This window comes from Mus caroli, unplaced genomic scaffold, assembly GCF_978045245.1.
Source record: "Mus caroli unplaced genomic scaffold, Mus_caroli_1 scaffold_1, whole genome shotgun sequence".
In the NCBI taxonomy this organism is placed as follows: Eukaryota; Metazoa; Chordata; class Mammalia; order Rodentia; family Muridae; genus Mus; species Mus caroli.
Window position 1 is genome coordinate 162316508 of NW_028227256.1, and position 72089 is coordinate 162388596.

Below are 72089 nucleotides of genomic sequence, written 5' to 3' on the forward strand. Positions count from 1 at the left end.
CTCCACTCTCCTGCCTCTTCCACTCTTTCTTCATTCTCTTCCAGGGGATTCCCTGAGCTCTAGGAGGGGAGGGATTTGATGGAGACATTCCATTTAGAGCTGAGTGTTCCAAGGTCTCACTGTTCCAATATCTGGCTCTGGATCTCTGTATTTGTGCCCATCTGCTGCAGCAGGAACCTTTTCTGATGCAAGATAAATATGATCTATGACAATAGCAATAATGTCATTAGAAGTCCTTTTTATTGTTACTTTTTTTTTTTTTTTAGACCATTAGCATTGGTTTTTACCCTATGTCTCTGTGTTATCTAGTTTCTGGGTTTTCATTACTCAAGCAGTACTGGGTATGAGTTCTGTTTTGTGGAGTGGCCTTGGGTCAAGCCATACATTGGTTGATTACTCCTACAAGCTTTGTGCTACCATTGCCCTAGCATATCCGTTGTAACTTCAGATCTGAGTGTTAGAAAAGTGGTAAAGCCATTGAAGATCAATCAGAAGATGATAGACCAAAAATAAATGGGTATTGAGAGAGAAAATATTTGCTGTTTTCAACCAAAGCCCTGCATCACTTATAGAGAAGTATATCAGAGATTTTCCAAAGTTCTAGCTAACTTGGGTTTTCAGTCCACGTACGTATCATTTACATTACTACCTTCCTGCTTTCACTGCAGGACAATGGGATTTTTATCATAGGATTTTGTATGTTTCTCAAAGACCAGTTTTACAAATATCTGAAATGCTTTTTAAAATTTAAAAGAAAATTTTTTTTATATTTTAAAGTTAGACCATTTATCTGATTGGAAATAACCATTTCTATAAATATATCTATGTGACTTTTGAAAGACCCTGATACTCTTTCCCTAAAACCTTGTAAAGTATATTTGAATATAACAATGTCTTTAGTTTTAATACTTCATTTATTCCTTGCATTTATGACAGAAAGGATAAACACAGTTGAGAAAGTCCAATCTTTTGTCCTCAGGTGTTTATGATATTGAAAGTTCACTTAAGGATTTTGAGGCTTAGGTGAAGCAGTGTAATTGCAGCAGCCAGGCAGAGTAGACAGCAATGATACAGATGTTCTGCTAGTCATGTGTCCATGATTATTCATGAGATGTGCATGTACCTTCAGACATCTAAGTAATGCCCTAACCCATGAGTTTTTTCTTCTTTCCCCAATATGAAGTTTGATTTACATAATATATGCATAAGCAGCAATAAATTTTATCATTAATGTACCAATAAAACCCATTGCCCTGGCAATGACTATGTTCTTCATTCTTCCAGACTCATAGGACTCTGCCATTCTCTTCTCTGTTTCTCTCATGGCTTTGGGCATCTGTCTGACCATGGCTGACAAGGCTGTGCTCTGGGAGATGACTGCTACATTTCTGTCAACACCTCTGACCTCTTTTCTTGGCAGCTCTGTTTAATTACCTAAAACCCACCTCAATGGTTGGTTTGGTACTTTCCTTGATTATCTGAAACCACTCGAAAGTCACCATGTTCAAGACTGGCATGCATTTGGTCAAACTGCTCCTTCCTTAGGCTTCCCCCATATTTCTAAATGCTAATCATTTTCTAATCACCTTCTCTAGTTTGGGTCAGAAATTGGACATCCCCCTTCACTATTCTACTTCATTTTAATACCATTACTGGTCTTCTTGTCTCATTTTTCTAACACTTACCATTTCTTACATTTTCCTAAGCCACTATTTCTGATCCAAATAACTGCATTAATCTCTTAACTGCTCCTAATGCTTCCAGTGGTGCTGAGTCATAGGAGAGCATCATTCATAGCATGTCACTCATTCGCTCAAAACAGTTTACTAGCCCCAGCTGCTGTCTCCTAGTCTTCAAAAAAGAAGCCAAAAATCCTCTCTGAGATTGTTACTACAGTGGTTAGGGTTAGATCCTGGGTCCTGGCAGCTCTAACAAGCCAAGCTTAGCCATCTACACAATTAACAGCAAAGAAAGAAAGAAAGAAAAAGAACATTTGTTTTTCAGTGTGACCACATTAGGAAGAGCACGAAAGAATTCCATTGACAACTGTCTGTCACTCACAAGACATTTGGGGGGCTTTGACATGAGGTTTAGGTTTAAGTAGAGGCCAACAGATTTACCTAACTAAGCAGACTTGTTCAAGGTGTGGCCCCGTGCATTACCATGGTCTCAGAAACATCTTTCCTGCAAGGTGGTCTATTTTTAGGACAGTGAGAATCTCTTTCCAGGAGACAAGTTCTCATTCTGCCTGGCACCAGGGCCTTCTCCTTTTCCTTCTTCCAGTAAGAGGCCTCTGGGAAAATTCCAACAGCCTGGTAACCAAAATAGGAGTTGGGGGAGGGGTGGGATGACAAGTCTTTCTTTAGAATGCCTCCATTCCTGCCTTGCTAACCAGGTAGTTATGTTCCCTTGTAAGCTTTTTGATCAAATGTCAGACCAAACCTCCCCACTGCACCTTTCCTCCATGTGACCTAGCTGTGCTGACCATATTGCTTGGAAATGCCAGGCGTTTTCCTGCATCAAGGACCATATTCCATGTATGCCCACTGTGAAAGATACTCTGGTCCCAGACAGAATCACTTCCGGCTCACTTTCCTAACACAAGAACTGAAAAAAAAAGACACAGAAGAGATGACAGGATAAAATTACTATGTATTGCTCCATTTATTTACTTCTCTGTTCCACCCCTTGTTTTCCACTTGCAGATGTGTGCACCACTAAGAGTTTCAGCATGGTTGTGTCCTTCCAGTGTAAGTACTCTGGCTAGGTTTCACTGAGCGTGGTAATGTGGACCTTTGCCTTATGGTAAAGACACAGTGTTAATGAGGCAGGAGCAAAGGAGGCTTGCACCTCACACAGAACAGACTGAATCACCCAGGAGTAAAGAAATGCTTGCTCTAGTTCTGGAATTTTCCTTTCTGATCTAAGTAAGTGTGGTGGTTTGATTAAGAATGGTCCCCATAGGTCATATATGTCTATGCTTAGTCACTAGGGAGTTGCAATATTTGAGAAGCATTAGGAGGTGGGACCTTGTTGAAGTAGGTGTGGCTTTGTTGGAGGAAGTATGTCACTGGGGGCAGGCTTTGAGGTTTCAAACACCCATGCCAAACCCAGCCTTTCCCTCCTTCTACCCCATCCTCTCTCTCTCTGCAGATCAGAACGTAGCTCTCAATTGCTTCTCCAGCATCACGTCTGCCTACATGCCACCATGCTCCCTGCCATGGTGATAATTAACTAATCCTCTGAAGGTGTAAGCAAGCCACCAATTAAATGCTTTCTCTTTTGAGAGTTGCTGTGGTCTTGGTGTCTCTTTACAGCAATATAACAGTGACCAAGGGAGCGAGTTACTTGATGTATGGGCATAGTTGGCATTAGAGAAAACCGAGGAACACGTTATAATTGACACAATATATTTGTCAGCACTGTAGGAAACATGACCTTTGTGCACACAGTCTTGGTGAAAAAGCTGATATATCATAGAAATTGGAAAGACAGGGAGGCAGTTTTAGTGCCTGTCAATCTCCAACCCTTCCCTTCGCAATGTTACCTGCAACTCCCCGCACCTCTCTGGTATTCTTTTCCCTGTGGGCTATGATACCATGGGTAACAGCAAACTCTTGGGTTGAGTCCATCTAAACAACAGTTGCATATATGGCTTGGACAGTTTTTTTTTTTTTTGTTTTTTTTTTTTTATCTTATTGTCAAAGAAAAACCTTTTCAAGATGGAGGTTGAGTCTGAAGGTGAAGTTTCAGGTACTCTGAAATGGATTTCATTTTCGGTGCCACTCAAATCACATCACGCATATAAAAATCTTTGCATTGTACCTGAGTTAGGAGGGTTATACCCAAGAGCTAAGAGCAGAGCCTTCCTGGGCAATTTTGGACATGCATTTAGTGGTAAAGTGTCATTGCCTTGGATGTTTGAGGAAAAGACTCAATTACTGCTTTCTTGGGAACACAGAGATTATTTTTGGCTTTCGACTAAGTAGAGGAAGATTTCTGAAGGCCCCCAGCAGCTAATCTGATCACCTGTGGTTCTGAGCACATTGTTATGACACACTAGTTACATTTTGTTTGTAAGGTACTTACATAGGGAAGTCTGTTATGTGGCTGACCTCGTGCCTTGTGGTTAGTGATTCACCACCCTACCCCATCATCACTCCTATCCTTAGGAGAAAAGACAGGCTGAGAAGGAAGTGGACTTGACTTAACTTATTCCTAATAAATATCATTTAAACCGTTTAATGGGTCCATTAAAGTATCGATGTCAAACAAACAAACAATAAAACTTAGAACATATTAATTACAACTGTGCTGAGACAGAAGGTATTTAAGAATTCAAGCCAGTGTTTACTCATGTACTTTGGGAAACAAAACAAATGGATGGATTTTCATGTCTTTTAAAATTTTTTATTTATTTTTATTTCTTATATCAGGAATAGAAAGAGAAAATCAATTAAAAAACTGGTACTGCATGAGACAGAGTGCCTGGAATTGTCTTTAAAAGATCATGCAGTATGGGGCCATCATCCTGGGTCTATTCACTTCAATTTTCTTCATAACATATCACTGCTGACAGTTCACATTTTCCTGTTCACCATTACCATACAAGATGAGTAAGAGTATGGGTCTCTTCCAACATGACTCATGGGCCACAGAGCAGGACCAGCCCTAGAAGGTTTGCCTCGTCCACATGTACAGTATTTAAACCACAAGTATCTCAATGCTCTCCTAGTATCATGTATACTATACATATACGTATATATGTATATATACATGATACATACATATACATGCATATGCATTTATATACACAGTATATATGTATAGTATATACACAAATGTATGAGTATATATATACATATATATATACACACATACAGATGTATGTATATAATGTATAAATATACTACACATGTATATACTATATGTATACATGTATGTGCAGGTAGGAGGAGAAATTCCACACGTAGAGATGACTCTCCTTCATGCTCTCAATACCCTGGTTGGTGGCTCCTGGGTGGTAGAAATAGAAATCTGTCTAGATCAGAAAAGGCATAGAGTTTACCAACTCAGGCTCACAGCTTCTATTTTATCAAGCCCAATTCTAGAATAACTTTCTCTGAAGCCGATGCATTTTGTGTGCTGCACTGGCTAATATCTTCATTATTTTTTCCCTGTTGTAGTCTTCCCATGACTACAAACCTTGCATTTCATAATCATCCTGGAATTTCCTCCTGTGCTCCCTGGAGCCATGGAGGTTTGCCTGGGGATGCCAGGGAGGATGAAGGTTACGCAGATTATATAGAGAAGTAGATTAAAGCCATCCATCCCTACTTCTAACCAGAGAAATTATTCTTTTACATATTTTATGTACTTTCTGTTTCTTAAATAATGATAAAAACATGACTGTTATTATTCTTTGGCATCAGTATTTGGCTAAGAAAAATCCCAGATAGTACAATGGAATTTTGAACATTTGGGTGTTCTGATAGGCACTTCAATTTTTAATGTTCATCTCACAGTATTTGGCCCTTGTGCATTATAATACAATTAATTATGTAATATTACTTTACAAATAAAGAAAGATAACAGCATACCTTTGCTTAGTTCTCATATAATCCCAAAGAGTGATCTGTACCAAGAAAAACATCAGAATGCATCTATGTTCTTTCCTAGACTTTAAAAATAAATACAGCTTGTAGAATAGTATAGGTTCTAACATGGAAGCTTTAAACTAGCTGCATTAATTTGCTTTCTGTTTCTGTGATAATTACCATGACCAAAAGTAATTTGGGAAGGAAGTAAGGATGGCACTGTCCACCTTAGGCTGGGTCCAACTATATCAATCATCAATGAAGAAAACACCTACAGACACACTGATAGGCTAGGTTGTTCAGGCAATCCTCTAACTAAGACCCTCTCATATAGCTCTGAGCTGTGGCAAGTTGAAAGCTGAAGTGAACTAGAAACTAGAGAAACAGGCTTTGTGTAACACTTGTTCATGATGATGGCTTTTAGTAATGATTAAAGTCCTGAGCCTGAGTTATTGAAGCTGGATGCCCAGCTGAAGTCTGTCTTTTACCAATGTAGCAAAAAAAAAAAAAAAAAAAAAAAAAAAACTGCAGTCGAGGTAATATATTAAGAAAAGAATCTTTTTTGGAGCAACAGTTTTGGAGTCTGAAAATACAAAATTTTGTAACTCCATTTATTTAGGCTCTGATGAGGGACTCATGGCAGATAGTAATACGGAAGGGAAATGGTCACAAGAGAGAGCCCACGTGGCAAGGCAAGAAGCCAAAGAAAATGGGGACCAGCCAGTCTTGCTCTTTAGGAATACTGGGATTATGCTTCTGATGGGACCTTTAGGACCATAGCATTTCCTTCCAAGGGCAGCACTGACAGCAACTTCCCCTTAGGCAACTTCTCCATCTTAAAATTCTCATCACCTTTTATCACATCAGCAACCAGGATTCCAATGCACAAACCTATGAGGGTCACTTTTAAACCACATCTAAATTATAGCAAGGTCACTACCGTTTTGATTAAGCATTCTTCTTTGCAACTTGTGCTATGTACTCTATAAAAGCTATTTCCTGACTGGTCCTAAAGAGGTAAAGTGGATGTCTTTTCTTAATTTGTCAGTTCAATAATACACCTTTCTTTCATTCAATAGCCCTGATTTGTTTCTATCATAGAAATGCTGTTATCTAAACTGTTAACAGTGTGAATTGATTCTACTGTTTCTGGAATTTTCAATATTTGACTTTAGACATCATGGTTGGTCAATGGGGATGACTTTATCTGTGACTTACTACAATGGGGATATGGAACCTGAAGAGGCCACCTCCTGTCACCAGGCAGGAACCCTAGTGGAGCAATAGAGACAACAACCTACCCACAAAACCAAACCTTTATTCTGTCTCCAAGAAATGCAAGCACGGATGATAGAGCAGAGTCTGAGGGAATGACCAACCAATAAGGGCCCAACTTGAGACCCATCCCATGTGCAAACACCAATCTCTAACACTATTAATGATACTCTGTTATGCTCACAGGCAGGAGCATGCTGTCCTTTGAGAGGCTCTATCCAGTAGCTGATTCAGTCAGAAGCAGACACCTACAGCCAAACAGTAGATGGAACTTGGGGACTCTTAAGTTAGAATAGGAGGAAGGATTTCAGGGACCCAGAGGGAATAGGAACTCTACGGGAAGACCAACAGAGTCAACCAACCTGGACACTTGGGGCTCTCAGAGTCTAAATCACCAACCAAAGAACATACATGGGCTGGACCTAGGCCTCCCTGATCATATGTAACAGATGTGCAGCTTGTCCTTCATGTGGGTCCTGAACATCTGGAACAGAAACTATCCCAAAAGCTGTTGCCTGTACATGGGCTATGTTCTACTAGCTGGGGTGTCTTGTTTGGTCTCAGTGGGAGAGGAAACACCAAGTCTCAAAGAGACTTGAAGTGCCAGGGATGGGGGAAGATACCTGGCGGGGGGGGGGGCACCTGCTCAGAGGAGAAATGAATGGGGGATGAGGGAAGGAGTGGAGAGAGGGTGACCAGGAGGGAGGCAGTGAGCAAGATGTAAAGTGAATAAATAAAAAACATTAAATTAAATTAAATAAAAAAAGAAATCATGGTTGAAAACATGATTTTGCATTTTATGTGCCAGTGTGAATAACTGAAGTTCACTGCTATTCTCGAGATAGGCAATGAACCATGAATTACACTGAGATTGTTACAATACCCTGCAGTTGTGCTCTATCCTCTATGTTGTCCAGTCCTCATCATGGAGGCCATCACTGGCCAGTCATTACACAAGAGATTCTGGTTTTGTTTGTTTTTCATATACTTGACTTTAGTAAGGCATAATTTTCTCATATTAGCAGAACTCTGAAACAAAATCACAGAATTAATCCACCTGAGGTCACACACTTCCAGATAAAAATGTGTTTATTTTCAGATAAATGTCCTATAATCTACATTTTTTACATCATTAACATGTCTGTGTTCACTGACAACCCTTTGTAAACTCCTTTATGGTCAAAGCTTAGGTTTTCTACCTGTCTAGGTCATGCAGTGTGTAGATCATGGTTTACATTTAACCATGCTTATGGTAGAGGAAGTGATCAGCCTTGTGATTTGCAAGCGTCATCAACAGGCCATTTTCCTGGTCCTCCTGTTCAGAGGATAGGATGGAAGAATGAGCCCTCAGGAGACAGAACTAGGGTCAGGAAGCAAACTGAGCCAATCTTGGATTGAGAAATCTTTTGGAGACAGGTTACAAGAGAAGGAACAGGGGGCCAAGCTGGTTTGAATACAGAGGAGGGAATGCTGGAACTGGACAAAGCAGTGATGGGAGTTCATGATACTCACTATGGAGGAGGGCAGGGATAATGGATTTGGGAGATGGAGAGGGAGTTAAAAGGAAGTGGGCACAGAAAAGAGGAGACACAGAGGGAAGCAGACTTCTAGGAGCCTTTCCTGTAGTCTTTATCATTGACCACTACCCATATCTGACTCTATCAGAGCAGGACCTCTGACAAATGCATATAATCAAGTATGTTTTTTTCTGTATCTGCCTCTGGGATTTGTTTGTTCGAATTTAATCTCTCTCTGTTTCTGACTCTGTCTCTGTCTCTCTGACTCTTCTGTCTCTGTCTGTCTCTGTTATCTCTCTCCCCCTCGCTGTCTCTCTCTCTCTTGCTCTCTCTTTATTTTCAGAGGTTGCAAAGAACAATTACTCTGATTCAAACCATCACAGTCACAGATTCATGAAAGCCAAAAGAAAGGCATGACTTGTTAAGCAAAGTTTCTGAGAACCAGTGGCACAAATAAGTGATACATAATTGGTTCATTTTTTTGTAACAGAGAGAAAGAAAAGTGGAGAGGTGAGGAGGACAATTTGTAGAAAAATGTCCGGTAAAAGGAATGAATGAATGAACTTCCACTGGGCAGAAGCAGGCTGGAGTCCCCTTGTGTAGTCCTTACTTTGACTAATTCTGGAAGGCAGGTATGTAATTGCTGTCATTTTTAAGGGAGCAGAGTCTTAAGAGTGGTGGAATGATTTCTTCAAGGTCATTCAGCTCTGGGGAAGCCAGAGGTCAAGGAAGGTCCTTCTCTCTCCCAACATTCCTTGTGCTTCTGCCTCAGGAAACCCCGTCCTTCTGATATCACTGGTGGCTTCCTGCTCCCTCGTGCTTCCTGATGTCCTTTTGGAATGTTGATGAAAAGCCAAGTCATCAATGTGGTCTTACAGATGTACTCTAGGGGATTCTGTCTGTCTCCCCCTTTTTTTCTTGATACATTTCCCTCATTGCTTTAATACCACAAATGGGATCAAGGAAAAGAACAACCAGTTTTGGATTAATATTGAGATCCAGCCTAGTTATTTAGATGTTCTAAATGCATGGTTGGCTGCTTCCTGCAACAGCTGGATTGAATTCCCATGTGCATGGAGTTGGAGAAGTACTGACGCACTGCACTTCTCCGCGTGACTCTGTATGCTTGCTTTCAGCAGAAGGTCATTTTCAGAAACTTCGAGGGGACCAGGAAACAGCACTCCAGTTCCCCAAGTTGGCAAGGCCAGAAGTTGTAACCTTCAGGGAGGATGCCAAGCATTGTTGAGGTTTCTGTGTCGATCCAACAGGCTGTTGACTCACGAGGTCCAAATCTTTCCGGTCTCTGGGAAAGACAAGTGATCCTTGGCTGAGGTCCACACACCAACCCCCACCAAGAAGTTACTCAGAATATCATTTTGAAAGCTTACCGTGGTTATAAGAGAAAAGCTAAGCATGGAGATGACATTGTATGTGGAAGCTAAGGCTATACAAAGTCATCAGGAATGCATATTTTATCTGTTCACTCCTTGAGCAACACTGAGAGGAAATGGGTACCTGCTAGGAGAGACACTTAGCCAGAGGTAGACTTCTATTTCTGTGGGTTCTCAGTGGCCAGGCTGGCTTGATGGTTTTGTCTCTTTTGGGATAATTTGTATTACTTTTGGGTATATATGCTTGAGGTACATTTGTTTAATCAACAGGTATTAGCTGAGATGCCAGGCTCCGTGTAGAAACTTCGAGCATAGTGTCGAGCAGAAGCAAACATGCTTTTTTATATGTTAAGACTCTTGCAACCTAAGAGGAAAGACAGACAGAATAATAAAAATATGGAGCTTCTAATGGTAAGCAATTTGAAGAAAATACAAACAAAACTTGAGAGTCTATAACATGGATTAAATCTAGTCTTGAGAGTTGGGGGTAGATGTACCTGGGAAGTAATGTTTTGGTTGAGATTTGGAAAGCATGGACCCCTTCCTGGTCCTTAGGGACTGGTGATGGCTTAAGATGAAGATTTGGCAAACCATTGGGAGTGAGCAGATATTAACAAAATCATGCTGAGCAAGCCTTGCAGTTCTGACTGAAGATAACATAACACTCTGGCTAAGAGAGGAGAAAGCCCACACTTGCACAGATGCATCCTCATTCGAGTGGTACCCACAGCCTTTCTCCAGATCATCCCCACATGATGTGCCTTCTACATTTTACAGTATCAGTCCCTCTGGTGCTTCATCTTTAACCATGGCCAGGCTGTTTCCAGCCTTCACTTTCTTCCTTTGCCCCATGGTCTCTGCTCACCCCATACTACTCTGACTCCCTCCGTGTCTTTGTCCTTCTTCCCTCTGTCGCTGGCTCATGGATGTGGCTTACAAGTACTAACAGAATCCTGAGTTCAACTGAGGCCACTGGAAATAGAGACGAACTTTCAGAGTCCAGCACTTCTACTGTTACATTGAGAAGTACACCATAGAGCATCGTTCAATGGCAATCCCTCCACCTCCACACTACACACTAAGTCTGGGTGAAGCCGGATCACTTTTAAGATGAGAGTTAACCAAAATCTATTCTCTTTGGATTATCTTTACCTGGGAAATATATGCTCTGAGAGCTTTTAATAAAAGAACTCCAGTTCCCCTTCTTTATTATGTTTCAGCCTAGCTTTGAGAAGCACAACAGGTAAGCCGAAAGTAAATTTAATAGGAAGCTGAGATTTCGTTTCCCTGGCAACATTAATTCAGTCTTCTTAGAAATGGGAACGACACTGGAAGCCTTTGTTTCTGCATTGCCAGCTTTGCAAGGCAATGCGACATGTTGAGGCCTCTGGAAACAGTGCTGTGTAATAGAATTTGTTCTAGAATCTTCCTTCATGAAGTGTCACATAATTCCATGGGCATCATGCACTGGTTGATATTTACCATCTTGCAGGAAAAAATGGAAACAGATAAATCCTCAGTGCTGTGACATACTACACCAAGTACATGGATTTACAGGATGACTGGAATATGCAGAGCTGGGTGAGGAGTTTGCTGATTCAGAAACAAACATGGGTAAAAAGATCTTTTCTGTTGTTCAAGACCCATAACCCAGTAGTTGTGATATTCAGGGATGGGGCATTGATGCATAGTATTCAAGCCATTCACATAGAAGCATGTTACATCTGTGTTGGGCATCTCATCCACACTAGGGTGGGTTTCAGTCAATTATTCTTGAAGATACAATAATCCATTTGAATAATTTATCCTCAAGAAGTTTTGGTAAAATGTAGTCTGTCTTATATGTAGAGATTCGGGGATGGTTTTCTTCTGGGCAGCTGCTTTATAACATGGTGTTAAAGAGGTAAGCTTCTCATGGGAGAGTGTCAGGATTTAAAACTTGGTTCCATCATCTACTTGTTTGGAGTCTTGGGGAAGGTTTTGCTTTGTTCTAGCTCAGTAGTTTCATCCTAATGTGGTTGATATCCAGCGAACAGTGGGGCCATGGAAATGCGTACATGACTATACCTGTGAAGCACTGAGGTATAGAGCCTCAGCATTGTGCTTAGTTTTGGGTTAGACATTCCATTGTCATATTCTCCCATCTATATGTCGTTATGCTACAGGGAGAGAAGATAATTTTTTTAGACTTTTTTGTTTTGGTCACTGGGAAATATTTCATAATAGACAGCTATAAAAAAAATCCCAACTAATTGCATGAAAATTTGGTGCCTCTATGTTGTAGCTACTTCTTTGACAAATTGATGAGATAGGAGATTGTGATTCTGAAGAAGTAGGAACAGGGGGACCCAGAGGAGGAGGAGGAGGAGGAGGAGGAGGAACTGTGGAATCCAATGGTTTCCGGTTGTTCACCTCTCCACCTGCCCCCCTCCAATATCTCCTTTCTCTTTCTTGAGTTTTTCTCATTCCCAGTAACTGGAGACCCTGCTTGGGACTGTGAGCTGCTTTCATTCTGGGTGCTTCAGAGGCAGATCTGAAACATGAGTCTTCAGTATGAAGTTACTCATCGTTGATTATGCTGCCCTGCATGCTGCAAAAGGAAAACAAGATTACATCACAGCCCTGGCAACACCATGGATTCGATGATCTGTGTGGGCGAGAAGTGAGTGGTGCTTTCAGCCGCAAGGTTGAGCTCAGGGCTGGGGGATGGAAAGGGACAAATAGCCTTGCTTTTTATCTGTCTTTCTTAAATATTTGCTGTGCAGTTTCAGAAAATCTGAAGGCCTTGTATTTACCGAAGACTCTAACACTCACGCCCAGGATCCACTAAGAGAAGAAATGCTGTGTGTATTACCTCTTTGCTTACAACAGAGGATCAATTTTAGTTGATCAAAGTCATATTGTTGGGTGTTCTCTCCTTTCCTATTCATCCATATGCCACTGTTACTAAGAGTTATTCGTGAACAAAAGGTTTTCTGGTCAAATGTTCTTGGAAGAAGTCTGCCCTAAAACCAGATACTTGGAAGGATGTTCTCAACTGTTGGTGATTTGGCCAGCAGCATTGCTCAGCATCCCCTTTTCTCACAAGATCGTGTTCCCCTTTATTCCTCAGCAATGCCACCCTTCCAGCATCTCCTCACATCTCTGCCTTCAGCGGATGCTTCTCATCTCATCACAGCCTTGGCCCTCTTCCTTGCTCTTGCCTCCACTGGTTTTGTGAGTTCTGGCTTCCTCCTTCAGACAAAAATATTATTGTATACGTACAGCCTCGGTTTCCCTTTTGGCATGCTGTTCTCTGGAATCCATTTAGGGAGGGTGTCAATGAGTTTTCAGATGAGTTCTAAAAAGTCTATATTCACACAAAAGGTAAAATAAGGGATTACCAATAGTAATTTGTGTGGAAAGTTTTATCATAGCTTTACTTAAAAGAACAATACTCCAGCAGCAACATGCAATGTGAGTTGTATTAAGCTCTAGGCTTTTCCAAGCATATAGCAAAATACATCTTGGAATTGCAATAAAATATACCTTCCTGGCATTTAAACCTTTAATTTATTTTGAAATTGTTAGTACATATAAAATGTTTTGATTTTCAGTGGTGACTCAAATAATTTTACTATTCTTTCAGGTTTTTCCTGCAGTTCCCATAGTTTGAATTTTAAAAAACACTTATTTGGACTTTATAATAATTGTAAGTAATTTAAATTTATCTTTCTAAAAACCCAAAACTGCATTGTGACCTCTTTAATAACGAGACATGACGTTTCACCTAACTGGGGTGGTGATATTTCCTATGTATCTCTAATGTAACTCAGTGATCTAGTTGCTTGGATTTCATCTCTGTTACTGAACCCCCTCCATTGTTCCACATGCTTAGCCCATCTCTTGTGTTTTCATGATTTCACTCTCACAGCACAGCCATCTCAGGACTGGGATTTTATGAGCATAAACTCGGAGGCTCAGATGGGGTGTGGCTCAGTGATAGAGTGTGTACTGAGCAGCCATGAGGTCTGGGATCGATTCCTAGCACTATGAATGTAAAAAGAAGGGAAAGAAGGAAGTAAGGAGGGAGGGAAGGGAAAAGGAAAGGAAAGAGAAGAGAAAAACCCAGAGCTCACGGGCTTTGTGATTCTGGCTCAGCTTTGAAACTTGAGATGTCCTTTCTTTCACAAGAGAGCTCAGTTTCTAGTTTCCTGAGGTCATGTCTCATCTTATTTCTTGTTAAACACTCCAGCGAAAGGCTTCAGATAGCTTTCAAAACATAGTTTTATGAATGCAAAGCAGCCTTCTCTTCTCAAGTTGTTGATATTTCCAGCCAGTGCCTCCAGCCTGGCTCTGGGCCTCTCCTGCATAGGGTTTGAGTTTGGCAGTTGGGAGATACTGCTTTGCTGTGACAGAAGAATTTGGAGGTGGACAATTCCTAATCCTGCAGGTCCTCAGGCCCTACGATCCTCATAATTTTCTTTCTGAATAACTGCTTTTTTGCCTTTTGGTGGAGGGAGACCATAATCAAATTGAAATAAGCTATTTGTGTAACTGGTGGAAAATTTTTTTGAAGGTTTTTTTTTTAAGATTTTTTTAAAAGAACATTTCTAAGAAGACCACCTCAAGCTATGGCCTATGTTCAACCAAACAGAAAATTTACCCAGCTAGATTTTGTTTGCCTAAACCATGTCAAACTTTTTGCTGTCTTTCTGTTTCAGAATCTTGTGGGACGCAAAGGGCATTGGCAACTGCCCCCACTTAAGGTGGGAGGGAGGGGTAAGATGAGGAGTGGAAAGCCTGCTCGCTCCTTCCAGCCTCTCTCTGTTCTTGGACAAGCAGCTAAAGTGTTTAAGTTTGTGCTCTTTACCTAGACAGGGGTGACAAATCAGCCTCTGCTCTTTACAGACGTTTTAAGGACAAAGGAGGTGATCTATGTAAAAGCACACAGAAAAATGCCTTATAAATAATGAATACTCAAATAAATGTTAATGATGATTAATATGTCCATCAATAAGACAAAAAAAACACCAACAGATTGGGAAAGGATCTTCACCTATCCTAAATCAGATAAGGGACTAATATCCAATATATATAAAGAACTCAAGAAGGTGGACTCTAGAAAGTCAAATAACCCCATTAAAAAATTGAACAAAGAATTAAAAACTGAACAAAGAATTCGCACCTGAGGAATACCGAATGGCAGAGAAGCACCTGAAAAAATGTTCAACATCCTTAATCATCAGGGAAATGCAAATCAAAACAACCCTGAGATTCCACCTCACACCAGTCAGAATGGCTAAGATCAAAAACTCAGGTGACAGCAGATGCTGGCGAGGATGTGGAGAAAGAGGAACACTCCTCCATTGTTGGTGGGATTGCAAGCTTGTACAACCACTCTGGAAATCAGTCTGGCGGTTCCTCAGAAAATTGGACATAGTACTACCGGAGGATCCAGCAATACCTCTCCTGGGCATATATCCAGAAGATGTCCCAACCAGTAAAAAGGACACATGCTCCACTATGTTCATAGCAGCCCTATTTATAATAGCCAGAAGCTGGAAAGAACCCAGATGTCCCTCAACAGAGGAATGGATACAGAAATTATGGTACATTTACACAATGGAGTACTACTCAGCTATTAAAAAGAATGAATTTATGAAATTCCTAGCCAAATGGATGGACCTGGAGGGCATCATCTTGAGTGAAGTAACACAATCACAAAAGAACTCACACAATATGTATTCACTGATAAGTGGATATTAGCCCAAAACTTAGGATACCCAAGATATAAGATACAATTTACTAAACGCATGAAACTCAAGAAGAATGAAGACCAAAGTGTGGACACTGTGCCCCTTCTTAGAATTGGGAACAAAACACCCAGGGAAGGAGTTACAGAGACAAAGTTCGTAGCTGTGATGAAAGGATGGACCATTTAGAGACTGCCGTATCCAGGGATCCTTCCCATAAGCAGCTGCTAAACGCTGACACCATTGCATACACTAGCAAGATTTTGCTGAAAGGACCCAAATATAGCTGTCTCTTGTGAGACGATGCCGGGGCCTAGCAAACACAGGAGTGGATGTTCACAGTCAGCTATTGGATGTATCACAGGGCTCCCTATGCAGAAGCTAGAGAAAGTACCCAAGGAGCTAAAGGGATCTGCAACCCTATTGTCGGAACAACATGATGTACTAACCAGAACCCCTGAGCTCTTGTCTCTAGCTGCATATGTATGGAAAGATGGGATAGTCGGCCATCATTGGAAAGAGAGGCCCATTGGACTTGCAAACTTTATATGCCCCAATATAGGGGAATGCCAGGGCCAAAAGAATGGGAATGGGTGGGTAGGGAAGTGGGGGGGCGCTATGGGGGACTTTTGGGATAGCATTGGAAATGTAACTGAGGAAAATATGTAATAAAAATATTAAAAATTAAAAAAAATATGTTAATCTGGGAAAGAAAATGGAGATGAAATATCTTACAAAGCCATCTTTTAGTACTGGTTCTGGAATGATAATTTTTAAAAATAGAGTCTATATACAGGTTAACTTTCTGCCATGGAGAGGCAGTTGAGATCATTGTTAAATGGGAATGTTTAATGTCTGAGGGACAAATGGAAAAGTCAGATCCGTTTGAGTTTCAGTTTTAGTTCAAATTCTTTTTGGCAAGAACTACCATATCAGCCCACCTTCATGGCTTTATTCTGCAAAGACTAAATCTAAGCACCCTTGGTTTGTAGCAGTTTGTTGACCAACTAGAGGCCTAAGTGTGTTCGATCACTACTTGCTTTGTCAAAGAAGAAAAATTATAAGAATTCTTTTTAAATTAATTATTTTACTTACATTCCAGATGTTGCCCCCTTCCAGTCCCCCCTCCCACAGTTCTTCATCGCATTCCTCCTCCTCTTTGCCCTGAGAGGGTGCTCTCCCCTTCCCCGACCCCTGCACAGGAATTCCCCTTCCCTGGGGCCTCAAGTCTCCAACTAACTCCAGACAAGGCAGTCCTTTGCTATATATATGTGCTATGGACCAGTCTGTGTATGCTCTTTGCTTGGTGGCCTAGTCTCTGGGAGCTCCCAGAGGTCTGGGTTAGTTGACACTGTTGGTCTTCCTATGGGGTTGCCATCCCTTTCAGCTCCTTCAATCCTTCCCCTAACTCTTCCATAGGGGTTTCTGACTTCATTCTAATGGTTAGGTGTAAATATCTGCATCTGTCTCAGTTGACTGCTGGTAGGGCCTCTCAGAGGATAGCTATGTTAGGCTATTGTCTGTAAGCACATGATAGCAACAGGAGTTAGTGCTCCCTCATGAGATGGGTCCCAAATTGGGCAGATTATTGGACCACCTTTCCTTCAGTTTCTTCTCAATTTCTGTCCTGTCCCTGCATTTATTTTAGACAGGAACAATTCTGGGTCAGAAATTTTGATGGTAGGTTGGTAACCCATCCCTCCACTCAGGGTCCTATGTATCTACTGGAGATGGTCTCCTCAGGTTTCCTCTCTCCACTGTTGGGCATTTCAGCTAAGAATTCTGAAGTTACCCAGTTCTCTAAGTGAATAAGTAAACACTTCCTAATCCACACAATGCTTTCAAAATAGAATTTTTTAAAAAAGATTTATTTATTTATTATATGCAAGTACACTGTAGTTGTCTTCAGACACTCCAGAAGAGGGAGTCAGATCTCATTACGGATGGTTGTGAGCCACCATGTGGTTGCTGGGATTTGAACTCCAGACCTTTGGAAGAGCAGTCGGGTGCTCTTACCCACTGAGCCATGTCACCAGCCCCAAAATAGAATTTTTAAAAATTATTTTAGCCGGGTGTGGTGGCACATGCCTTTAATCCCAGCACTTGGGAGGCAGAGGCAGGCGGATTTCTGAGTTTGAGGCCAGCCTGGTCTACAAAGTGAGTGCCAGAACAGCCAGGGCTATACAGAGAAACCCTGTCTCGAAAAACCAAAAAAAAAAAAAAATATTATTTTATGCAGCTGAATGGTGAAAATTAAACATGTTCTGTTGTTCATTACACAGTCTTGGGGACCACGTGGCAGGCTGTGACAGACCTGGTTCTATGTTGTTGACCAACCACTGAAGTGATGGCAGGGCAGGTGAGTGGGCATTCTCTGAAGTTTTCCCAGTGACATGTCTTCTATTGTGCACTGCCTTCATGACCATGTCACACACAACTGCTCATAGCCCAAGGAAGCGATCACTCATCACTTTGAGCTGCCTAGTTTTTTGTTTTTGTTTTTGTTTTCTGTTTTGTTTTATTTTGTTTTCTGCAGGAATGGGAACTATATATCTAATTACAAAAATATTTTCAAAGAAAGTCTTACAAAGCAAACAGTGAATCAAACTGCCACCACTCTTCATAACTATTAATACAAAACAACTTTCCCTTAATCAGCCAATTGATGTGGAGGTTCTCAGGGAGCACGTGACTTTTGGAGGAAGAGAGTTCATGTCCACTGTTAGAACTTGCTGTTTTAGAAATAGGGAAACCAAGGCCTGGAGTGTGCCATCCAACATTTATAAAGAATGACTGTGTACACACAGATGCAGACACATACACATGCACACATGCACTTATGTGCACACACATATGCACACTTGCACCTCCACAAATGTCTGTCTCTCTCTATGTGTGAATATTCTCCTATCCACAAAGCAAGTCTGAGAGAAAGGCACTACTAATATTCATGTTTGTAAACAAAGAAATAACAGAGCTATTAAATTGCCCATCTTGATTGGAGATAGTGACAGAGCCAAGGTTTTGAATATCTTCCTGAGTTTGCTCCATAACCTCCTGGTTTTCTAGTATTTCTTTGCTACTGGTTTTACTGGTTTGAGAAGGGGGTGGGACAGGGAGGGTGTACTTGGTCAGAGGAACTAATCGTGTTATGCTCCTCCGCACTAGGCATTTAGCTACCGAGTCACACTGCCGAAGGACTTTCACCTACTTATGTGACCTTTAGTATCTGCAGTCATAAGAGCCTAGGACTTGTATTTAATTACCTCAGTGATTTTAGAAAGTCAGTGATTTAAAGGGAAATAAAGCCATAAAAGAAAAGAGACCTTATAAAGAGACTGTAGGCTCAGATTTACCCTGTGTACTACAGTCTCGGGTGTGGCGAATAAGATAGCATTATGTTGCTGTTTTTAAAGTATCCCCTCCAGGTAGATTTTGTCAAAATACACTTTTCTTAGCAAAACTGGAGCCATGGTTAAGAATGCCTTTTGAATTAGGAAACATTTTCACTAATGAAACATCGAGAAACAAGGAGGACAAGACTAGGCAAGATAGGGTTCATCCGAAGGATGCTGTGGTCATTTTAATACACCAAATATAAGCGTATTGATCAGTGTGCTGAGTGAGGTTCACCCACTGTTTTCTCAGAGTCTCTTTGCTTTGGGTCATGTGCATGAAAAAGAAGGTGACAATTCTGCAAAGAGAGAAACAGAAAGCTAAATTTGGGGACCTCATCAGACTAGTTCAATGAGTAAGATTTGCTTATTGCTCTGATACTTTTAAAAGAGATAACAATGAAACCAAAGAATAGTTAGGCCAGCATGCAAAGTGGGCAGCCAGTGAGCAAAGGCTTTAAGATAATTCCAAATGTAAAATCTACCGCCCCCCCCCAGACTTGTAAGTTATTGAGAAAGTGTCTTATATTCGAAGGCAAGGATTGTATTTTCCTTATTAGCAGTTAAATCAACACCCAAGCTGAAGGCTCTGAGACAAGACAATTAGTAGCACATGAACTCATTATTACTGACACTAAGTCCCCAGATGCTGAGTGTGGTAAACAAGCAGCTCAATAGAGATCTTGTGGCTCATTAACACGAGGGCAGCTCCACCATCATAAGTGCCTGCAGAGCAACAAGCCGTCTCTGTGTAGTGTACTTCTTGTCAAAGCTGGCAGTTTGAGATATTACAAAGTTAGGAAGTTTGGGTTATCATATTTCCATGTATCAATGGAGAAGACTCAGGTTCCAAGGCTCAGACACAGCAGCGCATCTCCGCACCCTCCATATCTTGCCTTATCCCACCAACCAGCAATTGCCAGACATATTTACTTTGAGGATGGACAGACTGACTTCTAACAGGATCTTCCTAAATCATAGGCAGACCACCTTCTGCCAGACTCCCTGTTGTTTAGGGCTGTCCCGCAGAGGGAGTCACAGGTAGTCAGGGTGCTTATTCTGATGCGCATGGGAGTAGTTAGGACAGTCTACATTGCTGGTATATAATACGTGATCACTTGCCAGAACTGTGCTCAGAATTTCCATGACTGGCCATCATCAGGCTCTAAGAAATGTGTTATCATACCTATGTTATAGGTGAGGATACGGAGACAAAGACAAGAAGAAATTTCTAAGTTTGCATAGTTGGCTCCGACCCATCTAGGTTTCCAGTAATCAAACCCAACAGTTAGCCAGGCTTCATTAACTTTGCAAGCTGTGCCGTGTGAGTGGATACACTTAGAGCAGTGGTTCAGAGCCTTCCTAACTCTGTGACCCTTTACCACATACTCCTCATACTGTGGCAATCCCAACCATACAACCATTTTCATGGCCACTTCATAAATGCAATTTTTCTACTCTTATGAACCATAATGTAAATATCGGCATTTTCTGATGGTTTTAGGTGATGCCTGGGAAAAGGTCATTGGACCCAAAAGGGGGTCACGAGTCACAGGTTGAGAACCACTGACAAAGTGACACACTTCTCCTGTAAAATAAGGACCACACGCAGGGCCAGGAGGGTAGGTGCAGGTCCAGGTTAGTTTGCTGATGGGCTGTGTTTCTATATCTTCACACCTCCTCTTCGTCATGCCCAAAAGTAAGGTTTTATGCTACGTAATTCCTATGGCTCATTAATAATTGAGTGGAGTATATGCTACTAAAGTCTTTGCCCTGTTATATCCTCAGTGGTCCTCATCTCCTGCACCAAGGTCTGAAAATGGCTTCTGAAATTCTGCAAGGCTGTTTTGATTGCCTTAGAAAAGGTGAACTTCTTGGTTTTCTTTTGTTTTTTTTTTTTTTTTGTTCTATTTTGAGATGGTACTTTAATTACAATATTTTCCCTTTCCCTGTCCTTCCTCCAAGCCCTCACAGATCCCCCTCTTCACTCACCTTCAAATCCATGGCCTCCTTTTTCATCAGTTGTTATTGCATGCACATATATGCATATACAAATACATACATGTATGAGAAGTTAAATTTCTAAGAACCCCTTTGTTCCATGCTGGAGCTTATGGAATCCCTCAGAATGCAGAGAATTCACTCCCATTGTCTCGAAGCTGCTCTTCTCTCATAGCGACTGCTCAGCTCTTGAAGGCCTCCCTGTGATGGACAGATAGGAGGCTGTGGCTCCCTGCAGCCAGCAGCCAGAGTCAGTGTCTTCCTTTGATTCCTTTTAACAGTTTAAAAATTACACCCAAGGCTTGCAGAGGTTCATTTGACCCCCCACAGAATCTTTGGAAGTAGGCAGTGGCATCTGCAGACAAAGAAATCAGAGCCTATGTCTTGTTTAGGCTTTAACATGTACACGTAAAGTACTAAGTCCTAATTTACATCTCTGTCTCTAGATTGAAATGTGTGCACACTGCTTCTTGGAAAGAGAGAGCTCTCGGGGCTTTCTAGTGGCAGGTTTGAGTCCGAACTCCACTCCAGCATCCATAAGCTCATGTGGATCTCCTCTCTCTCTCTCTCTCTCTCTCTCTCTCTCTCTCTCTCTCTCTCTCTCTCTCTCTCTCTCTCTCTCTCTGAAACAAGGTCTCTTTTAGCTTAAACTGACCTTAAAACTCTCAGTGTAGCTGAGAATGTCATTGAATCTCTGAAGCTCTTGCCTTTACTTCCTCAGTGCTGAGATTCGGAGTATCTTCCAACATACTTAACAAAGCCAACCAAAGTTTGTGTGTCTTGTTTATGGAATGGGCTCTTGTTACTTCCTGTGCAAGCCAATTGCAGAGCTAAGAGACAATATGTCCAAAATTATCTGGCCAAGGACATGAGACAAAACAGATCCCCTAAGAGGTTATTATTGGGTTTCTCCATGTTGGAAAATTTATGTTTTCTTTTGATTCTAGGATGTTTACTGTTTCGTTGTTACACACCTGATTAATTAGGGAAATAAGAACTAATGTCTTATTTGTAAAGAGGACAAATTAGACTATTGAAAAATTGTCAGTTTAATACATCACAATAATCTGAGGCAGAACATGTGCCAGGTCTCCATTTTCAGTGAAGGAAGAGAAAGAGCTGAAAGACCTGTGCCTTAGGGAAACAGTCAAGTTTACCAAACTTTCATGTCCTATTCATGGAAACACATAAAGCAGACAACTTACCTCTGAACATCCTCATTACTTTTAGTTCTAAAAACTGAGTGCTCCGTTGGGTTTTCCATCTGCTTGGTATTGAGAAGGAAAGGGAAAATTAGCATTTGTTAAGAACTGGTAGAACAAAGAGAATAATAACTGTTTGACAGAAGCATCAGGATCTCGTCTGAGAAAATCTTCTGGCAGGAGAAAAATAAGAACAGATTTGTCCTCAGTACTGGCTAGTTGAGAAGATGCAGAGAAATAAAAGGACCAGGGTGGCTTGGAGCTATCGGCATCCATCGCCATCCTTCACCACACTTCTGTCAGACTTTGAGTAAACTTTAAACTCATTCCGAGTCTCAACTCTCTGTGCTTCTAATGCAAAGATTTGGAATCACAAACTTCCAAGCTGTTTCCCAGCCCTAGGCTCTTACAGTCTACCACGAGTCTCCTTATATCACTTTTGTTATGACAAAACTATTCAGGTCTAAGAACAGGTATGCTGAGTACACCAGGTTCCCAGGAGCTTGGCTTTTATTTTGTATAACAATGGATTTAATGAAAAGCAGAGATAACGATAAATAGCAGAACCTTTCTTTAGCTTCTCCTTAGACAAAGGTATCTGTGGGATGTCAAACCATGCCAGGAAGTTTGGTAAGGTAGAGCAGGGTGAGACCCAGAGATTCAGTGGGCACATACTTGAGGTTTAGGTGACTCTCAGTTCCCTGCCAGACTCCTGACTTGGAACATATGCCATGCTTGTCACATAAAAGAAATGTGTCCTGTGGTCACATGGGCTCAAGACAGAGTTCTCCATGATAATAAGTTACTTAGAGGCCTGGAGGTCTTAGTCAATAAGTTTCCCTTCCCAGACATTCCTCCCTGCAAAATGTATTTAATTTCAGGTCCACCCTGAGAAATGGGGTATGATTTTATTCATCCATTTTCTGCCATGACAATAAACTATTTAGAATTATGGACTGTCTCTTTTCATCAAGATCCACTGTGGGGAGCCATGGAGAAGGCCTTTGTTTAAAGACTTTTAGCCTACTCTCCCATAGCTCCCCACACCCAATGGTCTAGACGCTGTCCCCAGCCAGTGGGCCCCTACTCAGTTCTCTGCTCTTCTGCAACTCCCACCAGTGCCTGGATGTCCAAGAGTCTGAGAACCCCATGGCCTCAGCCTTGTTACAGGCCCGGGGACCCCAACCAGCTCTGGCTTCCCCATACCTAAGACTAAGGCCACTGCCGCCAGAGTGGTGCCTCGGTGCTTCCCTACAGCCCAGCATCCACCCTGCATTGGTGTGGGATAAGCACTATCAAACTCTCTGCGTTCTGCCTCCCCAAGTGACCTGTTAGAGTAGACGCAAGCCTACAACCCTACAGGCATCATTAACTCCTTGTCAGATAAGTATTCGTTTTTTAGAGCTAGAACATAAATCGGTCTCATAGCCTAGAAATTGCAGTCACTTTGGACTTGGTTCTTCCGTATTGTAATTGCATTCCCATAGTTCATTGCACACAATGCTCGAGTTGAGCAGGGAGGTTTTAAAGCAGTGGTCATCTAGGTCTGAGGTGGGATTCTCTCTCTCTCTCTCTCTCTCTCTCTCTCTCTCTCTCTCTCTGAGGTAACTCCCACCCGGTCATTAATGAACATTGCAGATGTCTGTTAACAAGAGAGAAGGGGACAATGCTTCAGGGGTGGTGATGTTGAAGGTTCAGAGGATTTATCTTTCCATCTCCATCCATTGGCATCCATTGCCATCCATCTGTCAGACTTTGAGTAAATTCTAAATTCATCTGAGTCTCAACGTTCTGTGCTTCTAATGCAAAAATTTGGAATCACAAACTTCTTCAAAGGAAGACAGATTTCCTTTGAAGGTTATATATGACCCAGCCAGATGAAGAAGAGGTCATGCCTAGAACAGACTGAGATAGAGCAGTACATACACCTAGGAAAGGAGAAGGGCAACTCTCACGTGATGCCTGTTGAATCAGAACTGGAACTTACTGGACTCTGGAGAAATGTGGACATATGTGGAGGAGTCACAGTAAGTCATTTGAACCCAGTTTCTCAGTTCTCTTTGGTATTTCTTTGTTTGAATGTGTTTTTGTTTTTGTTTTTTGGTTTTTTTTTTTTTTTTTTGGTCAGGTGGAGTGACAGCTCAGTGATTATGATCACTGGCTGCTCTTCCAGAGGACCCAGGTTCAATTCCTATCACTCACATGGTGGGCTACAACCACATGTAGCTCTAGTCCTGGGGTATCCAATGCTCTCTTTTGACTTTTGAGAGGACTGCATCTACTTGGTACATAGACATAACTACAGTCAAGTTGCCCTCACACACACTATGATATTTTTTTTGAAGAAGAAATGAATCTTGTTCACTAGCCTTGAAGGTATTCAATAAATGTACTACAAACTTGATTTCTCTTTATTTGCAAAGTATTTTACAAAGACCACTCTAGTGAGTGCATTTTAATAGAGTTAAAGGGATGCTTGATCCTTAGCAGTTCACTCCCACTGCTGTCTCTGTGGAAGGCAACACTGGAAGTTTGCTGGAAGTTTCATGTGGAGACTGGGCCTTGGGTTTCTTCTGGCATCTGCTATCTCCACTGAGTCAACAGAAGGAACTCCAGGACACTAAACATTTGACCTTCTCTTCTGTTTTCTCCCTGTTGTTTTAGGAGCCAAGATCTTCATCAGTAATGTATGTGGAGTACTGTCTTACACTTATTTTTATCCTTTACAAACTAGTATCTTTAAGTTAAAAAAAAAAAAAAAGTACTTTACAGAGTCTCATCTTGAGCTATTCAGGGAACAAACTTTTGTTTTCTCTCTTTTCCTCTCTCCCCGTCTCCTTCCTTCCTTCCTTCCTTCCTTCCTTCCTTCCTTCCTTCCTTCCTTCCTTCCTTCTTCCCTCTCTCCTTTTCTCTCTTCCTCAATATTTAGCACACATATATATTTTAGCAATCAAAGAACAGGGGACAAGATAAATTATCTCCAGATTTCTGCCTTCAAGGAATGCAAAAGCTAAGGTTATCAGACCTAAATAGTTGTAAAATCACATAGCTTCACTGCTCTGCAGTCAAGATTGAAGTGAGCTGTGGGGTTCTTGAGGACCCTCCAGTTTTTGCACAGGAGCATTTAGGAGGACGGAGGATGGAGAAGGAGCCATGTGTGCTGTGCTTTTTTCGCCTGTAGCACAAGGTCCAGCTTTGGGTCACAGTCTCCTTATTTTCTGACAGCCTCTCTCCTACAAGACGTGTCGGTGGTGGTATCACATTGAACATTCTTCTACAGAACGGAATCTTAAAAGGATTCCTGAAGAGGGAGGGAGAATATGAGACATGAAGTATCCCTGGTGCTAGCTGGATCATTAGGCACTGGGCAGTCATGAGGGAGCCTTCCTGGATGACTGTGTAGAGTCATCTGCTCTCTCCTGTAGGCTGTCCTGCCTGTCAATTCAGGGACTGCTCTCCTGAGTCACGTGTTTCCACTTCTAACTTCAGTGCTACCCAAGGAGAACAGAGATGACAGCTTTTCTTTCTCTTCTTTGATTCGTTTACTGTTAAGGCAAGGGAAAGCTATACAGATCCCTTATTGTGGATTGTGCCACTTTTCTTACAAGGTAAGTAACAACTGGTTTGGATGTTTTTGTGCCCTCTTTACATTTGCAATATAGTTTGACTATGTCTAACACTGTGTCTGGGTGATGACAGGCTTGTTCAATGGATGAGATTTTTTTTTTTTTTTTTTTACTTTTTATACTAAACTATGACTATAAAAGTTCAGAAATAGCAATGTTCCATACCCAGGGAACATTCTGGGAGTTCCCAAAGAGCTCATCCATAAATGCTAAATGAATGGTGGTGAAGTCTCCTTATTGCTACAGTGCTCCATTAATGTGCTGAGTCATAGCCATTCATTCATTCATTCATTTTTTTAGTAGTAGAGAAGGTCATTTTCAACTGTGATGATGATGATAGAGTGTCTTTGTTTCATAGGAAATAGCATTCTGAAACAAACTTGGCTTCTGAAGTTACTCTTCTTAGAGACCAACACAGGAAGGTTACAAAGTCAAAGGAAGAGAGAAAGTATAGATTGTGTACTTTGAGTTATTTTCTGTTCTCACTTATTCAAAATCTAAGGGCCACCTGGGATGGAAATGAGAATGGAAACACACAGTGTGTCTCTTTCCTTAGCCTTCCTTCTTTTCCATGAAGAATGGAGAGCTAGTTATTCTCTGACAGCTATCTCTTCCTGTCATCCCATTTGCCTTTTAAGTGGAAATACTTCTGAAGGATGAAGTAGCCAAGAATAATGGTGGGAAGGCAAAGGCTTTGGATAACTATAGATTTTAATATAGTTTTTTAAAAAAATTACAGTTCCAAATCATGATAGCTTTCTTTGGAAGACAGCCACCATCAGCTCTTTCCTTATCTACACCAAATTTTACACGAAGAACATTTTGATTAACTGAGGCATGGAGCAAATGATGTCTAAATTGGGTTTTGAAGGATCAGTGGGAATTGTCTAATCAAAAAAGGAGGGCAATAGAGAGCATTTCAGTTCAAATCAGTGATACCTGGAAGGGTCGCAGCCACTTCAGCTATCTTTTAGCACAATGCCATGCAGATGATGTCACCAATATGTACCTATAATCTCCGCTTCCTAATTTTCTTCCTCTCTCCAGATTATAAGCCTTCTGGAAGTGCAACCTTTCAATGAAATGAAAACACACCTCCTGGATACTCGAGCAGCCTTTTAAAATTCCTTATCTGAGTTGGCTAGTTGTACTGTTGAGCCATTTGGTTCTAGTTCTTTTCAAAAGAAAATTGCCAAGGTTAGGCATAATTCTGTAGAGCTCTTGTGCACATTTGAAGAAGTGATATAGATCATCAATTTTGATGTTCCATCATTTCTCCATAGTTCATGTACTGGCTGGTTTTGTGTGTCAACTTGACACAAGCTGTACTTATCACAGAGGAAGGAGCTTCAGGTGAGGAAATGCCTCCATGAGATCCAACTGAAAGGCATTTTCTCAATTAGTGATCAAGGGGGGAGGGCCCATTGTGGGTGATGCCATCCCTGGGCTGGTGGTTCTGGGTTCTATAAGAAAGCAAGCTGAGCAAGCTAGGGGAAGCAAGCCAATAAGTAACATCTCTCCATGGCCTCTGCATTAGCTCCTGCTTCCTGACCTGCGCTTCCTGACCTGCTTGAGTTCCAGTCCTGACTACCTTTGGTGATGAACAGCAATGTGGAAGTGTAAGCTGAATAAACCCTTTCCTCCCCAACTTGCTTCTTCAGTCATGATGTTTGTGCAGGAATAGAAACCCTGACTAAGACAAATTGGTAACAGCATAGTGGGGTATTCCTGTGATAACCTGACCATGTTTTGGGGAGGACTATGGAAGGACTTTGGAACTTTGGGCTAGAAGAGCCATTGGCTATTAAGAACGCTGTGGGATGTTCTGTAGGAGCTTGGAAGCATAACATTGAGAACAGTGCAAATGATGGAGGACTGGCTTGTGAAATTTCAGAGGGAAGATTAAAAACTCTCATCACTATTGTTGCTGTTTTGATTGTGAAGATTCTGTGGTTTAATCTTTAGTGAAGATTCTGCAGTTGAAGAATCAGCTGTGATTAACAAGATACCAGAACTACTAAAAAGAAACCTTTGGATTACTGGGACTGTTGATGCTGGTTAGCTGGAACTAAGAAATTACTGATGATTAAGAAGAGAACAGCATCATTGAGGTGAAATCTTCTGGGAAGCATTTTCTGAGAGCACAAAGAGGTTCCAGAGATAGCCAAGATTGTACTTCGTGCTATGGCTGGACTTGGTAATGTGTAGGAGTCACCCAGGTGGTACTAGTTTTGAAAGCATGAAGAGCTGCTGAGGCTTAGCACTGTGAGAGGCCATGGAAGGTCATTGGTGAAGATGCAGCCTCAGTTGCAATTCATGGCCCAGGACTGAAGGGGTCATGCAAAGGAATTGAGGCTTGGCACCATGAAGAAAGCCTATGAGAGGCTATTGGTGAAGTCTAGTTACAGTGGAAGACAACAGTGTTTTGGAGATGTCAATACCATGAGATGACCACAAGAACAATAGTATCAGTGGAGTACAGGCAGCTGGAGCCTAGAAGACACGGTGTGTGCTACAAAGGGAAGAGCTGGAGAAGTGACCCAAGCCCTTGGAAGAATCCAGAAGATTGTGAGTGGATCCTAGACATGGGATGGTTAGAGTTTGATTTTGATTGTGATTGTGCCCTGATATTTTTCCTTCTTAAAGGAAGTAAGTATTTTAGTGGAGCGCACAGTTAAGAGACTTTAATTGTAAAAACACTTAGAATTTTAGATGAGACTGAATATTTTAAAGGGAGTGAAAATTTTCATATGTAAGAATTTGTAAAGGCTATGGGACTTTTAAAGTTATTTAGATCTTGGGGATGAATAAGAAAGTAAGGGTTGAGGCTTTATAGTGACATGTTTGTGTGTCCAGTTGACAAGGCATCAGTTGTTTGTGCAGGAATAGAAACCCTGACTAAGACAGTCCATTTTTCTGTTCCATATTTGTTTTTTCCAAGACAGGGTTTCTCTGTGTAATACCCTCGGCTGTCCTGGACTCTATAAAGGTAGACTAGGCTGGCCTTGAGCTCACAGAGATCCATCTGGCTCTCCCTCCCAAGTTCTGGAATTAAAGGCATGCACCACCACGCCTGGCTCCCCTTTCCATTTTTCTTTGGAGCTATTGTGATTTCAGACAGAGCTGGTGTTGAATCTTGTTAACAACACACACCTGCCATGTGACATTTAGACATTTACTTAACCTTTCTGCATTTCTATTTCCTCTTCTGTGAATCAGGGATAATAAGCCTGTCTCTCTGAATTAAAAGGATGAAATAAAACCATGTCAATTTGGATGGCACAGCATAAATGCAACATAATAGTTCTCTTTCTGCCCCTCTCCCCAGGTCTTCCTTATTTCTCCCAACTCTGCTTTCCTGTGCTATTTTTTTTTTCAAGTACTTGGATGATATCATTTTGTTTCTTTTAATCTAGTAGCCCCTTTCCACCGTCTGTCTCTTATCTGCATAAACACACTACAGTCCCTGACTGTAGTCAGATTCCTAGAATCCTAAGCCCTAGCAGAGTGGCTTGGAAAGAGTCCATAAAAATACAAGCAAGGAGAATAAGTCATTTTTGCTGGAAGGTTTTAAGAATATTATTTATCCTTCAGACAAGGGCAAGAGGTAGTCAAGAGAACAGAAAACCTAAGGAGACACTTAAGCTACAAACCAATAGCATCTCTTATGCTTGCCTAAAGCTAAGTGTATACAATCTCCTTGGGCTTTTACTGTCTTTCTAAAGACAAGACCGTCTTCCAATCCATAAATACCCCAGTATTTTGCTGCATATTTTTATGTTTTTTCCATTATAGAGTAATGCATAATACTTTCCTAGACGTGTTTTCTACTTATCTTCCACTGAGGTTTGTAGCCAAGAAAAACTAGGAGTCGCCTGCTGCTTCCTTGTTTATGCTTTCAGAGCAGAGTAGCACATTGTGTCTAGGAGATGATACTCTCTGCCCTGAGCAGCAGGGGTGCAGGATCTTCAGGGATTCAGATTTCAGAAGCCTCACAACTGCTGGGGCCCAGTAGAAGCTCCTTCACTGTCTGGTTAACGTAGTGCTTGCAACATACCATCTTGCATATTCCCCTGTGTATGGGCAGCAACCATAGGGAAGTTCGGTTGTTATAATGACAAGACCCACCAAGAAAGACACGCATAAAGAAGACATGCAAGTGTCCTGGGAATAGGTAACAGGATATGACAGCAGCAAGGATGAGTAATTTTGACTTATTAGAAAAGGACAGCATAAAGTAACAGCCATTGCTGGTGATATGAGGAACTAAGGCTTGGGAAAGAATAATGTAGATAGCAGTCATTTGACAGTCATATCCACACAACCCTGGATGATTATCTGTTGCTCCCCCTCCCCCTCCCTCTCCTCCTCCTTTTCTTCCTTTCTCTTCTTCCTCTTCCTCCTCTCCCTCTTCTTTGAAATATTTATTGACTTTTGTTTCATGTGTATGAGTGTTTTGCCTGAATGAATTTATGTCATCACTTTCATGCCTTGGTGGCTGCAGAGGCCAGAAGAGGGCACTGGATTCCCTGGAATTGGATGCCAGGTGCTTGTGAACCATCTGTGGGTGATGAAAACTGAATCCGGGGCCTCTACAAGAAGAGCAAGTGCTTTTAATAGCTGAGCCATCTCTACAGCCCCCTCTGCATTCTTTAATCTGATTCAAGTCCTCTCCTCTAACTTCAATACACAATTATAACAATCAATTTGGGAAGTTGAAGTAGGAAGGACAGAGCTTCTTTGATGATGCCGGAGCAAGGCCCTGATCTATGAATATAGCAGGATGTTACGGGGAGTTGTTTTATTGTTGCACTTTTTTTTTTTCTGATTTGATTTTATCCTGGGTTATCTAGACTCAAGTTCTTGGCCACTGCTTTGATATGGGTGTGGGTTCTATCTCATGGATTAAATGGGTGTTAAGCCAAATCAAATATTAGTTGGTGACCACAAACTTTGTGCCACTATTTCCCGATTGTCCTAGAATATCTCGCCCCAGGACACCACTGTAGATGCAAGGTTTTGTGGTGGATTACATTGATTGGTTTCTGTATGTTGAGCCATCCCTGTATATCTGGAATGAAGTCTACTTGATCACCATGGATGATTTTTTTGATGTGTTCACTGATTTGATTTGCAATTATTTTACTGGGAATTTTTGCATCTATGTACAGACAGAGAATTGGTCTGTAATTCTACTTCTTTGGTAGGTCTTTATGTAATTTGAGTATTGGAGTAACTGTCACCTCATAAAACAAATTGGGCAATGTTACTTTTGTTTCTATTTTGTGGAATAGTTTAAAAATACTGACATGGGCTCTTCTTGAATAGACTTCTACACTAAAATTATCTACTGCTGAGCTTTTTTTGTTGTTGTTGGTAGACTTTTAATGACTGCTTCTATTTCACTAGGGGTTATAGGTCTATTTAAATTTCTTCTCTGATCTTGGGTTAACTTTTCTAAGTGGTATTTATTGAGAAAATTATTCACTTCTTGTAGATTTTCCAATTTGGTGGAGTACAGGTGTTTAAAGTATATTATTCTTATGATTCTCTGGATTTCCTTGGTGTTATGTCTCTATTTTCATTTCCAATTTTGTTAATTTGAATATTTTCTATCTACTTTTAGTTAATTTGGATAAAGTTTTGTCATTCTTATTGATTTTAAAAAAAACAACTTTTTGTTTCATTGATTCTTTTTATTGTCTTGGTTGTTATTGTTGTTGTTGCTCTTGATTTCAGCTCTGAGTTTGATTATTTCTTGCCATCTACCTATCTGGATTTTTTTAGTGTTGTCATAGAACTTCGAGATGTTCTATTATGAAATCTCTCCAATTTTACTTAATATAGATACTCAGGACTATGAACTTCTCTCTGGAACCACCTTCATTGGGTACCATAAGTTGAGGTATGTTGTGGATACAGTTTCCTTCAATTGTAGAAAGTTTTAATTTCTCTCTTAATTTCTGTCCTGGCCCACTTTTTATTCAGTAGTGAGTTATTTTGTTTCTATGAGTTTGCAAGAGTTCTCTTGTTTCTGTTGTTGTTCATATCCAGCTTTTATTGGTGGTGGTCAGATAGGATATAAGGTGTTCTTTCAATTTTCTTGTATCTGTTGAAATTTGCTTTGTGTTCAGGTATGTGTTTACTTTTGGAGAAAATTCCATGAGGTGCTGAGAAGAAGGCAAATTCTTTTATACTTGGGGAAATGTTCTGTAAATATCTCTGTTAGATCCAATTGGTTTATAATGTCAGTTAGCTTTGGTTTGAAGTCTATTGTTTACAGATATTAAAATGACTATGCCAGTTTGCTTCTTAGGTCTATTTGCTTGAAATATCTTTTTACATTCTTTTTTCCCAAAGGGATGTCTAGCATTGACATTGAAGTGTGTTTCTTGCATGCGGGAGAAGGATGGGTCCTGTTTTTGCATTTATTCTGTTAGTCCTTTTACTGGGGAATTGAAACCACTGCTTTTGAGAGATAATCAAATGAGAAATGTTTGTTGATTCCTATTATTTTGTTATTGTTGTAATAGTGGTGTGTATGTGTGTGTGTTTTTCCTGTCTTTTGATTTGTTGTTCTGAGATTATTTATTCCAAGTGACTTCTTGGGTGGGGTTAACTTCTTTACATTGGTTTTCCTTCTAGCTCTTCTGTAGGGCTGGATTTATAGATAGATATTGCTTAAATTTGGTTTTGTATCTTATTTTCTCCACTTACTGTGATTGAAAGTTTTGCTGGGTAGAGCAATTTGGGCTGGCATCTTGGCGTTTTAAGAATTTGTAGAGTATCTGTCCACGCCCTTCTAGCTTTTAGAGTCCCTATTGGAAAGTCAGGTATTATTTTAATAGGTTTGGCTTTATATATTATTTGTTCCTTTCCCCTTGCAGCTTTTTAATGTTATTTCTTTTTTTTGTATATTTAATGTTTTGATTATTATTTGTCAGGGGGACTTTCTTTTCTAGTCCAGTCTATTTGTTGTTTTGTATACTTCTTATACTTTGATAGGCATCTCCTTCTTTTGTTTTTGTTTTTTTTTTTCCCATGAATTTGTTGAAAATAGTTTCTGTGCCTTTGACTTAGATAAACTAGATTTCTTCTTCTTTCTCTATTCCTATTATTCTTAGATCAAGTCTTTTCATAATGCCAGATTTTTTTTTTAAATTTAACATTTACTGTGACTGAGGTATTCATATCTTGTATCTTGTCTTCAATGTCTGAGATTCTCTCTTCCATCTCTTGTATTCTGTTAGTGAAGCTTGCCTCTGAGGTTCCTGTTTGAGTGCCTCGATTTTTGTTTTCTTGCTTTTTCTCACTTTGAGTTCCCTTATTGATTCCATTTGCACTTTCAGGTCTTGAACTGTATAACCACTCCCTTCTATTTGTGTGTTCACAGATTTCTCTAAGGGATTTACTCATTCCTCTTTAAGAAACCCCTATCAGAGTCATCCCCAGGTCCCCTGTGCATATATCATAGTTATTAGTGTTTTCTTGTGACTCCTGGCTATGTGGGTGAGAGGGCATCTGACTCTTTTGCCTACTCTTTGGACCCTTTTCCTCCTGTTATCCAACTTCAATATGAAAGTTTTTGCTTCATCTTATTAGATTTCATTTGTCATGTTTGGTTGTTATCCCTTAGAAACCCGTTCTTTTCTAATGAGAGACAGAAAGGTGATCAATTGGGAGGAACTGGGAGGAATGGAGGGAGAGGAAACTATAGTCAGCATATATTGTATGAGAAAACAATCTATTTTCCATTTAAAAAAGGATCCATAGAATATTCACAAAGGCTATTTAAGATCTTTTTTTCTTGTGCTTCAGCTATGTTGCAATACTCAGGGCCTGCTGTGATAGGTTTGCTGGGCTCTTGTGGAGACATCTTATCCTGTCATTGACTGTGTTTTTATGCTGGCATGTAAACCTGACTTTGGGAAGATTGCATTCAACACCATGCACACTGGAGCATCCTCAGCAGCTTAGAAACGTCTTTTTTCCCTGGAACTGACTTAGGTGCTGATATTGTTTGGGTCTGAAAAACCAAAACAACTCAAGCAATCAGGAGAATCCAGCAAAGCATGATCTTTATTTGAATTAGGTAGCAAAAACTGACCAGTCAGTAGCTGGTTTTGAACATTCATCTTAGCAAGTATTTAAACAGATGACAAAATTTCATTATACTCGGGCTGCTACTGATTGATCAGGGCAGCAGAATAGATTTGGGAGCCAAACTGAAACCCTGAAGGGAAATTGTACATCATTTTTAAAGGATGGAACCACAAATTGAGGAAGAGCAAAGTAGAATGTAGCATTGTCTAATCGTATTTTGACACAAGGTTGAACAAGGAAGTAAATGTTGATGACTGGGCCCTATCTGGGTTGCCTGGTTTCAGGGTCCTTAACTCATAGCTTTGATGGCCAGGCGTCCTCCTGAACTTCTGTCCCAGAACTCAAAATGATAAGAGAAAAAAAGGAATCTGGGGCAAGTTAATTAAGTCATGACAGGCAATACATTTACAACTCACAGATCTTAGTTTAGATAATCAGCAACTTCCCTCTTCCCGGTTAACAGACAAGCGTGAAACACCTGAAGAAGCAGGATAGCAGGTAGGTTCTGGGGCCTGGGAATATGAATTCAGTTTTAATCCAGTCATCAAGGTGGAAGCTGTTCCTGAGATGTCTGGACTCAGGCAACTGTCTCTTAAAAGTATCTGGTCTTGTGTTTGATGGGCAGGTGTTTTGGTCCATAGTTTCTGTTGTCCTCTCTGGTTCTCAGGAGAGCTGATAGGTGTAGCCACTGGGTAGACTGTATTTCTAGGTATTGGGAGCTGACATTTAGGAATGGGGCTGGTTGGTGCTAAGGGGGTTCACAGGAAGGAGGAAATGAGGGTGTTTCCCTAGATCTGCATAGTACCCTGAGAATAGGGACAGAGAGTGAGAGGAGGCTGAAGCAGATGGCCTGCTACAGACCTGATGATGAGCCTGGCGATTGGACTTGGGGGAATGGCTGGAGTGGGCTGAGGGTTCCTAGGGAATGAATGCCTGCTGGAGTTGGAAGGGATTGGGCAATGAGAAGGGAAGATATGCATGGTCCACTAGAGGTGGGGGAGGGGAAAAGGGAGGCCTCAGCAGGAGGCCTGCCACAGAGCTGTGGATAAGGCTGGGGAAATGGTCTTGGAGGAGCTGGAGTGGTCAAGATCTGCAAGCAGCTTTGCTGCTTCCCTGGCTAGAGTCAATGGTGCCTAACTTCAAGCCTACCTTCACACTCGAGCAACTACTCAAAAGAGACTTTATAATTGATTTATTGAAAATGGGGTCAAAGTGAGATTCAATTATTTCATTTGCTTGTAAAGCTTTTGAAATCTTTGCTTTTAGAACATACTTGACCTGTTGAAGAAACTGGGTTGTGACTCTGCAAATGTTCTAAATACTGTGTTTGTTTGTTTGTTTTCCTTCCCTTCCTTCCTTCCTTCCTTCCTTCCTTCCTTCCTTCCTCTTTTCTTTCTTCCTTCCTTCTTTCCTTCCCTCCTTCCTCTTTTCTTTCTTTCTTTCTTTCTTTCTTTCTTTCTTTCTTTCTTTCTTTCTTTCTTTCTTCCTTCCTTCCTTCCTTCCTTTCTTCCTTCCTTTCTTTTTTTTCTGACTTCTCTGATACTTCATTGTGAAAGTTCCCAGCACCCCTCCCCACATAGTGTTAGCATCTGCTGATGTTCATTACCCCAATCGGTGGTTTCACTAACAATTAGAGTGTTTCTTCTAATTTTATCCATTCTTCTACGTTTAGTAACAATAATTTTTTTAAGGAAAAATAATCTTGTTGACTTTAGGAATTTTAAAGTTTTCATTAAAGCTCCTTTTGGTCATACAGAAGAGCCAAATAACTATATATGCCTTATTTCTGTTCTGTCTGAAGTTGTAGGAGCAATGCCAAATAACAAATTAGTGTCAAAAATATTCCTGCTAGTAAGATTACAGAACCTAAGAAACATACTCCAAAGGGCCAGGGTTTCTTGGAAAGAGGACCAATCCCATCTTTTTTTTTTTTAAGTTTTATTTATTGTATGTATTTGAGTACACTGTAGCTGTCTTCAGACACACCAGGAAAGGGCATCAGATTCCATTAGAGATGGTTGTGAGCCACCATGTGGGTGCTGGGAATTGAACTCAGGACCTCTGGAAGAGCAGTTGGTGCTGTTAACCACTGTGCCATCTCTCCAGCCTCCAATTCCAAGTCTTTGTTCGAAAACAGGCAAAATGAGCTCAAGAAACTTCATGGTACCCATAAGCAAAGAATTTCCCAAAACTACTAGGACTATATCAAAATGTTCCCCTAGGACACATCTGAAGGATCTTTAGCTAGTACAAGGCAAAAATATTTGAGCACCAAAAAATAAAATGACTAAAATTGACTGGTTTATTTAAAGTTAAAAGTCTATGAATCTTTAAGTGCTATAGGCAACAATACTAACAACAGATGAATCTTGCAGAGGACTGGAAATCCATCAGCCATAAGAAAGCCACATCTTCTGTAGCCCTGGAGCAAAAAAGGGCACAAATGGTTACTACAAAAATCTATAATTATGGGAAAAGTTATTATCTGAAAAGATTATATGGCTACCATCTGAAGAGTGTGCCATATGAAATAAGTTGGGTGAGTGGCTCTGCAAATGGAAACAGGTCTGGAGGCCATGCACATGCTGATGGACACAGAGGAAAAAGCTAGCCTCTGACTGCCTCAGATGCTTAGCTCTGATGGACACAGAGGAAAAAGCTAGCCTCTGACTGCCTCAGATGCTTAGCTCTGATGGACACAGAGGAAAAAGCTAGCCTCTGACTGCCTCAGATGCTTAGCTCTGATGGACACAGAGGAAAAAGCTAGCCTCTGACTGCCTCAGATGCTTAGCTCTGATGGACACAGAGGAAAAAGCTAGCCTCTGACTGCCTCAGATGCTTAGCTCTGATGGACACAGAGGAAAAAGCTAGCCTCTGACTGCCTCAGATGCTTAGCTCTGATGGACACAGAGGAAAAAGCTAGCCTCTGACTGCCTCAGATGCTTAGCTCTGATGGACACAGAGGAAAAAGCTAGCCTCTGACTGCCTCAGATGCTTAGCTCTGATGGACACAGAGGAAAAAGCTAGCCTCTGACTGCCTCAGATGCTTAGCTCTGATGGACACAGAGGAAAAAGCTAGCCTCTGCCTGCCTCAGATGCTTAGCTCTGATGGACACAGAGGAAAAAGCTAGCCTCTGCCTGCCTCAGATGCTTAGCTCTGATGGACACAGAGGAAAAAGCTAGCCTCTGACTGCCTCAGATGCTTAGCTCTGATGGACACAGAGGAAAAAGCTAGCCTCTGACTGCCTCAGATGCTTAGCTCTGATGGACACAGAGGAAAAAGCTAGCCTCTGACTGCCTCAGATGCTTAGCTCTGATGGACACAGAGGAAAAAGCTAGCCTCTGACTGCCTCAGATGCTTAGCTCTGATGGACACAGAGGAAAAAGCTAGCCTCTGACTGCCTCAGATGCTTAGCTCTGATGGACACAGAGGAAAAAGCTAGCCTCTGACTGCCTCAGATGCTTAGCTCTGGTAGGGAAGACTTGAAATTAGACAACCAGGCAGGGTGTGCATGAAGGGGAGAACAGGTGATGGCACTGAAGAGTACAAGAAGAGCAACTGGGCAAAGAGGATGTCCACTCTGAGCCTCAGGCATTCCCAGGAGTCAGGACTCAGTGGTTGCCCTACCCTAAGGCAACTCAAATACAGCTGGAACCTGAGTCAAGACAAGAGAATAGAGACAAGAGGTGACAGGCTAAAAGTTGACCAGCCTAGATCCAAAACAGGAGAGAGCTCAGATGTCTTTTGAGTGATGTTCGTTTAGTTACATATGAGATGATTGCTTTTACTAGTTCCTGGGTTCTAGTTTAGGGAGATTCAAGCCACAAAGTAAAAGGTAGGATAAAGAGGCAAGCATCAATGAATGAGAAACCACAGCTGTGTTAGGTGAATGGCTTATGGTGGGCTGCTGAGAGATATACACTGTAGAGAAAGAAGTGCTGCCAAGGTTAAGATACTATCTTGAGCTGTACTGAAGCTATAAGGGCTAGAGATGCCATGAACACTGGGAATTAAAAAGCACATTAACATATGAATGTGAGCAATGAAGAATCACCCTTACATAACCAACATTAGGAAAATGGCCTCAGAGTAGACTGTCACACAACCCAGGGGTTTTGCACATGTCCCATTCCCTGTGAATTGACTAAATAAATGAATTCTGTTAATAGGCACAGTACTATGAATGCTGTGGGCTGTGGATTATGCCTTTAAGCACAGATGTATTGAGAAAGTTACTACTCATGATGAGGCTAACGTGTAAAGACCTATAAGAGGGTGTCTTAATCAGGGTTTCTGTTCCTACACAAAGATCATGACCAAAAAGCAAGTTGGGAAAGAAAAGGTTTACTCAGCTTATACTTCCATATTGCTGTTGATCACCAAAGGATGCCAGGACTGGAACTCAACCAGGTCAGAAAGCAGGAGCTGATGCAGAGGCCACAGAGGGATGTTCCTTGCTGGCTTGCTTCCCCTGGCTTGCTCAGCCTGCTATCTTATAGAATCCAAGACTACCAGCCCAGAGATGGTCCCACCCACAAAGGGCCTCTCCCTCTTGATCACTAATTGAGAAAATGCCCCACAGCTGGATCTCATGGAGGTACTTCCCCAACTGAAGCTCCTTTCACTGTGATAAGTCCAGCCTGTGTCAAGTTGACACACAAAACCAGCCAGTACAGAGGGTGTCTGCAAATGTTTAACAAAATGATGGAATTCTCTCTGTACCCTACTTGTGATAGTAAAATCAGTACAACCTTCCTGGAAAAGAAAACAAAAACAAACATCTAACAACATGTTTAAAAGTCTTTAGCCTCTACTTGAATTTGAGGTAATAACTGTATCTTTGAAAAATAACAGTTAAATAGAATTGCTTTAAAACATGTTGTTTTTGTTTTTGTAAGAATATATATACAAAGTCTATCAGAGCATTAAATAACTTAGGGAGAAATTGAAAACAATAGAAATTTCTAAAAGTAAGGGAATGGTTATGCAGGGTGACATCCATCTATATGGTCTGTAGGAATTCATGAAGGGTCATAATGTTCTCAGCACATGGTAAATATTTATCACTTGTGATTAAGTGAGGAAGTGGGAACTAAAGTGTACATATAGAAAAAAAAAAAACACCTGAAGCAAGGAAACACAGCAAATTCATCTGTAATCAGTCACTATACATCATTTACCAAAGTTTTATGAAAGAACAATTTATAAACCACAAAATCTGGTGGCTTGAGAATACAGCCTGGTGGATTTTGACAAGAGTTTATATTCATGGGACTATATCCCAAATTAAGACAAAAGTTGTTTCTTCCATCCCATTTATACTCCCGTCTTCCAATTTCCTGATCCTGAAAACAAACAAACAAACAAAACAAACAAAAACCAACAACCCACGTTCCACTTTTTCCAACATTTCATGTATCAGAATCTTACTGTGGGTAGCTTTTGTGCTAGTGTACTGTTTCTAAGGGTCACCTATGGAACCGAGTGCATCAGTAACATGGCCCTTTTTTTGCCAGTGGCATTCCCATATACCGACACAGGACAATTTGGTCCTCCATTCATTGGTTACTGAATGTTTCAAGTTTCTTACTGTCGTGAATGAAACTGCACTCACCATTACGGAGCAGGTCTGTGCAGTCACACTTGTCCCTGCTTTTGGGTAAATGAGTCAACTGGAGCCCTTAGGGCCTGGAGAGATGCCTGATGGTTAGAGAACTTACTGCTCTTGCAGAGGACTCTGCTTTAGTTTCCAACACCCACATATTTGGTTCCTGGGAATACACACAGTACTCATATACAAATAAGCAAAACACATATATAAAATAAAAATAATAAACATTCAAATATAAAACAGAACTTGTTATTGGGGTATTCTTTATAAGGCATTTCCAAAATCTACTTCAAAGCAGATGTACTGTTTTAGTGTTTCTGTATTAGAGTTCTTCTTTGTCCTGACAGGTGACAGTCACTGCTCTTATATAACCACCTCAGTGGGTTCAGAGTGGTACCCAATGTGGACTGAATGTATGTTTCCATAGTAACTAGCAATGTTAGGCATCTTTCTATGTATTTATTTGCAACACACTTGTTATCACTGATGACAAGTCTATTCGAACCCCTCCTCTCCCCTACCTGTATTTGTAGGACTGTCCTTTTACTCTTGCAATATCTTGAACACATAAAACATTTACAAATAAATTTACATTGGGTAAATATGTTCAAGTGGTTTTCCAATCTGTGACGTCCCTTTCTCCCTCTAGCCATGTCATCTTAAGTGTAAAATGGATTCTGAGTTCACCTTGTCAAGTTGTTTTTCTTTTGTAGTCTGCATTGTTTGCATCCCATTTCAGAAATCTTTGTCTAATCCCCAATTGCCATGATTTCTGCTCTAGCTGCTTCTAACAATTTCATTACTTTAGCTCTGAAATTTAAATCTATAACTCATTTCAAGTTTTTGTTTAATATGAAAAGTGAGGTAAAAGTTTGTTTTGCTTTTGGACACTTTTAAATCATACAGAAGAAATTCTCTATTTCTGAACTTCTGAGAATTTCTTTTATCATGTATGGGTATTGAATTTCCTCAATTTTTTTTATGCTTCAACTATTGAAATGAACTTATCTGGCTTTTCTTTTTTTCATCAATTAACATGATAAATTATTTTGATTCATTTTTTGAGATTTAAGGCAGCTTTATATTCTTGGCCTAAACTGGTTTTTTTAATGTATATTTTTATATTTTGAGAATTTTGACTCACTAAGTGGTTAGTAAGGATGTATGAAAGCTATTGATAATGTACTTTTCTTTCCATATTGTATCCTTCTGTCTTGTGTGTAGGGTGATATTCACCTCTTCAAGTGAGCCAACACACTCCTTCTGGTATGTTTTATAATGGCTTCTCTAGAACTGATACCATTTCTCAGCAAATTTTGATGCAATTCAGCTGTGAAATTCTCATATTGGATTTTTGTTCCAGGGAGGATTTTAATTTTAAATGCAATTTCTTTCACAGATTAAAAAAAAAAAACCTATTCAATTCATCCTTTGGCTTTTATGTGACAGGTAGTTTGCATTTTTCCAATTTCTTAATTTCTTTCCAGTTTTATCCAAGCCATTGAATGTATAGACTTAAAGCTACCTTGCTATTTCCTTCTTGTCCCTTTCCTGCCTGCAGGAGTACTAATGGTTCCCCCCACTGTTCTCATGGCCAACTCTGCCACTTTTCCTTTGTTGCCTTATCAGTTTGACTATAGGCTTTATCAGCTTTTCTTTGTCCATCATTTCAAAATCTATTTTGATATTCTGTATTTTATTGTTTTTAGTCTTTTGTTTTTTTCTCTCCTTCAACTTCATTTGTTTTTCTTTGCATTAGTTTAATCATAAAAAGTCAATAAATAAAACTGAATATGACAGTGGAGACACCATACGGGCATTTTCCTTTTCAGATGCTACCATGGGGAATCTGGGCTTGAACAGATGAGCATAGACTCCCTTGGGCTCCCAGAACTCCAACCAGGGACAGAGCTGATAAGGTACTACTTGTTTTTCTTTAGAAAAAGAGAAGCCTCTTAGGAGAGAAGAGCTGCAGCTCAGAGTCAAAAGAATATGTTACTTTTCCATATGAGTTTTATATTTGAATATTCTCAGTATGACTCTTAAAATTGTATACTTTGTTTTTCTCATGGCTCATTCAACAAATGAAGTTGAAGGAGAGAAAAAAACAAAAGACTAAAAACAATAAAATACAGAACTAAAGAAAAAAAAAGGATGAAGGAATAATCTCCATTGCGAATCTCTTGAGACTATCTTGATTAAAAACTGTAAAGTGCCCCCAGGAAAACAGCTGTGAAAGGCAGTTGCCAGTGCACTAAGTAGGAATTCGTCATGAATATCAGCATATTGTCACTGAGAGTCCCTGCTTTACTTAAGCAGGATGGTGTGTCATAACTGCAATGGCATTCTCCTCATCAAAGCAACACATAAGGATGTCTGCTTGTGTGCTGCACTGGGCTACCCAAGTGACCCTGTTCTAGGAGAGGTCACTGTTGCAGGGGGCCTAAGGCCATTATGGTATGAATGTGAAGTGATTCTTAGCCTTTGCAAATGTGGGCCTAGCTGGTGGCACTGTTTTAGGAAATCCTGGGAGCTTTGGGAGGAAGGGGCTTTGTTGGAAGAAGTGCGTTGTTGGGAGAGTAGGCACTAATGATTTTAGGCTCGTCCTTATTCTAGCCCACGTTCACTGCTGATGTGTGAACAGTCTGTAACCACACGCTCATGTCACCAAAGGTCTCAAGTGCTTTGAATGCAAGGGGGAAATAGAAGCACAGTAGTGTTCCAGAAGAGTCGCTATCAGAGGATTGGAGATAGGGAGAAGGAGAAGGTTGGATAGTGAGCCAAGTCAATGGGGACCCTGAGGAAGGAACAAACAAACAAACAAACAAACATCAGTTTCAACCACTTTTCCAAGTGACTATAAAAGGAATAATGGTCTCAATCCACTGTTACCAAGTAAAATTTTAGTTGTCTTAAAAGGTAAACATTTGTATGTGTATTTAAAGAACACGAGGAAGACCAAAGATGATGTAAGACTGAGTAATTGACTAAAAGAGAGGATATGAAGGAGGACAATTGGAGGACAAATGACACACTTAATTTGCAGAGTTTGTGGAGAGGAAGGCTTCCAGGTAGAGTTGTCCAGCACGGCACAGGACTCCAGCCCACTGCTGGAATTTAGAGGGACTGTAAAAGGGATGTCTATAGGCATCAAGGGCAAGAGTCTGGAATAACCTGTTTTAGCTGGTCTTACCTAGAATCTATGTATCTCTAACACTTCTGTCATTGAAGTGACAAGCAATGAAAACTCCTGGGAAACAACCCCATGAACAAAAGTTTTACAACGGCTCAGTGACAGCTGACATTGGGTAAATCCTTGTCTATGAAAGAGCCCTACTTGTTGAACGTTTGTGCTAGTTTCTTGTATGCAGCCTCATGTCACAAAACTGAGAAACTAGAGAGAACAAGGAGAGGAATCTTGTAGGAGACTCACTGAAATGAAAAGAACTTTAAGATGGGATCATGGACTGGGGCAATGGCTCGGTGGATAAAGCCCTAGCTACACAAATATGAGGGGTGGAGTTCAGATTCCCCAGAGCCCACGTGGAAGCCTGGGAGGTGTGGTAGCTGCCTATGATGCCAGTGCTTGGGAAGCCGAGGAGGGACTCCCATGGTCAGTGTCTAGCTAGCTCGTCTGTCCTATAGGTGAGTTCTGGGTTCAAGTGAGAGAGACCATGCCTCAGTAAGTGAAATGGAGAATGGAGGATGAAGACACCTCATATTAACCTCTGGCCTCCACATGCTTGTGCCACATGTGCATGTGAACCCTCACACAGGTATGCCCATATATAAGTAAACACACACACACAGACGGGGGGGAGGGCATGAAGAATTTGAAAAAAACAAAAACAAAAACAAAAACGATGCTCTTGCTCTTCTGTTCACTTTAAACTCTGTTTAAAGCCATGAAGACCTGTGGGACCTTGCAGGCTCAGGTCTGGATGTGAGATCGGTTTGGCATTGCATTTATCAAAGATGATAGCTTAAGTGCTATTCAGATGCTGGCCCTGTGTGTACTCCCCAGACTAAGTAGGCATGAACAAACACCGGCTCCTTTTAGCACCTTAACTGCAAGAAACATTCTTTTTTTTTTTAATATTTTTTATTAGGTATTTTTCTCATTTACATTTCCAATGCTATCCCAAAAGTCCCCCATACCCTCCCACCCACTCCCCTACCCACCCACTCCCCTATCCACCCACTCCCACTTTTTGGACCTGGTGTTCCCCTGTACTGGGGCATATAAAGTTTGCATGTCTAATGGGCCTCTCTTTCCAGTGATGGCCGACTAGGCCATCTTTTGATACATATGCAGCTAGAGTCAAGAGCTCCGGGGTACTGGTTAGTTCATAATGTTGTTCCACCTATAGGGTTGCAGATCCCTTTAGCTCCTTGGGTACTTTCTCTAGCTCCTCCATTGGGGGCCCTGTGATCCATCCAATAGCTGACTGTGAGCATCCACTTCTGTGTTTGCTAGGCCCCGGGATAGCCTCATAAGAGGCAGCTTCTTTATAGTCTAAAAAATGAGCAGCTCCCTCCAGTGAGCACAAAAGGTCAGTCTAAGTAGCCTATTTTGAGCTATTTACATGACTTAAGCTTCTTCCGTCTTCTAGATTAGCATTTCTCAGTCTTGATTTCAGCCCTGAAAAGGGGGAAAAAATCCTTATTTTGGGTAGGTTCTAAAGAAAATCTGCTCATCTATTTCTGAGTTGCTAGAGTGAAGAAAATCAAAGTTTTATGGTACTAGAAGAATTTTAAGTTCTTTGATGCCTTGAACACATATGCAATTAAAAACTCTCGTTTCATGGAAGTTCTAACTCCACATGCTTACAGCCATGGGCAGGGCAGGGGATGTGTTGTAGAAATTTTTAATCCCAATCCAGGGTTTCTACCCTACCTTGATCATTCAGTTCCCAGATAAAAGACACACAACTTTTATTATTTACAATAAACCTTAAACAGCACAAGGACTGGGCAGATATCTGCCCTCTATGCTATTAGAATCTAGTTTCCTATCGATAACCCTGAGTTACTCCTTACTATGTTTCATCTGGGCTGCTCTTACCTCCGGTTGGCCAGCCCTCAGGACCACTTTTCATGACTCACCTACCCCATGGCAGCTTCTCCTCCATTTACCTTATTTTCTTCCCCGTGGTTGTTAGTACTATACAGAGTATGGTAATGGTTTTATTTTAGTTTTTTATTGCTGTGTTACAAGTTATCACTGTGATCAAAATTCCCAGAAATAAATTGCACCTTCACTTGAACCTTCTGCAAGGCTGATTAACTTATTTGAACTTCAATGACTGTGGAGAGGTTGGAATGGTGTAGACCCAGAGCCCAATTACTATCTATCTTGAACTATCATTAGCCTCCTGGATAGTCATTCTTTGCCTACATCTGTGCTGAACCTAACACCCTTTTATTGTATTTACTTTATGAAACTCTAATTTCCAACAACCAAAAGTCTAAGAAAACCACCAGATAACATCTGAGGCCTTTAGTGGGAGTTTATCAGCTTTGCTTTAACCCACCTACTTAATGTTCCTATCAATGTGTTTAAAAGGTGCCTTGATTTGTGGCTTCCTTTGTTCTGTTACTAGAAGAACTCCATCAAGCTGTTGACATGTTAGAACACAGAATTAGGGGAAATGCAAATCTTTGTTCAGGACCATGGCCCTTCACAGTTTTCTCTAGAACAATCCATGTCTTCTCCCCGTTGAGGTGGAATTTATGCTTTTGTGTCAATACCAACTGAAGTAAAATAAATTCACAACCTCAAAGTCTCTCAGGTGAGGAACTTTGATACCACTAAGCTGGATCATCTGCTCAAGGTACATGAGATGGTGACCAAGGCATTGGATGAGGCCTCCGGGATCCTCCGGGAGTCTCTTTTCTAAGTCGCACAGACTGCTGGAAGAACTTAGTTGTCGGTGCTCCTGTGACCGTGGCTGTTTTCCTGTTAACTGCTCCTGGGACACAGCAGAAGGTTCATGACATGGTCATCTCTTTCTTGCTCCAACATAATGCAGAAAAAGCTTTGTGTTCGGGGCTTACCTGACTATCCAGGGCAGGGGTTATCAACCTTTGAGTTAAGAGCCCTTTGAACGGTTGGATGAGCTTTCCAATGGGTTGCCTAAGACCATCAGAAAACACAGATATTTACAATACAATTCATAACAGTGGCAAAATTACAGCTATAAAGTAACAACAAGAATAATTTTATGTTTGAGGGTAACCACAATATGAAGAACTATATTAAAGGGTCACAGTGTTAGGAAGATTGAGGGTCATTGGTTTAGGGTTAGATTAGATCATGATGACATCAGTAAGGTCATCTGCCATATAAGGTAATATAATCAAGGAATCATGTGTCATTTTGTTCCCAGGGTTCCAGCACATCCAGGAAGAGCAAGGAGTAGCATCACTGGGCATTATGCCATCTTAGAATCCTTTCTTCAATCAATCCTAAACAAACTTGCTTCAAATGAAGCAAGCAAAGTGACATTTGTCATTCTCTCCATCAAGGGAGTAGAGTCAGAGTTAACTGGGTAGCTGAGCAAGCCCCTCACTCATCAGGCCTTGAACTCTCCAACTTGCTATAGCTTGTACTTGGTTTGTTCCCCAAAGGTATTAAAAGCTTGGCCACCCATGATGCTATTAATTGGTTTTTTTTTTTTTTTAAAGGTGAAAACTTGAAGAGGTAGGGTCTAGTGGGAGGGTCTTAGGTCATTGGGTTATGCCTTTGAAGAAGTGTTAACATCTTGGTCTTGCTTGCTTATCTTCTTTTTACTTCCTGGCCACCAAGAAGTAAGCAGCTTTGCTCCACCACACTCTCCACACTGGGTGTTGCAGCGCCACCACAGGCCATAAAGCAGTGGGGCAAGTGATGATGGACAGAAGCTTATGAAGCTGCAAACCCAAATACATCTTCCTCTATTGAAATTCCCCATTCCCTCCCTCATCCCTTCCCTCCCCCCACTCTCTACTGCTTTCTTACCTTCTTTCTTTCCTCCTTTCTCTCTCTCTCTCTCTCCTTCTTTCCTTTCTTCCTTTCTTTCTCTCTTTATCTTTCTTTCTTTCTTCCTTCCCATTTTTTACAATAAAGGGGAAGTTGACTAATATAGCACATGAAAGCTAAGTAGAAGTTAGTGTATGGGATGAGAGAAATAGGTGAGTCACCCAACACATACATGTAGAACACATAGAAAGTACACTCCTAGGAGAGAGGAAAAAAATGTATGGCCCTATACCACTTTCTGTAGAAAATCAAAATTGTAGCCCAACCGTGGTAAAAATTGGGGTACGTTTCTAACAGTGGCATTTTCTAATACCTGTATATATGATATTTATATACTTTTTATAGAATAACTTCTCCCCCTCCTCCTTCTCCTTCCTCCTCCTCCTCCTCCTCCTCCTCTTCTTCCTCCTCTTCTTCTTCCAACTTTTCATTGACTTAAGGTTTTCCTAACTACTCACCCAACTTGCTATGAGATGTAGTTAGGACCAGACTTGGAGAGTGGTCCTGGCTTCCTCTAGTGTACCTTTATGTCAATGTGCTGAAAAGTCCTTCTAGCTCTGGATGCTCCATCTCAGATTACTTGGGCCCCATGGCACGTAAGTTCTTAGAGAATATTGTAATCTCACAACTGTCTGCATACTTCTTTACTAGTGTGTGTCAATGGTACCTCACTGAGGTCCCAATGTTTTGGGAACTGAATTTCTTCCCAGCAGTGGCTTGATAAAATTGGCTTATTTTCTACCATCTCTACCCCTGTCTACCATCAAATTATGTTTAAGATGCAGAATTTGAAACCTTGACTGTATTTTTTTCTTTAATTAAAATAGGGGCTAGAGACATGGCTCTGCAATTATGACTTCCTGCTTCTCTTGCAGAGGACTGCAGTTTGGTTCATAGAGCCCACATCAGGCACCTCACAACCACCTGTGACTCAAGTTCAAGGGGACATAATGACCTCTTTGAGCAACTATGCAAATGTATGCATGTGCATACATATGATGAATTAATTTTTTTAAAAATTAAAACATATGACCATCTGTGTTTTACAAATTCCTAAGTGTGGTTAGGGTTTGCATTTAGAGCCACCTCATCTAGATCAATAAGAATCAGTGGACAAGGTATCTGAGTTCTTCTGGACCTGTATATTATACACTGAAATATCCTATCAAGAACCAACCTTCCCCAAAGATCTATTTTCATAATGGCAATACTATTTCTCCATCCCCGATGACAAATTATGAGCCCATTATTCTAAATTTATCCATGATTTCATTTTATACAGTTGAAGTTACCATGATGTTTAGTTTCAGAAATGCTAAGTGAAACTAATTCTACAAGTAAACAATTGCCTGCCATTCTGAGTAGGAAGATGAGGTCAGATGCTGTCCTATTTCATTTTCTCATGGATCTGACTCATTCCTCTGTCTACACTATTCATGTTGTGTATACCACCAGCCCACTAGTCACTCAACCATCTCAGTTCTCAGATGCCTTAGCATCTCAGGGTTTGTGGTCAAGTAGCCTTTACTTAGTGACCACAAAGTAAAAGACAAATGATGCTGGCCATTTGGACATGAGAAAAAGAAGCCACAACATAGATCTTATAAGCAAAAGAATAGATATTTTCAACTTAATAAGGAAAGAAATTCTTATGATATGGTTGCAAAAACCTTCAGAGCAAGTTATTAGTAGAGAGAAAAGTAAATAATACTTTGTAATATACTGTTATTATATTAATAACAGTAAAATAAGCTGTTATTATTGTTTTATTTTATTACTTATTATAACTAATTTCTAAATTTATCTCTATCACAAGCATATATGCATGAGAGATATTACCAAGTCTTAACCAGTAGAAAAGTACATAGGACCTGGTACCAACTGTGGTATCAGACATCTATTAGTTGTCTTGGAAAGTATCCCCTGCAGACAAAGGTGGACAGTTCTACTGCAGTGGGCTTATGCTCACTACTTTCTATCTTGATGAAGCCCACTGGAGTGTCATACTTTTTGGTGGGGTACAGGTAAAAGCTTGGCAGATATGGTGTTTTGCTTCAGTTAAACTCAATAATACTAGGTTTGAACATCTGTCACACATTGGGTGTTACCAAGGATACAGAGACAAATTAACAGTATAGCCCTGTATTCCAGTAACTCACCATAAACTCCAGGACCATATCAGATACAGCACCAGGAATGAAGCCTGCTGCTCCCTCAGACTCCATCTTCCTTGAATTCTCTATTTATACCAGAGATGCTGTTTTATTGCTTAGATTCTTTTCTTACTATCTTATTAAAAAGACCTGTAAAGTATGGTAATCCAGGAACATTCTGTTCACAAATAAACAACGGCACCTACCACTGAGTTAAACTGTAGTTTTTTGGTCTCTAGCTCTGAGAGTGAACAAAATTGGGCACTATTGATTGGAGTTCATGTCAAATACTGGGGAATTGATGTTAGCTCTTATTGTCATTTCTTCTGATCTTAACTTCCAAATTCATTATGTGATTGGCTCTCCCAACTGACCCAAGAGAAGCTGATAGCCTTTTGGTGACATTTGAAATAAGGGAGGGTCCTCATTACAGCAGAGCCTTGTCAATCTTTCTCTCCTGTTTTGATCACCACAGGCTTAGCTTTTCCAGTAATTCTGTACCAGAGCATCACAGAATCTGCACTCATCTCTCCTTCCTTGTACCAGAGCATTGCAGAATCTGTGCTCATCTCTCCCTCCTGCCTCATATCCCTCCTTCTTCTTGCCTCTCTATTTTAAATACAGTTTCATGGAAGAAACATGAGAGTTTGATTCCATTAACTTCATTTTTTCCTAAGGCAACATTTCTCTGAGATACAACATATTTTCCTATGCCATGGAATTTGTTTCGTTTTGCCCCAATTTTGGTAGAAATGAGCATACAGAGTATTAACTGAATTTTAAGGTTTGTTTTCCATTATTTAAAAAAATACCCCTCATAACATCTTCTTAGCCCAATGTGTTGATTTGAAATTCTAGGGACTTACCTTACTTTACCTCCTCACTGTGTATTAACCACCTCTGAATTAAGCTGAAGGATTTCCCCCAGGGTTTTTCAAAGCACATTCAATGAATCCAGCCAAAATCATATAATTTCTAAGTACCAGACTCAAGGTTAGACTCTGGGTATAAAGATGAATTAGATGGTATCTCTCAGAGTCTGATGGCCAATGATACATCTTCCCCTTCATCTGAAACTTAGCATTCTTGGGGTCATCCTCCCTTCCAAAGGCTCTCATAGTTATGGAGTTGGTTTATTTGAAAATAATGGGCAGCTGTTAATTCATCTCCTTGTGAAATACGATTAGTTGTAACCAACATCCATGTAATATCTATCCTTATTAATATTTTGAAAACTAAATTTGTTTACCTTGCTTATTCTATTTGCAATACATGGTCGGGCCATAAAAAGGTTTTTGAGGCAAAAGAGCAGTGAATGGGGCAAGCAGCCTCATGCTCTATTTTGAGAGTTGGTATGTCAGCCCTCTAATGTTAACACATTGCTGGTGGCTGGAATTTAAAAGGGAGCTGATTTCATGGGCACTCTGGCTTCTAGCATTGATTAAGGCTTTTTTTTTTAAAGGTTTATTTATTTATTTTTTTATGTATATGAGTACACTATAGCTGTCTTCAGATACACCAGAAGAGGGCATCAGATCCCATCACAGATGGTTGTGAGCCACTATGTGGTTGCTGGAAATTGAACTCAGGACCTCTTGAAGAGCAGTCAGTGCTCTTAACCACTTAGCTGTGTCTCCAGCCCAAGGATTAATGCAGTTTTCTTGGGATGCAATTAAGTTATCTCAGGGGTGGGCTTCATATAAAAGGTAAATTCACCTCTCTCTCGCTTGCTAATCTGTAATATGATCTATAGACAGGCCAGCCTCACTCAGAGTCATATTTTCTTTTTCCTCTGCCTTCCAAGTGCTGGACCACAAGCCTCTGCCATCACCCTCAGCTGGGATTTTGGTTTTTATTGTTTAATTCTTTAAAATACATCATTGTTGTAACTTTGTGGGGAGGAGTAAGAATCAAATAATCTATCAGGACCCATAATTTCCTTAGATATATGAAGACAAAATGTCGCTGGTTTAAAAAGAGATGCTTTAAAATTGAATGCACAGTTAGACTAGGTCAAAACTTACTACTAACTCAGCTCCAAACTTCAGTAGCCTAACATAATAAAAAGGTATTCTTCCTTTGTGCCCTGCTTCAGTACGAGGTGGTAGAGTAGAGGGCTGGGGAAGATGGGATCTGAAGGTATGAGGTAAATAGATGGCCTCCATTGAGTGTACCTACAAATCCGAGGCACCTGGAGCCCTCCAGTAGATCTATTGGCTCTACTATAAGATGAGGGAAGAGGGATGTTGTACACAGGGTTGCTTCTGGAGGTCAGTTTGCTGCATATTGCATTCCGTAGGAGTCGGTCATGTTGTGTGCCTCTATAAGGTAGCCCAAAAAGCTATTTCAACTCTATACTATGATAAACTGGAAATGTTTGGTGATCTCTGTTAGATTGTCTAGCTACAGCAGAAATAGGCAGAGGAAGAAATGTGCACAATATGATAGCTTCATGGGAAAACATTACTAGGTTTAGACTGAAGACATTAAAGAGGGGCCAGGTAAACTCAGACAACACACTTGAGCACTCTTGCTTCAGAGGCAAGTTGGGTACAAACCAGGTAGGAGTGGTCATGCATTATCAACTGCTTATCTGAAGCTAGAACTCTTTGCTCAGTGTGTTTCCTGGCATTCATACAGCAGAATCACAGGGCCAGCATTCTTTGGAGAAAAGCTGACTTGGCCCTAGTTTAAGAGCAAAGTTAAAAGTATCAACTTAATATTTTAAATGGAACTGATAAAATAAAACATGGAAGAACTTGGAGTTCTGAACTGTTGAATGTTATTGAATGTCTAAGAGCACAGAGTCACATTTAATAAGAGAATGCCAGTGCCAAAGAGACCTACTATGAGGGTAAAGCAGTCAGGCACAGTGGCTCACATAACTATAATCTCAGTTCCTGGTAGGCTGAGGTGGGCAAGTGCCACAAATATGAAGCTAATCTCAGCTCCATGGTGAGTCCAGATACATCCCATATGGTTATACAGCGAGTCTCTTTCTTTCTCCTTCCCTACCTAGCCTCCCCTCTCTGTATGTGTGAGTCTTTTTCTTTGATCCTCTGTCTCTGTCTCTACTTCTCCCTTCCTTCTTCCTTCCCTCCCCCTTTCTCCCCACAAAAACAAAAAAAAATTACCCAGAGTTCACCTGGATTACTGGTTGTGATAGTCTAGGTGTCTATAGATGGTTTTTACTTTCTGCTTTCTAGTTTTAAGGATGCCCAACAGCTAGAAGAATACCAAAGATACAGGCTTCTCTGGGACCCCTTGCCCATTGTGTTTACACATCTTCCAAAATCCATGGTTGTACTGGTACCTCCCAACCCCCTCTTCAAGAAGCAGTGCCTTCTCTCCATTCCCTGATGAATACACTTACTCCATTTCCATATCTAGACAGACCATATCATAGTGTATAACATGTTGGGTGAGCATATTAACTCTCTCTGTTAGTACATCTGTGGACCAGGAGAGCTAAGTTTTCTTTTTTACTTTTTATAGAAGAACAACACATCAATAGACAGAATGAGTAATTATTAATGTCCAATATGCAGCAGATGTACATAATCACATTTCACACAACTTTGCAAAAATACTATTATAGCATTTACTTTTAAACTCTAAGGCATGAGTATCACAGAAGTTAAATATTGTTTTTCAAAATGACTAAATTGGCCCGATGAAGACATGAGTTTGAAATCTAGGGTTATCTTATTCCCAGATCTCTGTTTTTCATAAAGTCCAATGATCATGAAAATAATTTTGGCTTATAAACTATTTTCTCTTTTTTTTATTTCACAGTTTTCCTAGACAAATTCACATTTTTATGATGTGGTTCTTGGAGAATTAATGTTCTATGACTAAATGTGGTAGCTCAATTTTATCAGTTAGGATGTTTTTATATGCTAGTTATTAAAAAAAAAACCCCAAAGACAATGACATAAACAGATAAACACCAAGCAAACAAGACTATCTGTTTTTGTCTTGAGAGGAAGGTGAAATGGGAGAAAACTTCCAAAGCTGGTTAGTTTAGTACCCCAGTAAGATCACCATGACTCCAATATCCACCCCTGTTATTGCTCTCAACTACAGTAATTCCAATTCATACAATGGCACCAGGTAGCATCCTCCTTGCACACGTCTTAAGCAGGTTACAATGTTCAGAGGCAGGAAATGAAGCTGCTAGATTAGTATTTTGTTTTAGGAGTGAGAAAGCCTTCCCAGAGGCTCAACAGATTGTTCTTGATATGTTCTTGTCAAAATGATAATGCATACCCACACTTAAGCTATCTGCTTTCCTAGGGGAGTGGAGTCACTATGCCTGTTGCAAGCTACACAGCTTTAGATCTTTAGATGATCAGTATGTGAACAAAATGAGAATAAAGGATCAAGACAAAGTATATTGCCTTATGGCAATATTTTGAGATAACAAAGATTCCAAATTAATTTATTATAAATCATATGGAAAAATGTCAAATGGAGACTTGCTCTATTGTTGTTTTGGGGACTCGTAGACTTTCAACCTTTAGGAGTAATTTAGCTCAACACTTTGACTTCTTTCTGCAATGGTTTTTCTAACTGCTATGTTACCTCCACTGTGTCACATCCACTTCCACGGAAGGGGTCAGCTGCTTACAATCTGTACCCTCTGGGGCATTTCTTTTTCTTAAGGAGTTCTTTCTTTCTTTAAATACATTGCTGTGGTTATATAAGCAGATTGTCTGCACAGCCACAGATGTGTTGTTTAGAAAGGAACATGGGCTTTAGAGTCAGGTAGATTAAGTAAGATAGTTCAGGCTGGCCGGTGACTGGTGTCCTGGTTGATTTTTGTCAACTTGAGAGAAGAGAACCTCAACTGAGAAAATTCTTTCATAACATGGACCTGTAGGAAAATCCACTGAGCAGTCTTTGACCAATGATGAATATGGCTGGGTCCAGGTCACTGAGGGTTATGACAATCCTGAGAAGGTGGTCTTTGGTTGTGTAAGAAAGCAGGATGAGCAGGCCATGAAGAACAGGACAGTAAGTAGCACCTTGCCATGGCTTTTCAGTAGTTCCTACTTTGAGTTCCTGCACAGACTTCCCTGCTGCTGACTATAACTGCAAGCTGAAATAAACCCTTCCCTCGCTGAGCTGCTTCTGGTCTCAGAGTTTTACCACAGCAATAGAAAGCCTAACTAATATCATTGGTCATAAGTTTGTGATTTGTGATGGTTTGTATATCCTTGGACCAGGGAATGGCACCATCTGAAAGAGTGGCCTTGTTGGAATAGGTGTGACCTGGTTGGAATGGGTGTGTCACTGTAGGTGCGGATATAAGATCCTCACCCTAGTTGCCTGGAGGTCAGTCTTCCAATAGCAGCCTTTGGATGAAGACTTAGAACTCTCAGCTCCTCCTGTGCCATGCCTGCCTGGATACTGCCATGCTCCCACCTTGATGATGATGGACTGAACCTCTGAACCTGTAAGCCAGCCCCAATTAAATGTTGTATTTTATAAGACTTGCCTTGGTCATGGTGTCTGTTCACAGCAGTAAAACCCTACTAAGACATGATTTAAGTGCTAAATATGATATTTACCAGCTGGATAAGGAAAACACTCCACTCTTCCTCCTACCTTCTCAGGCCTTAATTTCCTTGATTATAAAAGGACTCCTGCAGTGGTATCCATTTAGTGAAATTGAGTCAGTATATACATAGTCTTAACATTTAACATTAAAAGTAATATTGACCAAGAAAATTCTCAACAAAACAGTAAAAGTGGTAAAGTCACCCATACTTCTAAAGTTTATTATGATGATTAAATGAAATTTCTCTCCCCCTCTCCTCCCCTTCCCCCTCTCCCCTTCCACTCCCCCTCCTTCTCCCTCTCCCTCTCCCTCTCTCTCTCTCTCTCTCTCTCTCTTTCTCTCTCTCATCCCTGTTTTCATATGCCCAATAGCTGTTTGAATGTTTTGTTCCCCTTGTAAATACATGTTGAGGTAAACCCCATAGACCTTCACTGAGAGGTGTGGCCTCTGGAAGATGATTAAGTCTCTTACTATACATGTGAGAATGCCCTCTCCCCTCCAGAGGGTGCAGTAACAGACAGAATTTTGAAAGTACAGCTCTCACAAGATGCCAATTCCGTCTAGTGCTTGGGTTTAGCTGCCTTGGATTCTCCTCTACTAGTTCTTCCTGAAGTTCTCCTTGTAGACTCCATGTTTCCATGTGGGCACGCCTGCAGCTCTTGGGGGTTTACTACTGTGCATATTTCCCTGTTTATTGGACCACAATCTTTTCAAGGGCTAAGACAAATCTTACTCATTTCTCTTTCTGTAACATACAATTCCTGGCCATAAAATGGGTCCTCAACGTATATTCATAACTGAATTAACTTTTCTCCCCTGCTTTCTGTAAAACACAGTACAGAGTAAGTTTTCAATATCTATCTACTGTTATAGTCATCTTTATATGAAAAACATAATTGTATAGAGAGTGGGATAGAAAAAGTAGGGACTACAAGTATTTGAGCTATCAATAATGTCTATTTAATTTCTTTCCTAACCAGAGTATCAACTGTCCTCATCTCTTCTATGTCACTCAGTCTGTTATTGCTCACTTTTAACTGCTATGATAAATACCATGATCAAATCAACTTGGGTAGGAAAGAGTTTATTTTGCTTACATGCGTTGAACACAGCCTATCACTGAGGAAAGTCGGGGCAGGAACTCAAGCTAGAGACAGAAGTAAAAATCATGGAGGAAGGCCGCTAACTGGCTTGCTCTCCCCAGATCACTCAGTTCACTTTAGTACATACCCAGGACCACCTACCTAGGGATAGCACCACCCACAGTAGATTGGGCCTTCATTCATTAATCAGTCAAGAAAATGTTTCACAGACCTGCTCACAGTCCAATCTGATGGAGGCAATTCCTCACCTGAGGGTCTTTTGTAGGCTTAGCATTTTCAAACCTACTTTATTAAGGGATCTCCATCACTTAGACCCCCATTCTAGTCCACCATCCAAAGGTAGGAGGAAAAAGATGGTAAATAGGATAAGAGTATGTGAGCCTGGTTAGAAGTAGTTCCTTGGGATGATTCTAATCCCTGTTTGTCAGGATGCCAGCAGTCCAGTTCAGTAGTGTCAGGATACCAAACATGGATCCTCAGCACTGGCAGCATCCAGCAGAAACAACCAGGCCTCCACCAAATCTGCACGAGTCAGTGGTAGCAAGCAGGACCAGCGTGAACTCCAGGAGACATTCTCTCAAAGAAGTGAAGATTAGCGAAGATGCAGAGTTGATACAAAGCTAGCTGGGCAAGTGCCTCGTCACTGTCAATTGAATCCTGTTTATACTCTCTCCAAACATCACCTGCTCCCCCCACCGGTCTTGCCTCAGCAAGATACCTTGTGAATATACAGTACATGACATTACCAGAAACTTTCATTCTTTCTTCTCAGATTGGATCAAGTTGACAAAAAGTTAAAACAAAACAAAACAAAACAAACAACAACAACAACAACAACAAAAAAAAACAAAACCAGAGTTTTTACAAAGACCAGCCAAGCCAGTGAAAGGACTTCATGTCTTTTGGACCAGTTTCCTGTTCTTTGTTCTGGCTGGGGCCACAGCATTTTCAATTTATCATATGCACTACAGGTAGAAGAATGGATAAGAATTGGCTGTGTCCTTGAGTCGCTTATGGTCCAATGGGAGAGGAACACAGTAATAAAGCCAGAACCTAAGAGCTGCCAATCCACTCATTGCTTATGTATAGAGCTTGTTCAGCCAAGTTATATTTTAAATGATTAAAGTACAAGTTTGATAACTGTTACCCAAAGCATGCTTTGCCCAAATCATTTATTTCTTCCATTCAAATGGTTGCCTGGATCTCCAATAAAATAGGATAGGTGTCACATTAAATCAAAACATCAATCCATTCAACCCAGTCCTCTCTCCCTAATGACCCTTTAAGGAAAAGCTTGGGGCAGACCAGAGTGATTTATAATTTCATGCCAGAGATTTAAAGCTCAAAACTAAACAATTTTTATAACCATATGGATTTCTCAACACAGATTAATTTTTAATGTTGCTTGGTATTCTCTCACAGAACATTGAACTCACATATAGTTCTTTTTTTTTTTTTTGGTTTTTCGAGACAGGGTTTCTCTGTGTAGCCTTGGCTGTCCTGGACCTCACTTTGTAGACCAGGCTGGCCTCGAACTCAGAAATCCGCCTGCCTCTGCCTCCCAAGTGCTGGGATTAAAGGCGTGCGCCACCACGCCCGGCGCACATATAGTTCTTAGGATGAGGCTGTGCATTTGCTGTGCTTTTAGAGATGTTGACCAAGGTCCAGCTGGTCCACACAATGGCTGCCTTTAGCTTTGTGTTACTTTCTTTTAAAATCTTAGCTACACCTGAACACTTAATAACTCTTCAGCCCTTACCTACACCTTGTTGGGAGAGGAGTGTGACCCTATCACTTTTTGATCTCCAAGAACCTGTCCAAATGAACTATTTCTTTAGGAATGAAGTAAAACATCCAGTGAGCTGATGTCTGTGTTGGCTTCAACTGGGCTTGACTGTTTGCACACAGCGCCTTTCTTATGATAGTCTGGCTGGCAGTGCAACTCTTGGGCAGGAAGAGGAGATCATACCGATGTTTTTATTCCTCAGTCTTCACCCTCACCTACCCTCCCTCTCTGACCTTTCCCTGAACTTTGCCTGAGACCAGAGTTTGATTGGGGCTTTGTTTTGTGCTTTGGGCAAGAGTTTTGGGTCAGCTGAGGTCAGTTCTCATTTTATCTACAATGGTTTGCCCTCCCTAGTTCCCAGTGGAAAAGCTTCAACAAAAATACATTTACACATAGGTCTTAGCTTTCATTGAGTGCTTTGTTTGCAAAAGAGGCTGGGTTCTTGTTCCCAGGGGCACTTAATGTCTTAAGCAATGTTTTATTAATTTTTTTTTTATAAAAACAACTTTTTAGTCCTAGTCCAGATTCTGAATCTAGAAGCTTATGGATGTCTGATATTTCTTATGGTTTTAATTACGGAAGAAGCCTGTCATGTTAAAGCCATTATAGAGGAGCTATGAAGAAGGGCAAGAACACCCAAGATCAGAAAGATTCAAAAGTAACTCTTCAAAGAAGAGTACAGAGCCACCCCATGAGGTGCACGGCACAGGGTTCCACAGAAATGGGGAGAGTGAATGAGTGAGAGTGAGGTTTGAAGAGAATTTAGGGCTGAAAGTAGGCTTGGGATCATGATTTCAGGAAGTTTCAATCCATCATGGTGAGGATAGCATGGCAGAAAGTGAGGCTCACCCAGCAGCTCAGAGTGACAGAAATATGAAGTGGAGGAGGCTGTTCACTTCCTGGTCATCCAAGAAGCAAGCAAGACAGGAAGTAGCCAAGGGTAATGTGGCTCCCCTCCCCCAATCAACAACGACCTTTTTCCAACCATCCACTTGAGAGAAATATAAAGATTAAGGGGAGAGGATATTCACCCGCCACCTAGACCCCGCCCCCCAGAAACAGACCCACTTCCTCAGTCTAGACTCAGCTTCCTATTGTTGCTATGTTTTATTTCCTTTTTCTCTTCCTTTAGGTTTAATTTGAAGATATTTTCTTTTAGCTTGCTCCTTTTTAGAACTTATTTATTACTATTTTTCATTGTGTACACTTTAAGGCATATAATTATATTTAGCTATAAGTGCCATTTTGGTTTTATCTCAATAGCTATGTTTTTATGCTTTTCTATTTATTTATTTTAAAATATCTTATTTTTTGTTGCAATTACTTTTCTGAACTAGTGGTTGTTTGAGGGAATACTGATAAATTCCTATAAATCTGAGAAACTTCTAAAAACTATCTGTGCTATTATTTTCACCTAAATCCACTCTGGTTTGACATATATACTTTGAAATAATACAATTGGGAATTTGCTTAGACATTGTTTATGAACTAACACAAAATATAATACATTTTGATTAGATTTTATGTGTATATATTAATAATATGTATACTAATATTGTAGAGTATATCATCTAGATCAAGATCTATATAGACATGTATAGTTGTAATTCTACTATAGATATAGATATCTTTTTGGACACATCTCTATGTCTCCATGTCTGTATCTATGTCTTAAAGCTGCTTATCATGCGTTTTAAGTGATTCAGATGTGAGCACTACTTTTCTTAAAGTCATTCTCATCTAAGTGATTTTACTCAGTCAGTATTCCAAGTCATATTATTTTTCATCCATTCACTTTCAGTCTCTCTAGGTTTTTATATTTAAGACATGCATTCTGTAAAGAGTATAGTGTATGCTTCATCCATCCCATGTGATACATTTTATTTTTTAATTCACGTATTAATCTATGCACATTTAGTGTAACGGGTACAATTTCTCATCTTAATGCATGCATTTTCTATTTTAAATGCTTATTTGCTTATTTTTATTCTTCCTTGTTTTTTTTGTTAATAAACATCTTTATTATTTGTAACTTTCCTTCATTATTCACTTCTAAATATTCTTTCAGTGGTTACCATAGAGACTTACAATGTGGTCTTATGACTAAGAGAAATTTGGAGTGTTAGCAGCTCTTTGAAAATTCAACGACCTTAGAATATGCTATCATGATAGAACATGCAGCCTTTCTTCTTTCCTGCCACTGATATCATAACTGCAGTTGCACAAATACTTTAAATTCTCCATGTTTGTGATACATGCCTGTCTGTCACATTTCCCAACATACCTCTACTATACCCTCCTTGTCATCCAGTACTGACATCCCTCTTCCTAAGTATCTTAGACTCCAACTTGTCAAGGAAACTCCTCTGTGGGCACAGACAGGGCTGTGCCCACATTAGCTGCTGGACCACTGCTGTGTTGCACTGGCCTCTTTAGGTCCTCACCTCCTCACTGACCACTCCAAATACTAAGATATCCAGAGGCTGAAACTGGAGATTATTTATATTTTAATGTCTTCTTATTGAATTCAATGCCTGACACTTTGCAAGCACATGTTTAATGGGTAAGTTACATGACAAAGATTACACTCCCACCCCCACCCCTGTCTATTGAATACCCTCTGTGGTATTTTCTAAGTTCTTCTATGGATCAGTCAAGCATTGACTGACTCTTAGGTCTTTTAGTAATGAGGGGAGCACCTGTGTCACTCTCATTGTACAGATGAATACATTAATGTTCAGAGATTTTATGTTTCTCAAAATCATAAAGCCAGAAAATGGCAAGGCTGAGGTACAGCATCTAGGCTGACTCTGGAACACAAAGGCTTACCACAAATGCACAGACTAACGGATTTTTTAACATCTGCCGGAGCCATTTCATTCCCACTTTCCATCAATTACTATCTAGAGTTGAACACTGATGACAATGTCATCCGCAGTAGAAGACTTTCTGGATGATGGTCACCCACAGTAAATGCTTATAAATAATCTAGAAAGTAAGTGAAAATACAATTGTTATCATACATAGATCTAGCAAATAAGTACCTGAGTTATTAATATTCCCGAGGTAGGATGAGATTGGAATGGGCTAAATACTTGAACGATATGAAATTCAAATTCTCTTCAAGATCTAGGTGTGAATTAGACTCTTGGAAACAGATCTGAGCTGTTTCAGACTATTTGTATAGATGGCTTTAAGTATATTTGTTGTGCCTGCTCATTGAACACAATCATGCATATTCTATAGGCACAAGAAAATGCCAGTGTGTTAAGCATGGTGGCCTCTCTTTTCTAAAAAGATAATAAGGATCAAAGCATTATACACAAGTTCACTGTGACCTGAGGGAGTTAAAGAATCTTCTAGGAAAGATTGACTTCTGAAGAGCGTGCCAAGTAGCACCCCAGAGGCTCCTGAACCCCAGGGCACCATTTCCTTCCTCTCAGAAGCCTCCTTGGTGCTGTGCCAAAACTCACATCACTGTAGAATTCGGACATGACATGCCCGATCCTGAGAAGCAGACACTGTTCTAGGGTAACCTTTTGGAGGCAGCTTCATCTTGCTGCCTGGGAACATGTTTCTTGGCTGTAGCCAAGAATATGGGGAGGAAGTAGGAGGAGCAGTTGGATACCACACGTTGTCTTCATAGTATATTATTTCAATGTCCAATTCTTTTCAGTTTCAGCAGCAGCCTGCCTGGAATTTCACATTTCAGGTAGTGACTGATGGGACAGGTGGGACTTGCTGCTTCTGGTAAGGAGAGAGGGTTTTATATACTATAGCTGCTATGCAAATTTGCTATGCAAATCTAAAACGCCATTACATCATACATTACATATACTGTGATGGGAATAGTAAACGTTGAGTTGCAAAGAAATCATGCATAGCGGCAGGAACAAAACCTAAGATGAAATCGGTTGTGAAAATTGGCTCCCTTAATTTAATTGGAGTTAAGAGAATTTAGAGACCTTGCCTTAACCTAGGGAAATAGGAATGAAAATAGGTTTAGGAGATTAAAGGGAATGCATTTGGGGATTTATTTAGTAGAAAGAATTAACTCGTGGTGTTGTCTACGGTTTGTAAAACAGAATGTATTTTCCAAAACACACTAATTCTGCCAGCTATTGTGATCCTCTGAGTACCCTGTTTGTACAAGTGAAGAAGTTAGGTATCTAAGCGCGGGTCCATTGTCTATTACCTCTTGTCTAGGAAAGACAGTGCTGGCTAGAAACTGAGACCCACTCTTCTGGTTCCAAATCCTATTAATGTTTTCCCTGGAATATAGAGTCATTGTTGAAAGTCCTCAGTGTATTTGAATAGGATATGACTGTTACATCATTTCTAGCATGCTGCCTAACTTTAGACCAAAGCACTGGGAGCACAATGACATTTGTGTGGGCTTGAGGGTTTTGTACTGGGCTTGGCACTCTTGCATGGAGGAAGTCATACAAAACTACAACTAGTACCCTGACCTGTACACTGACCACAGGATCCACTATTTCCTATCACTCAGCCTTCCTCTTCCTCCTCTTGGGAGTAGAACAGATTTTGTCAACAAATGTGGTTTGGGCACCGTGCTGGGCACTATGGGGAATAGAATAGAGATTTATTGCAAAGCTCTAGATCCCAGGAGCCTGCAAGTGAGACTAATAAATGCACATGTAGGAAATCCGTGGTGCCAGTTCTCTTAGAAGGGGTGTTTCCAAGAAAGAACAGACCTAAGAAGAGAAACTGCAGCAAGCCAGGGACCCTTCCAATGGGCATCAACGAGGAGCTAAGTAGACTGAAGAGGGTAGACACTTATCTCCAAGTGAAGGAACAACATTAGCCAAAGCTTATCAGACACTGGAGCAAGAGGAAAAATGGGTTGTTTGACCTCTCTCTTAATAAACATATGTACAAGTGCATGTGCCTGTGCGTGTGTGTGTTTGTGTCTGTCTGTCTGTCTGTCTGTCTGTGCATATGCATGTGGAAGCCGGAGGACAACCTTCATGGTAGTTCCTCAGTTAATTCTACTTTGTTTTATGAGGCAGAGACTCTCATTGGCCTTGAGCTCACCAAACAGGTCAGGCTGGCGTGTTGGCAAGCACTAACAGGCATCGGCCTGTCTCTGCCTCCCCCCTAGCACTGGAATTAGAAGCATGAACCACCCTGTCACAGGCTTCCCCCTCTTTCTTTCATGTGAGTTCTAGGGAAGGAAACTCGAGTACTTATGCTTGCTAGATAAGCACATTACTGTCACCCTAGCCCCTAAACAGTTCTTCCACTGGAAGGATTCCTTAAAAAACCAGACAACTCAAAAGCAGGAACAGTGGGCAGAGGCTTTTATCTTTGAGGATCTTACTGCAAATGCTACCGACCCTTGCTCGATATACCTTTACTGTTGACAAGGATGCTCTTGGAGAGGTGGACCACTCATACTTAGTATATGTGATTCTGAGGGAAGAGAAAGTTGCGGACAGATAGACAAGAAGGGTGCAGAGGCGGTAGGTTTCTATCAAACATATTGCCCCATGGGAAGAAGCAGTCCACAGACACACATGCTCTCCCTGGTCTTTGGAGGCTGGTTTCTGCCATTGACCTTCCTCTGGGAGATTTCCCATTTTCTTTCCTCTTCCTTGCTCAGTACATACTTTTTCTGCTTATGGAATATCTGGTATTTTTAGCCCAAGCAGTTGCTGTGGCAACCACTAGAGCTGAACATTTTGTTTCCCAAGAACAAATGCTTGCTTAAATATAAAAGCGTTTTTTGTTGTTGTTCAAAAGAACTGAATTTTCTAGCATGTCATTCAGTGCATGTGAGTGAAATTGACATTTCTCTCCTTGTATGGACTCCCATCATGGCCATATTCTCCAAGGTTGGGGGAGATAGGATTAATCTTTACATCAGATATCGTGATATTTTTCAAAAAGGAGAATAAGAAATGATTTTAATATGTTTAATTTGGTCCAATATTTTGGAAGGTATCATCAAGGAGTATTCCAGAGAAGGAGATGGGGGTTGCTGCTTCTTCCTCCTTAAGTGAGGAAGTGAGTTCACAGACAACCTTATCTGGTCCTTCAATGACGAGACGCCATCTTTCTTGTGTCCAGCTCACCCGCAGACGGTGCTAGTGCTGAAGAAAATAACTTTCTGCTGAATATTTTGACCTTTCTCTACTTTCTAGAAAATTTCTTGACCATGTCTGAGTATTCTTTTGAATTTTTTTTTAACCTCAAGAACACTGCATGCACACATTATAGACTGTAGACTGCAAACATCTCTCTATTTTGGTATCCAAGACTCTAGAGCTTATTCTAGCATCTAGGTTTTTTTTTTTCCCAAGTACATTGGAGTGTAAAAAATGACCTCCCACACATTTAAATGAGAAATTCTTAACACTGGCTGTGTGAGCTCGGGTGAAAAAAATTTCACAATGTTATTTTTGCTAATCTCAAATGAAGATTCTTTATTATCCTTCTCTATAAATACAGATAACAAAATTCTGATGGTCACTTTGTAACTACTCTGAGCCTCATTCCATTACCATTGTAAGTTACTTAAAATGTTTGTGCCTTCTTATCATTATGTTGAAACTATGGGAATCATCTGATATATAGTAAAATACACACACACACACACACACACATATACAGAATCATACTTATAGACATACACAGACACATAGACACATACACACATAGACAGACAAACACAGACAGACACATAGAGACACACACAGAAACAAGCTCACAGACAAACAGACATAGATACACACACACATCCATACACACACACACAGACACACACACACACACACACACACACACACACACACACACACACACACACACAAACTCCTAAACAGTTGTTTTTATGTTGGAAATTACACTTGAATATTATTGTCTTCTATTATAATGTTTTATTTTATATACTTAATTTTTTTGAAAAAAAAAAGAGGGGGTTTTCAAGACTATCAACAGGGGTCCATGGCACACCAAACACTTCCTAAAGCCTCGCCTGTTTTCTTGCAGTGGCATGCTGCCAGTTCTGTATCATTGGCAAGCTCAGGCGTAAGGAATCAGTTCACTGAAGTTTCGATCATGTTCTTCTGTAACATTACTTTGGATGAGATATCTCCCATAGGTCTTGCACATATGAATATTTGGTCCCCAGGTTCTGAGCCTATTTAGGTAGGTATGGGCTTGCTAGTGGAAGTATGGTCACAGAGGGACCAGTTTTGAGAGCTTAAAGACTTGGACATTCTGAGTTTTCCCTCCCTGCTTCTTCTTTGGATGTGGGATATAACTCCTCGTCTCTCAGCTTCCTGCTTTAATCACTATGCCTGCCTGCTACCACACTTCCTGGCTGTGATGGTGATGGACCCATCCCTGTGGACCTTAGACATACTTATAGACATACACAGACACATAGACACATTCACACATAGACAGACACACAGAGACACACACAGAAACATACTCACAGACACACACAGACATAGATACATACACACATTTTCTATAAGCTGCTTCAGTCATGGTGTTTAATCTCAGCAATAGAAAACTAATGACTACACTACTACATGAAGCTTGCCTTCTTTAGCTAGAAAGATCAAGACTTTTTTTTCTCTGAAGAACCTGTTGGTAAAAATTCCCTATCACCCCAGTCCTGCTCTATACTCTATTCATGGTCTCTGAAAGCCAAGAATGTCATTGACATTCATAGAAAATCTCGAGGAAGAAATGGCATCAGAGTATTATCAAAACTCTGAGATCAAATGGGAGTATTTGAAGCAAGAAAAGACTTAATAGGGAAGTTACAATATAGGGCCAGAAAGAGGTGAGGGCAAGCTACCAGTGGTTGTCCAGAAATCAGAAAATGTAAAGAGCTGCAGGATAGCATCACTGACCTCCTTGGCTGCTGCTGCAGCAGATGGCACAATTCACTGATAGGCACCTGGAAGCCACTGACCAACGTCACACTACCCACTGACTAGGCCCACCCTGTTCACACCACGGCCCATTGCTGCTGCAGGAGCCGTCATCCTTTTGTTTCTCTCCTGCTTTTTTAGCCCCCTGGTTCTTATGGTTGGAGTCTAACTCTGAACCGTGCTGGTTGGGATTCTAAGAAATATAGCTTGCAGGTTGCTGGCCTCGGGAAACAGGTACAGTAAAGTGGCTGGACGTTGTCTTAGTAAGGGCTTCCCATTACTGTGAGAAAAAGACCAAGACCAAAAGCAAGTTGGGGAGGAAAGTTTTTCCTTTTGTTTGTTTTGGTTTGGTTTTCATAAGCTCTTGTATCATACTTTGTTACTGATGGAAATCAGGGCAGGAACTATCTGCAGTAACAGAAGCAGAATCCTTGGGGAAGTGCCTCCTAGCCTGCCTTCTTATATATCCCAGGGCCAACTGCCCAGGGGTGACAGTGCCCACAAAGGACTGGGTCCTCCCACAGAAATCATCAATCAATAAAATTCTCCACAAATTTGCTCATAGGTCAATGTGGTGGTGGCATTATTGCAACTGATGTTCCCTCTCCTCAAATGCCATAAACTAACCAGGACAGGAATATAGATCAGGAGAGGAGCATTAGGCCAACATACAAGGATGGTAGATAGATCTTTAAGGGGAAACTTGCAATTTGCTGTATTCGAATACAATTAACCTTGGCTTGTATCTTGAGAAAATCCATGACTCCTCTGAAGTGTAACTTCTACACTTACACAGAGTTAGGGTTTTAAATGGACTGTGGTCCAATTTAGATAGAGTATGGCCTCTTCAGTTCTGAATCTCAATACATTCAAGGATGTGATTTCTTGGAATTCAGCTTGGACTCAAGCTGGAATTGAAGCTTGAGTCTCTTCATAAGTGTTGACAAAGGAGTGCAGTGTCCTTGGGAAGTAGAGCTTGTTGGACAATGGGCTGAGGCATTCTAGGAAACTTTCCTTGAGCTTCACAGAGAGCATGGCTCTCATCAACTGCACACCGCCATGTGAGAGTGCTTTAGAGATAAGTCCCAATTAACATAGAGCATGAATGTGTGAGGCGATCAACTATTCTGAAAAATCTGTTCATCTTTTTCATATTCATCTTTGTCATTTCTTCTACTCATTCCATCTCCTCATCACCAAGTTCAAGTCAAAGAAAAACAGGCCAAGAATGCAAATGAGTCAGATATATCATGTATGTCAAGGCAATGTAGAGTAGACAGGAGGTATTTTGCTGTTATCCCATTATGACCTGTTAGCCTTCTGGGGATCTTAGCACATGCCTCTGAAGAAGGTTATCTTTTATCCCATAGCAAGGGTACCGAGGAGGCTAGCAAAACTGTTCACAAGGGTAAATTTAGCATCTCAAGGGACCTGAGAGTGCTGTGTGACTATTCATCAAGAGGAAGCATGAGAAAGGAATTTTTGAGTAGTCAGCTGATTTGACAGCTTATTAATTCCAAAGTGAAAGGGTTGTGTCCAGCTGATGGATCTGGCCAACAAGAATTTTCCAATAAGAAAGGAGTTTAATATGTAACTTCAGACTTTATAGAGGGCAAGCCTGGGTTTCTACAGTACACCAGCAATTCTTTTCCTATTTTGAGAATGAGGAGACTTCCAGGTAGGGGTGGGGCAAGGTCAGGTGCCCAGACTTCCTGGCACTTTAGCACATTGAGAGGAGATAAGACAGTGGAAAATAGCCTGGTGCAAAGGAGATCTGGAAGCTCTCCGTCTACTTTTAACCCTAAGAGAGAAATCTATCAAAATCAGTGTTTTAAAAAGCAACTATTGATCACTTATATGTAAAGATCAATGCTAGAGCTGTTGGGAATTCAAAAATGAAAAATACATGTTTTTTGAACTAAAAAATTTATAAAGCGATCAGAATGAATAACATCTAGATAACATTGATTATAGCTGTAATGATTGCTAAAACATGGCCACAAACTATATCTCATGAGAGAAGAAGTTTTCTTAGTCTATGAAATGGAGAAGCTATCTTACAAGATAGGATAAAGCTGGGTTGGCAGAGCACTTGTCAGCAGTATACAAAGCCTTGGTTTAAGTTCTCAACATTGTTTAATAAGGCCGGGGGTAGTAAGTCACACCATGACCCCGGGACTTGGCAGGTAGAGGTGGGAGAATCAGAAGTTCAAGGTCATCTTCTCATCTATGTGGTGAGTTTGAGGCCAGCCTGGGCTACATGGGACTGTGTAAACTTTTTTTTTTTTTTTTAAGAAAATCATGATCATAATAATTATCCTGGTTAGTTTTTTATTGTCAAGTAAACACAACTATAATCTACTTGGATCAGGGATCTGCGGCTGACCAAATCAGAGCGTCCTATAGTCATGTCTGTAAGAGGTTGCATGGATTGATTGATGCAGAAGGGCCCAGTCCATTCTGGATGGCACCATCCTCGGGCAGGTGGACCTGGGTTGTATTAGAAAGCCAACTTAGCCTGAGTCAGTGAGAACCAGAGGGTAGTGTTTTCCTCAAGTTTCTGTTTCCATTCCTGACCATAGTTGGGTGCTGAACTATGACATGGAAGTGGAAGCTGAAATAAATCTTTTCCTCCTCTAAGTTGCTTTTGATTATGGTGTTTATCACAGCAGCAGAAATCCATCTAGGACAATGATATATGAGTGACTTGAAAGACCTGGAAGGAAGTGGGGGAGTTGAACAAGTGAGGGGGAGACTAGGAAAGGAGGAGGGACAGTCCTCCACTCAGAACTCAAACTTGAATGGAGGCTGGACCTTGGAGCTGGAAGGACATTATTTGAGCAAGAGCAAATGGCTCTGAGCCCAATGTCAGTAAACATAATTCCTGTGCATATCAAATGAGGTCTCTTTAATCAGAATCAAAAGGTTGTGTATTGATCAGGTGACAGAAATGTGACTAGACACCCACAGGCATCTAGCCCTGCATGTCTTCTTGGAGCCGTCAGTTATCATTGCTTGCAATGACTTTGTAAAGATTGACTGTCATGGATAGTGGGAACTGACTGTGTTTGTTGTTCTGGGTTCAGGCAATCTGTATATTCAATGTTAGGCATTGTGGTAGAGGTGAGCAATAGTGTGATAAAAGCAAGGCACAGTTAATGCTTTCAAGACTACAGGTCTTGGGAAGTAGAGATACCCATTGTCTCCTCACAGAAGTGATGCCTGAGAAGAAAGGGAATTATGGCATGTTGGGGGAGGATGTAACAGAAGGAATAATCTAGAGAGGTACGATTATTCTCCCATTACAGGGGACAGAAAGGCACAGAATGACAAAGTAATTTGTCCCAGATTCCCTCCTCCCACTGGGTACAACTGCTTCTGGGGGTGGAAAAATGTTAGGAGGTTGGAAGGCAGGAGCGATGAGTAATCTCAATATAAAAGGAATCTTGATTTTATTGAGATTCATTTAAATACCGTGGTAGAGAAATGCAGAGTGTCAGCAGCCCCTGCCAGTAGAGACAGATGACGAGCCTGCCTTCCATCGGAGGCAGCAACAGAGATGAGGGAGTACATTTTCTAAGCACACCATCATTTGCAGGTTTTCAATAAATCTCACCAAGAGAACGCTATGCAAATTCATCTTGGTCTAAAACCAGGAATTCCATAGAGAAAGCTTTTCCTTCTTTCATCTATTCTTACTTCAGCTGGGCTGTGTTTTTCCCTAGGTCCCTGGTTTCTGCAACTGAGCTCTGTCCAATTTTATGATGAGGTTTGGTGTCGATGGCTTTCAGTTAACAAGAGTGAGAGATGACACGGGAGAAAGGCAAGCCACAGCTAGTTTCCTCTCTCTTTATTCTTGAGTTCTAGAGATTCACTTTGTTCTCAGTAATGGCTAACAAGTCCTCAGGGATTTTGGCCCCATGTGCACTAGGAATGGAATAATCTATAGAGAACACTCACGTAAGACCCATGACACCCCTCTTTGGCTAAAAGGAAGTGGTATTCCCCACAGCCAAAGTAGAAAGTACAAGCAAAGGGAAGGATCAAGAGTTCTTCTGGGATGGGGAGAGGAGAGGAGCCTTTGTTGGGTGGAGACCTTAGTGAACAACCTAACAATGCAGCCCTGTTTCCACACCAAGAAGGACCACTTGAGCTCAGGTCCTTGAACCAGGTACGGATTCTCATCGCCTCTCTTCTGCTGTTTCTGCTGGGGTCCTTCAGACCCAGCTATTGTGTGTGTGATGCTGGCCTCCCTCCCTGCACTTCTTCACAGTACAGCAGTCCCTGAAGTGGATGGAAATGCATAGCAATGGGTTTTCTGACAGGAAACAGACTCTTGAGAAAAAAAAATGATTTGTTCAAGGCTCTCCATCCAATGAGCAACATGGTTGTGACTTAAAGTAACAGTTAAAAAGTGACATAAAAGATAGAAAAATGGGAAAAAAAAAACTTTTTTCTGAAGCACTGATATTCCCTTGTACTGAAAGATTGATCAGTTTCTCTAGAAACTCATAATTTAAAACTCAGTATCTGAGAAATCAAAAACAGCTAATTAAATCCAAAGGAAAAAACAAATAAAAATAAATGTTGGGATTCAACAATAGGATTGAACCATTTGATTAAAAAAACACACACACACACACCTCTACTTCCATTTCCCTAAGTCAATAGTTTCTAACTAACTAAATACATATCCTTATACCCATGGGCAAGTGTAGTTCTCATTTGTCATCAAAGAAGCTCCCTTTTGCAACAGATAGAGACTATTGCAGAGATCTGAAACTGGTTGAAATTCAGAGAATAAGTGACCACTGGGTGTTCAGCCATGACTGTTACATCTGCAATCCCAATCTCTACATCTTAAGTTCAGGGAAAATCATGGGAGAAGAGGAAGAAAGACTACAAGCAAAGGACTAGGATCCCTGCTGCTAGATAGTGTCTCTAGATGTGACAGGACAGCTGTACCCATGAAATCTCAACAGTATGGCTGGCTAAGCAAGACACACATAAGGCAACAACAGTTGCTATGCCAACAGGGATTAGGGAAGTTTCACAAGGCCCTAAGCTTAGCTGAAAACCTATAGGCAATAAATGGCGCTGGAAAAGGGAGAGTTAGTTTTCTTTAGAGGTGGGCTCTATGGTAGCTTATCTAATCCCAAGAGCTGAGCCCTAAGGAACACTAAGCACTTTTGGTAGTCTATATATGCATACACACACCACACACACACACACACACGCACACAAACATGTACACACACACCCCTCCACACACACATTCAATAATAATTGAGAAGAGGGCATGAATTTGAGAGGCAGTTGGTAGTACATGAGAGGAGCTGGAGGGTTAGGGGAGAACATGGTATATTATACTCCAGGGGTCCTGGATAGAAAAAAAGTCAACCACAGAATCTCACTTTTCAAAATCAATGAAGGAATGAATGTCTGTGTAATTTCAAAATCCTCTACCTGAAGAGGTGTAGGTGTCATTTAGTCCATTTAGACTCCTCTCATTAAGAAATTAGCACAGAGACAGTTGCATATCCATATTTATTGCTTCTATATTATTCACATGCTCAGGAAAAGGAAGCTTAGATGCCATCAACAGATAATGAAAATATGGTTCATATTGCAGTGGAGTTTTATTTAGCTGTAAGGAATAAATGACGTTATGAAATTTGCAGGAAAATGGATGGATCTGAAAAGTATGATATCAAGTGAGGTGACCGAGACTTGGAAAGGCAAAAACCACGTTTTCTTTCATGTGTGTTCAAATGAGCAGATGAGGAAAGGAAGAGAAGGAAGATAGGGTAGTACATGAAAAAGGAGCTGATGAAAACTTGGAAAATAAGCACACAGAAAGATAAAAGTAAGATCAGATGTATTAGTAATTACAATAAATATGTGACGGGCTGAAACTCTATTAAAGGAAATAGTAAAAGTATGTTGAAAGACTCCGTTATTTGTATACTTAAAAGAACATAAAATTTCAAGCAAAGGTATTTTAAAACCATGAGTCAGAAAAAAGAAAGCCAATACTACAATGTTCATGTGTGGCATCTCTAGGTGTTAAAGGCAAAACTATCAATAGTTACAAAGGGACCAAGTTTATGATTATAAGAACAGTTCTTTAGGAACCTACAATAATCTCACATGACAAAGACAGATTGAAGACTGAGAGAGTCTTAGAAGAAGGTAGTCAATCTTCTTTCATAGATTGATAGATAAGGCAGAATTATGCTGATAAAGATGTAGATGGTTGGCTCAGCAGTTAAGAGCATTGCTCTTCCAAAGGTCTTGAGTTCAATTCCCACCAACCACATAGTCAACAACAATCTCTAATTGGAACCAATGCCTCTTCTGGTGTGTCTGAAGACAGACAGTGTATTTATACATATAATAAATAAATACATCTTTTTTAAAAATTAAAAAAAAAGATGTAGATGGTTATCTTTGTATAGTGGTGGATGGCTGTAGTACCAAATGTGCCAAGGCTGAGGAGGATTAAAAGTTCTGCCCTCATTATAGAGCTAGTTTGAGGCAATATTTGAAAACGTAATGACACCTCTGGTGGATGGTTAATCTGTTAACTTATCTGAATCTGAATCCGACTAAAAGGCAAGCAAATAGACACACTTGTGAGAGATTTTTTTTCTTGACCAGAGACTCTCATCCTATATCTGAGCAGCAACTTTCTCTGGCAGCTTAAATAAAAGGAAGTGGAAGATAGGGAAGAAAAAGCTTTGCAGCTTTGCATTTGCCTCTTTTCCTTTCCTCTCGCTGCCAAGTTCATCTACTCTGCTGCTTCCAACAGCAACAATTGTTGCACTGATACAAGAGTCTGGCTTCTTGAAATTTCCAACATGGACCAAAGACCATTGACTCTCTAGGGATCTTCTAGACTTTGAGAACCAGATTGGGATTGTTGAGGAACAAGCCATATGAACTGAGAAACTTATCGACTCTTGTTCTCTCCTAAGTCAACCTTTGTTTGAAGACTATATCATGTAAGCGAATCTATTAACTTCTCTTTTCAATATATATTCGGTGTGTCCATTCTGTGCATCTGGATAGCCTCAATTAATATTGGGCCCATCTCAAA